Source organism: Chrysemys picta, chromosome 4 (genome assembly GCF_011386835.1).
Source record: "Chrysemys picta bellii isolate R12L10 chromosome 4, ASM1138683v2, whole genome shotgun sequence".
Classification (NCBI taxonomy): Eukaryota; Metazoa; Chordata; order Testudines; family Emydidae; genus Chrysemys; species Chrysemys picta.
The window spans coordinates 108,454,508-108,526,596 of record NC_088794.1 but is presented as its reverse complement, the minus strand read 5'-3'; the positions used below and the strand labels follow the sequence as shown (position 1 = coordinate 108,526,596).

At 43.7% G+C, this 72,089-nt stretch overlaps 1 protein-coding gene across 3 annotated transcripts; it reads left to right on the top strand.

The window, feature by feature from the left end:
• The first annotated feature begins 17,709 nt into the window (after positions 1–17,709).
• Positions 17,710–57,676, top strand: EGLN3 (egl-9 family hypoxia inducible factor 3). Of its 3 annotated transcripts, none has more exons than XM_005285324.5 (5): positions 17,710–18,416; positions 49,218–49,337; positions 52,598–52,734; positions 53,573–53,646; positions 54,073–57,676. In XM_005285324.5, the coding sequence occupies exons 1-5, from the start codon at positions 17,805–17,807 to the stop codon at positions 54,108–54,110; spliced, it is 981 nt and encodes a 326-aa protein (XP_005285381.2). In that variant the 5' UTR covers positions 17,710–17,804; the 3' UTR covers positions 54,111–57,676. The 3 variants fall into 3 exon arrangements, with proteins under 3 accessions (XP_005285381.2, XP_005285382.1, XP_065451539.1); XM_005285325.5 differs by lacking the exon at positions 17,710–18,416 and adding an exon at positions 19,672–20,567; XM_065595467.1 differs by lacking the exons at positions 17,710–18,416; positions 49,218–49,337 and adding an exon at positions 19,908–20,567.
• The last annotated feature ends 14,413 nt before the right edge of the window (positions 57,677–72,089 follow it).

Sequence of the window (72,089 nt, the reverse complement as noted above, 5' to 3'; positions counted from 1 at the left end):
TAGTTACATGCTTTAAAAAAATATCAGTGTGCGTACTGTTGAGATGAAAGTACTGCCATCCCCTATCTCTGTCTTTTGCTCTAGCAATAACTACATTAAAAATATGCCTTCTTCAATAGAAGAAAATGCCTTTGTTTGGAAACTGCTGATTTTTACCACTCCACTTATCCACTATTTTAGGCAAAATATTGGGGAGGAGGTGCAGTTTGGAAAGCCAACTGCAAAGTCTTAAAAATGGGATTTGGGGCAGATCCCAACCCAAATCAGGGGAATGGTGAGTGTTTTTAGAGATGGTGGAGAACTGAAACATTCTTACCAGAGTGGGGAGGTGAAATGGCAGATGGAGCTTGTATCAGTGCCAGTGGGTAGGATGAACGGAACATCCACACACAGTTCCAACATGCATGGTGAGGGCTAGAGAGGCTTCGCTGATGGTTAAAAGCTAGAAGATAGTAATTTGACCTCAAAGTTTGTGTAGGAACTGGCCAGTAATTATCATGGTTATTCATATACTTACTTGAGTTCCCCACTGTGTGGGATATGCAGGTTATGGTATCTGTGCCAGGGTTTCAGGTGGGTCTGTGTTAAGTTGGATCTGGACCACGCCTGGGCTTTCCAGTGCCTAGCTGTACTCACTCCTCATTAACATTGGGCAAAAAATTTTCAGACAAATAGTTTATTCACCCAAAAATGTGGTTTTGGGTTGACTGAAACTATTTGTGAATTCAACTCAAATTCAGTGAATAGTTTCAACCAAAAAAACCCCCAACAACTTGTGTCAAAAAAGTCAAAGCAGTTTGTTTTGAGATTTTGAAACAAAATATTTTGAGACTTTTCATTTTGAAATGTTTTGTTTTAAAACATAGCTAGATTTGTTGTTTTTTAAAAAAAAAAAAACCTAAGCATGAAATGAATAAAAAAACAGAGAGAAATTGTTTTGAATTGAAGAAAATGTTTTGTTTGACCTGAAATTAATCTTTTATTTTTATATTTTTTGTTGTTGCAGCCCCCATATTAAAAAAATCAGTTTTATTTACTCTACTTCTCACCTTGTGGGCCAAGAAAATCAACGACTTCCTTTCTGCACCATCCTGAAACCTGTTTGCACAAAGCAATATTCTCTTGAGGGGCTTAGTAGTTTTAATGTGTTGTAAGCCTTTAAAAACCAAGGGGACTTCTGGACACTTTGACCCCTGAACAATAGAGGTCAAACAGATTACCAGACAAGTCTCTACAGAAGGGAATGATGCAGAATGGAAATGCAGTCAGAGGCCTTCTTGTACTGTTAACCCCAGCATTAATATAACTTTACCAAGAGGGACTTGTGTTATTCCCAAATGAGGAATAATTATACCAAATAAACCGAGAGAGATTTCAGTGTGAGACAGAGGTAAATGTGGCCACAAACATGCCTCCACCAAAACAAGGTGAATTCTACCAGTGCAAACTCTTGTGCACCAACCAGTCATAAGGCTCACGTTAACTTCCTTAGCCATAGCACTGCAGTAGGAGCTCATGTTCAGCTGCTTAGCCACCATGACCTTTAAATCTATTTCCAAGTTCCTGCTCTCCGGGATGCTGTCCCCCAAAGCATAATATAGATAGTCCATCATTATGAGCTACATTCTTTGTCCCTAGATGTCTGACCTTGCTTTTGGCTGTATTAAAAGGTGTGGAGTTCAAATGAGCCCAGTTTACTAACTGATCCACATTGCTCTGTATAACTTACCTGTCCTTACTATTAATTACAAAATTATTATTAATACTACATTAAAATTATTTATTATTGAAATAGTAACTTACTTTTTGAGATGATAATATAGATTGATTTAGTTTATGAGGCTTTCTTTGGAAAGGGTATGGGAGTTTCAATAGGCACACAAATTGATTAGCAATTGAAAAAAGTGAACAAAAAGTGATCCATTCCATTATCAATATACGAGCCATTGATGTCCTTGACACCTGGAGAGCTTAAAAACTCATATAAAAAGAATATTTATATTGGGCCCGATCCAAAACACTTTGACATCAATGGAAGAACTCAAATGGGCTTTGAATCAGGCCCTTTGGTCCTACATATAGGAAGCACATACTGTACAATCAAGGAGTAAATATATCTTGGCCTCAGTGGTAAACTCCTCAGCCTCAAGAATAGAATCCAACACAGCACATACTTGATGTATCACAGTAATTGACTTCCCAGATCTCACCATAGTGTGGCAGAGACCTCTTGTTTAATTATTTGTTTTCAAAACAATACATGAGTTTTTCTTCCTTATGGGAGAGAGAAATGGGACAACTTGAAGCCAAGGTTTCAGCCATTAACCAGATTGACACTAATGTATTGCACTGTAACAAATATTTATGCTCCAATAATCACAATTTAATTTTTAAACTAACGTCTTTACCTTAACTAATTTCCAATACCCTTTTTTGGGAGGGGCGGCTTTAGTCTGAAACTTTCGGATTAAAGGATCAATCTGTCCCTTCCCCCACATCTTGATTATGTCCTGGCCTCCTGGGTAGATACCCATATAGAACTAGCCCATAGAACTGAATCTATTTCTTAGATCATGTCCTAATATGGCAGAAGTCTCTGTGATATCTCACTTCCAAGCCAGAAAGTGTGATTAGAGAATCCCTGTTAATTAAAGATGTGGTTATTTAATGATTCAGTTAAAATCTATGAGAGTTGAGGGTGCTGATGGCCATTATATGTGGAATCATGGAATTTGCCAGGGAGTCTATCCCATGCTGCAGAATAGTATCAGAATCTATCTGCCTGACAACAGGATACTTCAAGTAGTGTGAATCATGTGTTTCAGTGGGCTAGCCCCACTGTAAACAAGGCCTTAACTTTCATAAAAATGTTTCTTGTCCTTATGGCTGCAAAGTTAACCTTTCAAATGTTACCCTATGCAAACCAAGACTGCATTGATTTAACAGACTCAAAGAAATGTAGGGCTGGAAAAGACCTCAAGAGGTCATCTAGTTCAGTCCCCCACATTGAGGCAGGACCTAGTAGACCTAGATCATCCAGACAGATGTGTGTGTAATCTGTTCTTAAAAACTTCCAATATCAGGAATTCCACAAACTCCCTTGGAAGCCTATTCCGGTACTTAACTATCCTTATAATTAGAAAGTTTTCCCTTAAATCTCCCCTTGCTACAGATTAAGACCATTACTTCTTGTCAGACCTTTAGTGGACATGGAAAACAATTGATCACCATCCTTTTCATAACAGCCCTTAACACACCTGAAGACTGTTATCAGGTCCTCACTTAATCTTCTTTTCTCAAGACTAAACATGCCCAGTTTTTCTAACCTTTCCTCATAGGTTTTCAATACCTTTTATCATTTTTGCTGAGCTCCTCTGGACTCTCTCCAATTTGTCCATATCTTTCTTTATGTGTGTCACCCAGAAGTGGACACTTCATACAACACTTGTGTTAATATACTCTAGAATGATTTTGCAACTGCATCACATTGTTGGCTCTCATTCAATTTGTGATTCACTATAACCCACAGTTCCTTTTCTACAGTACTCCTTGTGACAGACCCAGACCAGTGGGGTACAGGAGTCTGGTAGAGGGCAAATATACTGGTCACTGGATGAGTAGTTCCCTGAGTGACCAGAGAGGGGCTGCACTAGAGTAATCAGGAACCTGCTAGAACCAGTTAAGGCAGGCAGGCTAATTAGGACACCTGGAGCCAATTAAGAAGCTGCTAGAATCAATTAAGGCAGGCTAATCAGGGCACCTGGGTTTTAAAAAGGAGCTCACTTCAGTTTGTGGTGTGAGTGTGAGGAGCTGGGAGCAAGAGGTGCAAGGAGCTGAGAGTGAGTGCTGCTGCTGGAGGACTGAGGAGCACAAGCATTATCAGACACCAGGAGGAAGGTCCTGTGGTGAGACTAAGGAAGATGTTTGAAGGAGGCCATGGGGAAGTAGCCCAGGCAGTTGTAGCTGTCATGCAGCTGTTATAGGAGGCACTATAGACAGCTGCAAAAAGAAGAACAGGAGTACTTGTGGCACCTTAGAGACTAACAAATTTATTAGAGCATAAGCTTTCGTGGACTACAGCCCACTTCTTCGGATGCATCCGAAGAAGTGGGCTGTAGTCCACGAAAGCTTATGCTCTAATAAATTTGTTAGTCTCTAAGGTGCCACAAGTACTCCTGTTCTTCTTTTTGCGGATACAGACTAACACGGCTGCTACTCTGAAACCTGTCATATAGACAGCTGCAGTCCCAAGGGCCCTGGGCTGGAACCTGGAGTAGAGGGCGGGCCTGGGTTCCCCCCAAACCTCCCAATTGACCTGGACTGTGGGTTCTTCCAGAGGGGAAGGTCTCTGGGCTGTTCCCCAACCCACATGGTGAATCTCTGAGGCAAGAAAATCTGCCAATAAGCGCAGGACCCACCAAGATAGAGGAGGAACTTTGTCACATCCTGTATTCCCCACTTTGTATTTGTGAATTTGACTTTTCCTTCTTAAGTGTAGTACTGTACTTGGCATTTTTCTTTACTGAATTTCATCTTGTTGATTTCAGAGCATTTCTCCAAGGTGTCACGGATATTTTGAATTCTAATCCTGACCTCCAAAGTGCTTGCAGCCACTCCCAGCTTGGTATCTGCAAATTTTACAAGCATGTTCTCCATTCCATTATCCAACTTATTAATTAAAATATTGAATAGTACCAGACCCAAGACAGACCTCTGTGGGACCCCACTAGATGTAGCCTCCCAGTCTGACGGCAAACCATTGATAATTGATCTTTGAGTATTGTTTTTTCAACCAGTTGTGTACCCATCTTACAGTAATTTCATCTAGACCGCATTTCCCACTTCCCTGACCTTATCTACACTAGGAAGTTCTGTAGCCATATTTCAGCACAAGTGTGTCTGCACGGTGCTACTCACTGTGTAAGCTCTAACACTGACTGGACAAAAACGATTTACATAGGCGATATGGAAGTAAAATGCCTGTACCAGCAGAGCTGGCTCCAGGCACCAGACGAGAAAGCACGTGTCTGGGGCGGCACATTGTAAGGGCACATTCCGGCCGCCCTGCCGTGGTTCTTTTTTTTTTGTTTTGGCAGCCCGGTCCGCAGCTCTGGAGCCCCCGGCCGGCTCCTCACGCTCCGCCAGTCCCAGCCCAGCCCTGCAAGGGCATGGACCCTGGCCCGGGGGGGCAGGAACTAGTGATCCCCGCCGCTCACTATGCTGCCGGGCTCCCGGGGACGTGCCACTCCCTGCAGCCTGCACCAATGAGAAAGTGGAAATGATGTGCGTGGTCCTGCGTTGAGCAGGGGGTTGGACTAGATGACCTCCTGAGGTCCCTTCTAACTCTGATATTCTATGATTCTATGATTATATATCCTAGCATAACAGTGTTAACCAAATATATATGTGCAAGACCTCAACAGGAAGACCAGTACAAAAATATCACTTGTGAAAAATAGTCTACTTTGTGGCTCTAAAAACATATGCTTCTTCAAAAGCAGGTTATAGTAATAGTGGGTAGGGGTATTAGTTCCCCACGATCTCAGCATCTTGTTGGGTTATAGTGGGTATAAAGTTGGTTGAAGGAATAGTGATATGACAACAAGGTTCTCTCTTTAAAAGGGACTTTTATATTAGAGCAAAGTTGAATAAAGACAGCATCTATGTAAACAGCTATTTCCTTTCATTGTGATATTTTGCATTTCCTTTGCTATTATTGCTAATTATGTAAGACAGTTGTTCTAAAAGGTCTTTTTCCCTCAAAGCCCACTTTTCCCTTTCCCCTTTATCCTGCAGTTAAGTCATAATCCCATGCTCGCAACATGCAGATTCTGCTTCAGACTTCCCATGGGCTAGATAAACCACAATAAATAAATAATTTCAACACTTATGAAAAAAGAACTTGACAGTGTATTTTAAATAAGATTTTTTTTAATTAAAATAATTCTAATAACCCTCATTTTACTGTACGTTGTAGGAACTGGATTTTCTTTTGGAAGATTCTCTGAGGAGATACTGGCTATAAACTGGGCAATGTGTTTGAAAAGACAGTTTTTAATTACAATTGGTGTTTTTGCTGAGCCTAGCGTGGCCTACATGCTGATGAAAGGGGATATCGTTTGAGAAGACAACAGTGTGGAAGCCCAATGTCACAGATTGTAAAGCTGTTTCCATCCTGTTTAAACATTAGGATAAGAACTCTTAAGAAATAGGGTAATGTTTGCCCAGCATGAGTTGAAAGCTGTGTAAGCGTGATAGCTACTGAATTCATACTGTTAACTTTTAACTTATGATAATCACCTAATAACGTATTGATTTTTGTTGCTAATAAATTGCTGGATGGCATACGAACAGCTCTGGAGACAGGAAAAGATTAAAAGAAGAAAAAATTGCCTATCAGAAGATCAAATTTATGACCAATGGGGTTGCCACCAGCAGGATTCTCAGAAGTGCAGAAGTGCCATGTTCTTAATTAAGCTTTATTTTCGAAAATGGAATTAAGATTTTAGACCTAGCAAAGAGTGTTCTCCACCATATAGGATTCAGAATTCTGCACTGAACAAAACGGCTGCAGCTTAATATTAAGGCTGACATTGTGGTTGTTTAGATACCTCTACATTTGAGGCTATATAAATTGAACAATTAATGTTTTTTAATTGTCTGTTATTTTTGGCTACTTATAATCTCAATACATGCACAATAGGTGCTCAATATACTCCAACCATTTTAAGAACTAGCAGCCATATTTTGCTTCCATTTGTGCTCAGAGAACTCCAGTTAAGATGTACCAGTATAACTGAGAGCAAAATTTGTTCTTTGATTTATCATATCAACTTTTATGCTTTGTACTTGAGCTGAACTTTACACTGCAAAAGAGAATGTTAGGGAACAGACTTTTTCATAACTCTGTGAGCCTGAACTGCCTATGCAGTTGCTGTGCTTATATATGATAACTGATTAATTGTGCATGCTATGATATAGGAAAGCAATTGTAGTACTGTGGCACCTTTAAGACTAAAAGAGGTAATGGAGCATAAGCTTTCATAAGCAAGTTGCGTCTGATGAAGTGGGCATTCACCCACGAAAGCTTATGCTCCAATACCTCTGTTAGTCTTAAAGGTGCCACAGGACCCTCTGTTGCTTTTTACAGATTCAGACTAACACGGCTACCCCTCTGATAATTGTAGTACTGTAATTGCATATACAACTAGGGTGACCAGCAGGGTGTTTAGCTCCCTCTTCCATTGTTAATTTGGCACTTTGTAGGACCTTGTTCTTATCATCAATTCACTGAAGCACTTTAAACCATATTGTAGTAAGAAATACAAATTCAAATGACTTAAGCCACTTAATCAAACAGTCAACATCTGCCTGGATTTCAGGAGGTAAATGAAGCTCCTCTTCAATTTTAATTAAACTTTCCAGCACGCCTGTGTGATTTTTGATTGGGGGCGAACAGCATCAACTCTTGCGCTCCACCTAGTTTTAGATACAGAGTGAAGAGATATATTTGCAGTGGTTTGCAAAATTTTCCATCTCGTAGGGCTAAGAGCAAATACTTTATAGAGTTTCTGAACATTTCCAAAATATGTTTTTACCTCTACATTGGTTTCCATAGCGTGGGTGCCATAGAGGTTCAGCGTGTGAGTGCTGCATGGAGAAAAATAGGCTTGGGCATTTTCTTCCAAAATTCTTGTCTTTACTCCCTGAAATTTTCCTGACATGTTAGAGGCATTGTCATATCCCTGCCCTCTGCACCAAGATAGTTCTAAGTCACATTCTTTTAAAAACCTCTTTATCTGTTCTGCTATATCTGAGCCAGTCTTCTTTTCAAAATCTACTAATTTAACAAATCTTTCATGCACATCCCAATTTCTGTTTTTTTGCATCACATATCTCAGAATAAAAACTAATTGCTCTGTGTGTGAAACATCAGGTGTACCATCAACAACAATGCTGAAATATCAGGCTTTTCTTACCTCTTCAAGAATAGAGTTTAAAACTTTCTCTCCACACAGTTTCAAGAACTCATTCTGACTATGCCATGACAGGTAGTGAGCCTGCATTCTTCGACCAGACTCTCTGCATTGAGTTACCAACCCCCAAGTGTTGCGGAACAATTTGAACTGCAACAGAAATTAAAATAGACGTTGAAGTACCTGTCACGACCATCGTGCACAGGAGGGAGAATATCTTGCAAAATGTATGCTCTAAATTTTACTTTATATCACTTTGTTATGCTTTGGCAACAACAAGAAGCATTGCCCACATAGGCGTGCGCAGCACATTTCATTAGGGTGTGCACCCCAGGGATTTTTTTTTAAAGGTAAACATTTATTGAATACTCAATCATAAAGGACATTATTTTTATTCATCAAACAAACTAAAGAAACTAAAACTTAACTAAACTTAATTTTTTTAAAATTAACAACTAAACTTTACTTAAAAAATGAGACACAAAATACCAAATTTTTGCTGTAGTGATAACCAGGCGTATACAAAGATACAGTCAATTTTCATGATCTTTATCTTTAACCAGATAATGAGCTAACCCAAATTGACCCAAACAGATTAAGGTTTCTTCATCTTCCTGTCCTAGAGAATGAAACAGCACTCACCAGGTGTTATGGACTTCAATTCTTCAATCACGTCATTGTAATTAACTGACGAAGCCAATTCTTGTTCAATGTACAAAATCATGAGTGAGTCGAGGCGCTGTTGGGACACTGTACTTCTTAGTTTGTTTTTACATGTGCTAGTTTCGAAAAGGCTTATTTTAAAATTAAAAGTGGGTATCATACGATTGAATTAAAACATAAAGCCATGGGCTTGTTATGCTATTTCAGTAGAGTACATGCAACAAAGATTACAAGCACTGTAGACACTGCGCTGGGCACGCCTGACGCGGCCGCTTATATAGGTCAAAGAATTTTCTAGAATAGTAGTCGGAGGGAAGGGGAGGACCAATGGTAATGCGGCGCGCAGTAGAGACGCATGCTGCAAGCGAACGCGGGCTTTCTATATAGAGCGTATCATGCGATTAAATTAAAACACAAAGCCACTTTTTTTTGAGACATTAGGGCAGGCATGGGCAAACTTTTTGGCCCGAGGGCCACATTGAGGTTCCAAAATTGTATGAAGGGCTTGGTAGGGAAGGCTATGCCTCCCCAAACAGCCTAGCCCTGCCCCCTATCCGACACCCACCCCCTTCCTGCCCCCCAACTACTCCCTTCAGAATCCCCGACCCATCCTGCTGCTTGTCCCCTGACCCCCCCCCCGAGATCCCTCCCAACCACCACCCCAGGATGCCACCCCACACCAACCCCCACTGCTCCCTGTCCCCTGACTGCCCCAACCCCTATCCACCCCCCCGCCGAGTCCTGACAGACCCCCGGAACGCCGACGATCCAACCCCCTGACCGCCCCCCCCAGAACCTCTGCCCCATCCAACCCCCCCCAATCCCTGTCCCCCGATTGTCCCTGGGACTCCCTGCCCCTTATCCAACCCCCCCAGCCCCTTACCATGCCGCTTATCCCCACCTCCCCCCTCTCCCAGAGCCTCAGCGAGCTGTGTCCAGGAGCGGCCCTGACAGCGCTGCAGCAGTGTGGCTCCAGTGGGACCTGAGCTCCTGGCTCTCGTCCCGCTGGAGCTTGCAGCCCCGCCCCTTTACCATGCAGCTTTGAGCGGGAGGAGCTCAGATCCCACCGGAGCCACACTGCTGCAGCGCTGTCCAAAGCTGCTCCTGGACGCGGCACACTGAGGCGCCGGGAGATGGGGGAAGGCGGAGGCGGGGGTGGGGCCGGGAGGGATAGCCTCAGACATTCTCGTGGGGGCCCCTGCAGAGCCTGGGGCAAATTGCCCCACTTGCCTCCCCCCCTCCCCCTGGGCGGCCCTGGTGACCAGACAGCAAGTATGAAAAATTGGGACGGGGTGGGGGATAATAGGAGCCTATATTAGAAAAAGACCCAAAATCGAGACTGTTCCTATAAAATCGGGACATCTGGTCACCCTGTATACAGCTAAGGCATCCTCAGTTATAAATAAATAACCCTAAACAGTAAATTTGTAAACAGTAAATAATGGACAAAAAGTAAACCCTCAACATTGTACGACCTTAAAAAAAAAAAAAAAGTTGTCCTCTTCCCCTTTTTACATTGTAGATAACACATTTGTAAATGCTAACCAGTACACTCCCCAATTGTTTGTTCCACATTACAAACCTATTTTCTGCTATACTTGTGGTTGCCAAGCTCAACACGCTAATAGAAGTTAAAACTGCAAGTGACTGCCTTCACTAGGATTTTAACACAGGTAAGTTAACATGGGTTTGTTTAACACTGATTAAAATATACCTTTCTTCCTAGTGAAGACACAGCCAAGGGGCTCAGTCAAGGTAAAGAAGAAAGGTTTGCAACCTGGGAGTGTCCACGCTAGCCTTTACAAAGGCATCAGCTATCTTGAGTTAATTAGCAATCAATTAACTCTAGGCAAAAAAACTATTGCAGGCAGGACCATGGTGACTGGAGAACTTATAAAATTATATGACAAGAATGAAGAGACTGAAAACTAAAGTATGTGTACACTAGCACTTTGTCAGCAAAACTTTTGTCATCAGGGGTGTGACCCTGCATGCCCCCCCATGCATTGCCCCTGCCCTGGGGTGTGAAAAAGCCACCCTGTTAAGAAGACTTCCATTGAGCTAGCTCAGTGGTTTTCAAAGTTCTTTTCCGGGGACCCAGTTGAAGAAAATTGTTGATACCCGTGACCCAATGGAGCTGGGGATGAGGGGTTTGGAGTGTGGAAGGGGCTCAGGAGAGGGGAAGAGGGTTGAGGTGCAGGGGTGAGGGATTTGGGGTGGGGCCGGGAATGAGGGGTTCAGGGTGTGGGAGGAGGTTCTGAGCTGGGGCAGGGGGTTGAAGTGCAGAAGGAGGTCAGGGCTCTGGGCTGGGGGTGCAGGCTCTGGAGTGGGACCAGGAATGAGGGATTTGGGGTGCAGGAGAGGCTCCAGGTTTGGGGTGGGGCTCTGAGCTGGGGCAGGGGGTTGGAGTGCAGGAGCAGGTCAGGGCTCTGGGCTGGAGGTGCAGGCTTTGGGGTGGGACTGGGGATGAGGGGTTTGGGGTACAGGAAGGCGTTCCAGGTTTGGGGGGAGGCTCAGATGGGGGCAGGGGATTGGGGTGTGGGGTTGAGGCGCGGACTTACCTCCGGCAGCTCCCGGTCAGCGGCGCAGCGGGGGTGCTAAGGCAGGCTTCCTGCCTGTCCTGGCATCATGGAACGCACTGTGCCCCGGAAGCGGCCAGAAGCAGGTCTGGCTCCTAGGCGAAAGTGTGCAAGCACCACCACTCCAAGTTTCCAGTCAATGGGAGTGCGCAGCCGGTGCTCGGAGTGGAGACAACGCGTGGAGCTCCGTGGCACCCCCCGCTTAGAAGCCAGACCCACTTTTGGCAGACTTTTAACATCCCAGTCGGCAGTGCTGACCAGAGCAAGGTGACCCAGCGCCTTACCTGCCACGACCCAGTAGTGGGTTACAACCCACAGTTTGAAAAACACTGATCTGGCTAATGCCTCCTGGGGAGGTGGATTACCTACACAGATGGGAGAATTTCTCCCATCGGCATAGGTAGTGTCTACACCAGGGGTTGGCAACGTTCGGCACGCGGCTCGCCAGGGTAAGCACCCTGGCGGGCCGGGCCAGTTTATTTACCTGCTGACGCGGCAGGTTCGGCCAATCGTGGCCCCCACTGGCCGCGGTTCGCCGTCCCGGGCCAATGGGGCGGCGAGAAGCGGCGCGGGCGAGCGATGTGCTGGCCGCAGCTTCTCACCACCCCATTGGCCCGGGACGGCGAACAGCGGCCAGTGGGGGCCGCGATCGGCCGAACCTGCCGCGTCAGCAGGTAAATAAACTGGCCCGGCCCGCCAGGGTGCTTACCCTGGCGAGCCGTGTGCCGAACGTTGCCGACCCCTGGTCTACACTGACGTGCTACAGTGACGCAGCTGCAGCAGCACAGCTGTGCCACTATAGCATTACGTGTAGACATACCCTAAGACCTAAATTCACATACTTGGAGTCTGTCAAGCAATTCTCCAGCAAAACTAGGTAAGGACAGAGTTAATATTTCTGACATTTCTAAGATTAAAAGACAAATAGACGCACACACAAAAAAGTTTTCTCTCATTTGATAAAAACTTTTCAGGCCTTTATGTACATCATAAATAAGCAAAAAAAAAAAAAAAAAGGGCATAAGCGCAGGTTTTTATAATATCCTTTGCAGATCACCTATAGAACAGCTTTTTTAAAATTGTACTGTTACTGGAGTTTCAGCTGGACAATCACAGTTGGGAGTCAAATGGAATTTCAATTTTAGTGGATAGCAGGAAAGCTCCCAGAGTCAAGTTAAAAGTGTACTAAAATAGTATGTATTCAGAACCTCACACTGGTGGCTTGAATAAAAATGCAGCTAATAAGCTGCTTCCTTTGACCAGCTAATAGAACTGGAAAAGTGCAAGTCAGTTGCCTAACTTTAAACGTGATCTGCAAAGGGGGGGAAATTATTGGACTTATGCTCTTTACTTTTCTTTTGCTTCTTTATGATTTAAAAAGAAGGCCTAAAAGGGTCTCTTTAAAGAAAAAAAAATCTTTTCCTGGTTGCTGTTTTGTTTAACATTAGAAATTCAGGTCTAATCTGTCTTGGAACATCGGTGATGACTGGAGAACTAGTGAAATGATGACATCATAAGAGCCAAAAGAGTGAAAGATGAGCCAATTGACAGTAGAAGAATAGTCAAATTGTTTTTTTGGTTTTGGGGTTTTGTGTGTGTATGTGTGCGTGTGTGAACACTTATATAACTTCAATGTCTAACTAGAATTTTGAGTATCAGGGGGTAGCCGTGTTAGTCTGTATCTACAAAAACAACAAGGAGTCTGGTGGCACCTTAAAGACTAACAGAATTTTGGAGAAAGAAAGCTGAAATGGGGTGTGCTCTCCAAACGCCCTGAGAGAGTAGAATTAGGCCAGGAAGGCCCAATCAGCCAATTAAGCTGCAAATAGGGGAGATTTAAGCTGTGTGGAGGGCACTAACTAGAAGGTAGCTCACCTGTGAGGGAACAAGCAGTGATTCCATAAAACCAGGAGGCTAGCCACAGTGAAAGGCAACATGGAGGAAGCTTACAAGGCAGTCTCTCTCTCTCTGAGGAAGCTCTGAGAAAGTGTTTACCTATCAGGCCTAACGGAGAAGGGTCTGAGTAGGAAGGCTAGAAAATGAAAAGTTTTGGGAAGCATGGGAGGAAGTATTCCAGGGAAGAGAGTGGTAAGGTAGCTGTAGCCATACACTTTAACTGCTTGCTGTAGGGCCCTGGACTGGAACCCAGAGTAGAGGGCCATCCATCCACTGTAGAGTGGTATTGCTAGGGGCAGTGAATAGGAAGACTGAGGGCTTGTCTACATTACTTGCCGGATCGGTGGGCAGTGATCGATCCAGCGGGGGATGATTTATCGTGTCTAGTATAGATGTGATAAATCGACCGCTGAGTGCTCTCCTGTCTCGGTACTCCACCAGAACGAGAAGCACAAGTGGCATTGATGGGAGAGCGTCAGCTGTCGACTTACTGCAGTGAAGACACCGCAGTAAGTAGATCTAAGTATGTCGACTTCAGCTATGCTATTCACGTAGCTGAAGTTGTGTATCTTATCTTAGATTGACCCTGCCCGGTAGTGTAGACAAGCCCTGAGGGAGGGACATAAGGCATCAGGCATGAGGACTGATGTTGCTGGTGCAGAGAGACTTGAAAAGACTCCCTTGGTTCGGGGAAATGACTGTGATCTGGCTGGAGGGCTGAGTCATGAAGCAGCTGTACTGTGACTTTGTGAGTGGGAGGAGAGCTGTGTGTTGAAAGACCAGAAAGGGGGTGCTGAACTGGGTGAAGTGAATTGCCAAAAGGAGACTCCACCCAGTCGTGAGAAGAGCACATCCTGACAGAAGTCTTTGGGAGAGATTCCACGCCCACACCTCATCAGTAAAGGTCACCTTTTAGATAACATGTGGGTTTGCTATTTGGCTCTGTAAACTTTTCAAAGTTTGCTGATATATGACTCTGAGGGCCCCATGAAATCCCTCCAGAATAGAAAAGGAAGAAGAGATCTGACTACTGTTATTTCTAAGCTAAAAAGCAGGTAAATATGCTACGAAGCTTTCAGGATTTCTTCACATCTTCTAAAAAAGGCAAAAAGGGTATATCCGATTTAAAAAAAAATCCTCTGCAGACTATGTTGAAGTGTAAACAAGATACAATAAAATACTACTTCCACTAAACTCTGTTCATACCCTGATAGCGTCCCCCACCTATCCCTGACAGTTGCGTATAAACTAGTTACAGTTTCTGACTCTTCATTGGTGACCTATGTATCACAACAGGCTGAATCTGTAGTACAGAGCTGTGTTCTGTGCAGACCTGTACTTGTATCATTGGGATTTAGTGTTTAATTCTAGAAACACTGGAACATGATTTTGGGCGGGGGTGATGTCTGTTTAAAAATAATCCCATTTCTTAATAAAAAAGTGACTTATTGTAAACTTATGTTTATTGCCTTTCAAATTTAAGTACTTGCACAGGGAAGCTGTTCTTTAAATTGGCACTACACGTTAAGAAAGAGGAGTTTAAAAACAAGGAAATACATATATTGAATGAAGGGCATTATTGATTTAAAAATTAACGGTACATTGTGAACAACTAGATTTCTCTACCTATTTTACTAATAACACTGTGTATTAAAATGTAAGAATTTTTTAATGCAATTTGTTTTTCACTATTTATGCTATACACTTCTCTCATCTTAGACAATGAAAATCAATTGTCTGCCTCTTTTTCCTTATAGTCATTTTCACTTTCTGGTTACTAATATCTTTGACAGGTGATATCCATGTAATAAACTGCAAAACTCTGTGATACATTGTCAAGCCATATAATACTGGCATTTATCAAGTGCCTTTGCCACCCTTGCATTCTGCTCATGCATTTATTTCAGCAGGACTACTTCTAACAATCCAAAGCTCTGAGATGCTTTGAACAGCCAACAACATGCCACAAAAATCCAGTCCTCTTCATGAGGTGCATGACAGGTAACATTCGGTCCTGGACATGCAGCAAGTTTAAGGTTCAATAATTTATGGACTATTGGAACAAGATATGGTTGCTTAATCCCATTAGAAAACTAGGAATCTCGCATGTCTACGGCCATGTTTTCACAAGAACCAGTATCAATTCTTAGAAATTTTCCCACTGTTGCTGACACTGGTTCAGCTCTATTGCCACTAGCAATATCAGGGGCCCTAGAGCAGATGGGCTGACAAAGCCTTTAACATTGGCTTTGTCTAGAATAGGATTTGAAAGGTGTTTACAGGAGGCAGTTCACTAACCCATCTTCACATGGCAGTGTGCCTTTAACACTGTTAAACTGGTGGAGTTACAGCCTATACTAGGCTGTAACATATTAGCTAACAAACACCTTCCAAAACCTAGTCTGGACAAGGCCACTGTGTGTCAATTAGACCTGGGTTTAGCAGTGTTAGGACATGTTAAAAACAGTGGTGGAAGCCAAAAAAACTGTCTATACCAGGCCTCCTAATGTTCCTAGTACTTGATGAAGTGGTATTAACAACGGTGAGAGATGTTTAGAAACTTTTCCTAGTGCAGTCAGTGCTTAAGATTTTTAGAGTCCTTCTTTTTAGTCCAATTGGATCAAGAGGTAACACACTTTAAAATCACATTATGATGTATTAAAAATTGCATGCTTTCTAAGGCAATTGGACTCATGGAATTAAAATAGCTTGGCTTTATAGGAGGAGGATATGAAAAATAAGCTAACAAAATCTTTTAAACTCTCTATTTTAAGATAGTGAATCCGTAAAACATGTGGCATTAAAAACTACACAATGGTATGTATAAAGGCTTTACTGGTACTAATGAGTTATGCAAGTCATCCCAAACAAGAGCCATTAATACCATCCTATCAACACACACTTTACTGTATATATTACAGAGAAACTACTGCAAAGGTAAATGTAAGCAATAAGCTTATAATATCCCCAGGGCTTCTAATGGAGAATTAAATAGAATCTTTCGAAAATGAAGATGTAGGATGGCAGAGGGGCAGTTCATATATCATTGAAAGACCAGTTTTCTTTTAAAATGTGGCATCTGTCAAACCTATGAAACACAACAATTATGAATAAGGCTTTTTGTACATCCAGATGTTGAGATGCCATTTATTAATAAGCCTAGCTTCACACACCTTTACTTTGCTACATTTGTAACATCATTATTGGCTATCCTGTGGTATTTTGCCATGGTAGGGGTTGTGTGAAGCAGCTCCAGCAGATGCTTGGTGAGGCAACGTGCTTCAGGAAGCAAAATCTCATTGGATGCTCCCCATTCTGCAGGGGATAAACCCGTGCTACATTGTTCCTTGGGTTGGTACAACTTGCTCCTCAATGGGCTGGTCTTGTTGCATGGGCTGGTGCAGATGGGTAATAGGGTCATGGTCCCAGTTTCTCTCCACTTTGGGGCAATTTGCATTCCTTGGGGTGCTAGGATTATTCCTTGCACAGGGCCTGAACAGCAGGTGAAAATATACAGCCTCCCTGCACACATGTGCTAGTATTTGGTCCTATAGCTTAGCTGTAATGGAAATGTGTTTGCAACCTAAACTATGGCATTTGTTGTTGCAAATGCTACCTGAAAAATAAATAAGATAGAATGCACTATGCTTTGGGGTCTGGATTTTTGTAGTGGAATTTTAGCAGGTGCACTTTTCTGTGTAGAATTCTTGGGTTTCGGATAAAAACTAGTTGGACCTAGCAGAATCCAGATGTTGGATACATATTTTTATTGTGCTGCTGCACCATTTTGCAGAATTTTTGATGTATAGGAGCCGCTGCATGTTTTCTCTATGTAGATTATAAACTGGCATGATCCAGGTTCTTCCACTCCTGTTGGACCAGCCTGGATCAGATTTTTTTTTCAGCGAAAAGGGAATTTAGGGATTCAGAGGCAAAAATTACGAGGATCTGACTAGATCTAGATGTTGAATATGGGGTTTTGCACCTGTCATGTTCCAGCATGTATGGGAGCAGGATATTCTTGGTGGAGCCTGAGGCAGCTACGGTTATTATTTATTTGGGCAGTTGGTGCCAAAAATTGGCAGGATCCCTCTGGAGCCAGGTGTGGATAGGGGGAGGGGGTTGCGGCAGTCCTGTGCCAGACTCTAGAATTTTTTGGTGCAGGAGAGGCTAGACTTTTCTAAGGTACTAAAATGTGGGGCTTTATGGCCAACATTTTGTTGGGACCCAGCAAGCTCCAGTAACTAGATCCAGGTTTGTGCAGCCCTCCTGCTTAAAGCTGCATTGAGGTCTCTGGATTGTTTCCCCTCCCCCGTGTGTTTTTGATGGTCTAATTTGGGAGCTTAGGGCCAAAAATGAACCGCACCCAGCTTGTCCCCTGGGCAATCACTGGTGTCGTTCAGCTGGGAGGACACGCACCTTGCAGGCGGGGGGCTCCTGCTGCGTTCTGCACGTTCAGTCTTCGTGCGCTTCGCTGGAACTGGCATGTTCCCAGTCCCTGTCCCCCAGGGATGGAGGCGGCGGCACGGCCGGGAGGAGGAGGAGGAGGCGGATGAGCCTGCGCGCTCCCGCCGGTACGTGTGCACGCTCCCGCCCGGCGGCTTGTCCTCTGTAGCATCCTGTTGGTGGAACATGGCATTTCCCATTCCCTCGCACGGCTCAAGGGCTAGCAGCAGCATGTGAGCAATGCATGGGGACGGGGAGGACCGCGCTGCAAATGGCAACGAGCTGGGGAGCCGAGCCGCCAATAGGCAATAGCAGTTGCGAATCGGTAGCCAGCATGAAAACTATTTTGATCAATGCAGATAACCCCGAGAGCAGCGAGAATGCCCAGGGCAGGACTGAGGCGCAGCAAGTTGATCCGTCGAGATGCACAGGAGGAGGCACTTGCCCAGTGAAAGCAGGGGAGTCCAGTGCCAGAGCGCGCACTCTGAATCTAACCTCCCGTAAGAGAGCTCCTCCTAAAGAACATAGAAGTGGCCAGAGACTAGTGGTACAGTACATAGTGCCCTGCATGAACTCCTACGGCTTGTGCATAGTAGACAATTTCCTGGGACACAAAATTGGAGACAAAGTCTTGCAAGAAGTCAAAGCTCTGCACCTGAGTGACAAATTCCAGGATGGAGAGCTGGCAAGTCAGAAATCAGACAGCACTAAGACTATTCGCGGGGACAAGATATTGTGGGTGGAGGGCAATGAACAAGGATGTGAAAATATAGGCTATCTTCTGTCCAGAATGGATAAACTCATCATGTACGCAGATGGGAAACTTGGGAATTACAAAATTAGAGGAAGACATAAGGTTAGTAACTGCAGTGACAATGACTTGTTTTAAGGTACCCCTCCGCCCCCCAGTTTCTAGTCTGCGTTAAATGCACACAACATCTCACAGTAAGATTTTTAGCAAATCCTAGGCACGCTGAGTGGTAATGGACTTTGTTAAACGAGTCTTTATTTGTCCCGCCTCATAAACGAATTACTTTTCATTAGAATACAATTTATAAACAAGTAGGGATTAAATACTTTCAGGTAACACATATGGTGGTATAGTTGATAACTGGAGGGGCTGTGAAAAGCTTACAATGAAGTGGTTAGGTAGCTACAACATTGCTGGGTTGTTTCTTAAAAGTGAAAATTAAAGCTCTACGTATCAGATTGAATTTATCACATGCTGTTACTTCCAGAAACTGTCAGAATCCCATGCACTTCATGCCACAAAACAAAATTAACCAAGGGTAAATTGGGGAAAGTAGAGAGGAGGTTCTTAAACAAACTTTTAACTTCCATTAAATTTTCCTACCCCCCAAAACTGTACTAGATTGTTCCGATATTGAAACTGGCATTTCTATTATTTCGGGGGACAATTTAAATGACGGACAGTTTAAAGCAAGAAAAGAATGAGATCTTTAGTTTTAAACATCTCATTGAACCATATAAGAACGTTTATCCCAAGGAGCTACTTTTAAAAACTGATTCGGGAATGAGGGAGTCTGTCTCCAGATAAATACGACTTCGGGCACGTTTGTTTTTTAAACTAACTTTAAAACACCTACTGGTAGTGTGTGTAAAGGTGTGTGGGTTGAGGGGCATCTCCCCCCTCCCGGAAAAATATTATAAATCCTTGCAAACTCTTCTCCCAGCCTGTATTATTGAGTTAAGATAATTGCCACGAGCAGGTCGATTAGCACTTAATCTTTCAGCACCATTTGTTTACTTTGCCTTGTAGTATGTGACTGTAGTAGCTGCGTACATGTTGAGGGAGAATTCCTCAATGGCGGAGACCACGCCCCACCGGGGGTGGGGGTGGGGCCTGCTAAACCACAAAACACACCTCCTTTAGACTCGTGGAAATCCCCCCCGCCCCCGTCATTCGATTCCAACTGTGGAGCCTTTGAAGGGCTGAATTCAGTGTAACTCATTGGGGGTTGGTCGTTCGGAGGGAGGCCACGCCCACTCGGCCAACTGATTGGCTAGGTAAGTCCTGAATCGGGTTGGAATGGGGAAGGGGAGAGCGTGTCCCTGGGACAGGGCTCCACCCACGTGCTGATCGCTGCTGAGTAAGAACACATTCTGCACGTAGCAGACGTATTAATCAGAAAGGGGCCATCTGCTGCTTTGGTAAATAAATCGAAAGGAGTTTGCACTTTGCAGGACTCATCAGCTCCAAAAAAGTGGGAGTGATTACAGCCGCTAAGGGGGAGTTCACACACGTGGATCACATACAACCAGATAAAAAAGGACTCCAGAATCAGCAGCCTTCTGGTTAAGCACTTTTGTGTCGGCAAAGGTGCGGCTGGTAGGCGGGAGGAGGGGGAGTCAGTTCGGGGTAGTAAGTGCACTCACTATGTATTTAATTATCTAGTCTAGTAACCCAAAGGCTGGGTGGAACTGGAAATCTCCACTGAGAGACGTTGCTGCAGCTAAACTTTCCCACGCTGTCTTCGTTACTAACCTCGCACTCGTTTGCTTCGTAAATTAAAAAGTTGTACGTGCTGGTTGACTCAATTTACTAGCGCGATTGTTCATCTCCAGCTCTATTAAGCACCGGTTTGGTGCATATTTGATTTAACTCTGGGGGGGAAAAGACCTAATCAAGATGCCTCTGGGACCTATAATGAGATTAGATCTAGAGAAAATAGCTCTCGACTATATTGTGCCCTGTTTGCATGACATCGGCTTCTGCTACTTGGACAATTTCCTGGGCGAGGTGGTAGGGGACTGTGTGTTGGAGCGAGTGAAACAGATGCACTATAACGGGGAGCTGCAGGATGGTCAACTAGCCGGCCGCAGCAACGGCATCTCCAAAAGACATTTGAGAGGAGACCAGATAAAGTGGATCGGAGGCACTGAGGAAGGATGTGAGGCCATCAACTTTCTCTTGTCGTTGATAGACAGGCTGGTGATGTATTGTGGAAGTAGACTGGGCAAGTACTATGTCAAGGAAAGGTCCAAGGTAAGAGAGTGGTTAAATCACTACTTGGATTTGTAATTGACACTGGCTTTGTGGTTGCTCCTAAATGTTTAGTTTAGTATTTACGTGTTCTAGTTTTACCACTGAGTTATAAACTCCCGGCAATTGCACTTTATCCTTCTAAACTCCCGAACTGTAGATACTACTGGTCCCAGATTTTTCTTCCTACCCACCAATTTAAGCAACAAGTAGTTAACGCTGTAGATTTGCCCTTTGGAGCACAGAGTGCATTAGCTGCCAGATCTGAAAGTACAGTAAGTTGTTTATAAACAGTTCCTGTCATGCTTGATACGGATCCATCCTGTACACCAGAGACGTAATACAGAGCTGACTAAGCTATAGAAGCATTTTCAAGTTTAGTTGTAAAGGGGAGGAATTAATATGTATGTTAAACAAGAAAGTTTGTAAGTAAACGGCATACATTGACTTATCTTGTCAGATTTCTCTCCTCTTACTTCTCCTACGAGAGTCTGCTTGGTCACTGTAGTATTAATGTTGATTGCTAGACAGGCGCCTGGCGGCTCGTTATGTATAAAATGTAATAAATTTAATCCCTAATTTATGCACGTATGTACCAGTAGAGGCCACAGCTGAGTAAATAAACAAATTTACATAGCAATCATTTATTCTAATTGTCAAGTGAGGGGAGACCAGAGCCTGGGTCCCAGCATGAATATTTTCTGCTATTTGACCCAAAGGAGAAGCTTTATTTGCTTACAACTCTGTCCACCAATGCCTTTCTTATAGTGCTAAACACAACTGGAAGGGATGGCAAAGTACACTTGAACACTGACTAATTGATCACAACAGACTAGAGTGCTCTAATATGGGCTTTTTAACCCATCCCTTTTTGTCTCTAACTTTCAGAGGCGTTTTGAGGTAGATAGGGAAAGCTATCTGGAGTCGGGGAGGGGGTGATTTACATTTACTTGTGCACGTAGGCTGTTCAAATATATGTTTGATTTATTTGGCTGTTTAATACTATCAGATGGATGAAGTGTTTCACTCCAACTAAAAAGAACAGGAGTACTTGTGGCACCTTAGAGACTAACAAATTTGGGGTCACAAGTACTCCTGTTCTTTTTGCGGATACAGACTAACACGGCTGCTACTCTGAAATCACTCCAACTAGTTTCAATTCAGTGGTCACGTATCCACTGTTTCCTAACTAAAGAGGGGTTATTATGATTGATTGAACCATTAGTATCGCCATTATAGGTGTGAAGCTTGAAAAGAAAGATCTAGTGCTTTAGTGTTAAGAACAGGGAGGTATAGTTCTGTCTGTGAAAAGGAAGCCGTAAACTGCCATTTCAAGTCCCAATTCCCAGTAGAGTTTCAACAGCATGTATGCAGTTTAGTTAATTCAGAGTGCGCTAACTTGGTTTCTCTTCAGTCTGTTTCACTATGGCAGTGATCCTGTATGGAATTACAATGCACATAGTAGTTATTAATTGTTGAAAACTTCCTTGCCTATTGCCTGCAAATTATCTAAGTTATACAACTTCTACTCGATTTTTTTTTTTAAATATTTCTTTTAGCATCTCTTTCTGTGGTAGGTATATTGGAGGATTGATGACATGAAGTTGTAAGATTCTTAAAACATCAAGGAAGAGCTCAAAGTTTAGGACAGGTAGATATTCAAAGTTATCCCAGTCAGGGTTTTCCCCAAGGTATTGGGGAAAGGAGTTGGATGGGGAAGGAAGGAGGATCGTAAGCAACTAATACCTAACAATGTGTGGGTATGCCGTGAAAAAAATTAAAAATTCCCAGTAATTTCTCTTGGCATTATCTTAAACTAAATTAAAGGGGATATATGTGGATATGAGTGTTAAGGTTTCTCAGCAGGGAATGCTCATTGGGAATAATTCATGAAGGCTACCTCCCTTTGTGGTTTTATTATTTTTGTTTTGGTTTTTGAAAACCTTGAAATCTGCAAAAAATAGTTGAAACACACATCTTTTTCGCTTAGTTTTAGAGCATTGTCCCATCAAGTTGAAGAGTTGGATTTAGAAGGGACTTGGGGCTCTAAACAAGAAGAGATCCAAGTTAACTGAAAGTGTGGAGGGAGGAGGGGCGCGAATGCTTGCTGTGAGAGGGGATGAGTGATCGATCTCCGTGTCGGTTACTAATGCTGAAAGTGGGGCACTACATTGTTTGGCCACTAGGGGGAAGAAAGGGGATTTTGTGCTGAAGCTAGGAGCCAAACACGAAGGAGGATCACCATAATTTTTGCCCAATTGCACACCGAGAGACCCACACTGGATGTAACTTATAGGGTTGGGGCAAGTTCTTCTGGGACTCACCTTCAGTAGTGGGAATTTTTTTTTTTTAATAACCAATCTGTGGTGTTCCCACAGCCCTCAATGTTTGTGAATCATAGTAGTTATTACTCTTTTTATACATTACTTATACATAAAGAGCAATAACTGACTTTCATATAGTATTCTCCAGAGAACTCAACCCACTTTACAAACAGATGCCAAAATATTTCTATACATAAATTTCTTCAGCCATGAACATTTTTGGGTGGAAGGTGGCAGACTTTAAACAGTGCATAGAAAAACTACATAACAGTTCAGGACTGAAAGGGAGGAATGTTGTATCTGATTTAAAATGCAGGGAGAATTTCAATAGGAAATTAACAAGAACACGCAGGCTAACATCCCTATTCTCAAAAAAAGGTGCTGTGGAATTTGAGGCTCACCGGTAGCCATTGTTCTACATCTCCACTGAAAGGTGGCAGCTTCAGTAAGACAGTCCCCGCTTGCACTATACAGCGTGGTTGACTCGGAGGGAAAGATTTTCCCCTTTTTGAATCACCATAATAACTATCACAGCTTCCTGCACTACATACCTGTTTCTTGGAAGTCTCCCATCTAAAACTAGGCCCATCTGGCTTTTCTTGTGAGATTTGGTGAACTCACCAATAATTTGGTGACAACCATTATAATTTTAAATCTAGATATATTTTGACTATATACTATATTGCATCCTTATTAAAAGGTGCTTTGAGTTTTTGGATGCTCAAAAACCTTCAGTATCCTAGGCATGATTTTTATTTTTATTTTTTATCAACAGTCCCTGCATTTTTCAGTTTGACATGTTATAATTACTCTTTTAGGAAAACTGGCATTTTGTGGGAGTGGGGTAAGTCATGGGGGTGAAGAGGGGAGGGTCACAGAAGGTGTTTAACCATCCAGAACAACTTGTGTGCTTTTTTGTTGTTGTTGTTGTTCTCCTCCCCCCCCCCCCCCATGTAAACCTTTAGCTATGGAATAAGTATTCTGATTGTGGAAATGAATACAAGCATCACAAGACTGATAATTATTTAGAAATCTACTCTTTTTAAACTTTATCAATGTAAAGTTTAATAGCATGTTCAATTAAACATGAGCCTTGAGTATTGATGGAAAGGAATTGCTTAGGCTATGAGTATGTGTACACTTAGAGTTTCAACGGCACAGATCATGTAGCGCTTCAGTGTAGATGCAGTGTAAGTCCATCCATCAGCATAGGTTGGCCATTTTCCCAAGAGGTGGGTGACCTAGCATTGTCTAAATCAGGGATTAGGTTGGCATAGCTATGTCTCTCGGGGTGCAGATTTTTCACACTAGCTATGCTGATACAAATTCCATCAGTGCAGGAATAAATGAAGTTAGCTATGCCAATGGAAGCCCTCTTGGTTTACACTTGGAACAACCTGTTCTTTTAGGGCTTGTCTACACTGGCACTTTGCAGCGCTGTAACTTTCTTGCTCGAGGTGTGAAAAAAGACACCCCTGAGCACAGCAAGTTTTAGCGCTGTAAAGTGCCAGGAGAGACAGTGCACCAGCACTCATGGAGGTGGTGTGTTGTTTTTTTTTTTTTTTCAGTCCCAGTACTGTGCTGCGACTACACAAACCACGTTAAAGCGCTGCGGCAGCTATGCCGGTGTAGCTATTCTGGTGTAATCTACATAGTGTAGACGTACTTGTAGGGCCTGGTCTACACTTAAAACTTAGGTTGAGATCTATGGATGAAAGATGTATTACTGCCGTTGCTTTTTTTGTTTCGGTTTTGTACAGGGAGCATTTTAAAACTGTAAAGCAATAGATCTGTTTGGCATATCCTTTCCCAATGAGCAGGTGTGCTGTTCGAACATTCCTTTGTGTACTCCCAAGCTCCATTCACCAACCAGTGCTAGTGTAAAGAGATGCAACCTGCATCCCCTGTGCTGCAAGGGCAGCTATGCTCTTTGGTTCATCTGTTGGTGAAGAGCATGTGGTGATTCCACCTTGCCCTCTGGTTTTGCCAGGGAATGGCAGCTTTATGGGGCCACAGCTATACTTCGAGTCCCACCAACAATGGCTCTCCAAGGAAGGCACTGAATCAGACCACCACCTGGCTGATCTGGCCATGACCCCTCCTCAGTCATTTTCTGGCACTCTGCCAGAAGATTGCATACACCCCAACAGAGCAGGGGCTCTGGGCACCTTGCACCCATGCAATTATGGTGGAAGTTTTCATATCTCACTGGGAAGCACTTAATCAGAGACTCCACCATTACTTGGTGTGGGTGTTGGAGGCTGTGACTGTCTATGGAGGCCTGAACTCGCAGAAGCAAGTGAGTTCCACTGACTAAAGAAAATTTTGCAACCAGTAATAATCACAAGAACTCAATTGTGTTTAAGAAACCCAATGACGTTTTATACAGAGAGCTCAGAACCCAACCACTTCCAGACAGGCCCCTGGATAAAAGAAAGGGCATGGAAACATCTTTTGAAAATCTGGGCAGTTCATTTAGGTGTCTTAATGAGGGCTGAACTCTTCTAAGAATCAGGTCATATTCTTTATAAAGGGTGACAGTCACTGGGAAGCGTATAGCAGAGAGGAGAGAACCGCTAGCATTTTTGTCCGTGTGTCTCAGTAGTCTCTCTTCCCACCCCTTCCAAACTTCTCCATCCTTGTCATCATCCAAGGGGGAATTCAAGGTAATGACTAAAAGCACTTCAGTCAGTCCAACTAGGCCCCCTCATCCTCTCCAGCACCAACCTACGTGAGCCCATGCTACTTTGTCCTAAAGATGGGAAAGTATTTATTTAATCTCCAAGATTGGGTGGTGTGGCCACAGCTAGCAGGTGCTGGCTGCAAATCTGGGAGGATCGCTTCCAGAGCTCCCTGCCTGGCAGAGGCCCGAGAGTCCTAAAGTGGCTTCTGAAACGTGGCCTCCAATGTAATGATTCCTTGCTGAGATGCCTGCTGAACTCCCCCACCCCTCTCCCCGCCCGTCATAGGGATTTAAGGAATGCATGAATCTTCAGAAGCCCAGGTTGAGGGTTTTCATCAATAGTCTTGTAATTCTGGGGGAGGAAATATAATTTTTTTGTGTGTCTTATATTAAAAAAACAAACCTCCCAGCAATTTTCTTGTTTAACATTAAAATGCAAAGTGAAACCCCTCAGATTCTGGTTCTGGGTACAAACCTAAGGAGCAGCGTAACAGTAGGTTGATGATCAAATTGCAGAGGAACATAGGATGTAGAAATATAATCGTTTATTATGTGTTACAAAGGATTTTTATGATACTTGCGCAGCAGCATGCCTTGCAATTAGCTTACAATGGAAAGTCTGATGAATACTGCCATCCTGAAGAACTATGCATAATTTTTCTTTTTTTTTTTTTCTAATCAAATGCACATGTTCTGGCATAATAGTCAGGTTCAAATCTGCTCTTCTGGATGAGGGCCAGAATGCCCAGTGTTCAACAGAGTCCAGAGCCATTGGAACTGTAAATACAACAGACAAGTCATTTTATGATATCAGACTGAGGAATTCAGCTTTGGCAGAGATCCTAGAGCAGTTGCCTTGGATCACTGTCAGAACTGATCTTTATATCTATGTTCGTCAAGCAAGATTAGTTAGCCAGGTTAATTATACACTGGAATGGGGATATTTTTCTTGACAATCAAGCATTAAAACAATATAAACTTTGGTATATTTACTCTTATTTTTGTTCTGACTCATTCTGGTCAGTGACTTTTTTTTAAAACACTTCTTCATTGAAATGAGTATGCAAACAGTATCTCAGATTCCTGCTCCACTTAGCAGGACTTTGATGTTACAGAGAGAGGGCTGATCCTACGAACAATTATGCATTTGAGTAACTTTACAACTCATAGTTCCTTTGAATGCCCTTTAAATCTGCATTTAGGCATCTAAATAGTGGATCTTTGGGCTTGTCTACACTGCCACTTACAGCGCTGAAACTTTCCTCACGCGGGGGTGTGAAAAAACACCCCCCTGAGCAACGCAAGTTTCAGCGCTGTAAAGTGGCAGTGTAGACAGTGCTGCTGCACTCTCAGCGCTGGTAGCTATTCCCCTCACGGAGGTGGTGTGTGTTTGTTTTTTGTTTTTTAAATATAGTGCTGGGAGAACTCTCGCCCAGCGCTAGAGCTGCAACTATACAGCTGACATTAACATCTACTGTGTAGACATACCCTCAGTGTCTAAAAGCCCAAGACTAAAAATTTGGCATACGCATCACCACTATCAGATTCTAAATGTAATGTACCTGCAGCCTGATCCAAAGTCCACTCAAGTCAGGAATCTTTCCACTGTTGTGTTCAGGTGGCTTTGGGTCAGACTGTTAATCCACAGGATTGCTATTGCCAATTCATCTTTTCCTGTGAAAAGGAAGTTTGTAAAACACTTCACCACTCTGTGACCTTTCCTGTGGCCTTTGTCAGAGACCATCCATATGCTTTACTATCATAGTACAGACAGGAAGATAGATGACGAGCTAATCCATTCAGGAATGGGAAATACTGGTGAACACTTAAATACTGTAAAGAACAGAGTTATCACTATATCCTGAGGGGAACTCAGTGGGAGTGCACATGCATTAGAGTTTGCAGAATCAGGGCCAGAGGAAATACAATGTAAGGTTTAGTTTATTTTATCCCATTGTAGCCTGGAATTCAACAATTTTTGAAAAGCGGTATTATTACTCACCTTTCTTTGATGGCAGATGGTGAGACTTCTGAAATCCAGTCATGGGCCACTGGGCCACTTTCTGATTTTTCCATTGCCATGTTTCAAGCTAGGATTAGTCGCATCAGTACAAGCCGCCCTGTATAGTGGTGCAGTGGAGGCCTGCACTGATGTTGCTATGCTGGGATGTAACTACACCATAAACAAGCCCGAAGTATCCATGCCTGAAACTCCATCAAAGAGTTGCTTTTTTGTGAAGGTGCATATAGCCTGCTAACTGGCAGCATAGCTCCTGTGGAACCAGAGCAGTAGAGCTGTCGGCCTGAACTGCTACAAAAGTGAGAGTAATCTTTCCTGTGGATTTACAGGGTCTGTGGGATTGCATGGCAGCATGTCCCACCCCTTCTGCATCCCCAGATGCAGCTACAATTTTCTGGAAACTGCAGGATTTGCCTTGTGGACTTTCCTGACCCCACACCATTCCACACCTGTGCATTTCTCCATGCAATGAGATAATTTTCCCTTAGCTGTTATTATTAAACATACTGCATACAGATATTAACTCTCATATATGAATCTACTTAGCAGTCAGCTGCAATGAACTGAAAATGAATGGATGTTTCCTACACTGAGATAGGAGAGCACATATACTGCAAGGTAAACCTGTTTGCTGGCATAAGGAATTCCTTGTGCCTAATTAAGTTAACAATTTACTCTGGTGACATTTACTAAAGGAGTTGATTCCACAAGGTAATAAAAACATTTCCCCTCCCCACCCCCTTTGAATTTCATATGCATGGTAGTTTGCTGGTGCAGAGATTTTATGCATGACATTATCACATCAACTGGTCATAAGGGTTCAAATTTTACATCATGCACAAGTGAAAATGATTGGGATTTCATCCTCAATTCTGGCAGTGGTTGGGGGCCCTGATCTTGCAATCAGTTCCTCCTGGGTGGACTCGTGTACCTGTTCAGAGCCCCATTGATGCTAAGGGTTGCTCTCAGGAATCCAGATGCAGGATTGAGCTCTTATCCTGGTATAATCAGACATGATTACCAGTCTCTGGCTTGGTCTACATTAAAAAATTATGTTGGTATAGCTGTGTCAGTCAGGGGTCTGAAAAAAACCATCCCCGTGACCGACGTAGCTATTCTGACAAAACCCCCAGAGTAGGTGCAGCTATGCTGATGAGAGTGCTTCTGTCATCATAGCTAATGTCATTTAGGAAGTTGGTTTTCCTACACTGACAGGAAAAACTCCTGTCAATGTAGGCTGCATCTACACTCTGGGGGGCTATGCTGGCATAGGTATGCAAACATGACTATGCAAGTATAGGTTCTGTAGTGTAGACATACCGTCTGCTGAGCAGCCAGAGCAGGGGTGTTGCAGGTCAGGGCTCTGACAGAGCAATGGAGTAGTTCTGATGGGCAAAAATGGTGACTTTTTTCAGTTGTGTTAACTGAGCTAGCTAACATGACTGAGAAGCTGTGTTAGGATGTGTTAGGGTATAACAACTTGAGCCTGTGTTAACTGGTGCTGCTGTAGCCTACATTTCCCCCCTTAGAACACAAGATGGCCAGTTGAACTTGGCTTCAAACATGCTAGTCTGCAACTTCACTTCTCAACCATGTTAAGCTAACTTGATTGAGTTAACGCAATTGGAAAAAAAACCCACTTTTTACCCAAGAGAGGGCCTTTGTGGGGAGTCTTCATAATGCCTGAGCACACAGACAAATTCTAGCCCTAGTCTTTCCTCACTTTGCTGTGAAATAAATTCCCCTTCAAAATGGGGAGGTTGGGGGTGGGTAGGAGGGAGGAAGGAAAACACCACACAATCCAAACATGGATACAGTGGTGATTATATTAAGTCAGTGTTTGCTAAGCAGGTAAGGACATAATTGGTAGGCAGTGATTTGTTACACACTTTAACAGGGGTCTTATGAACAACAGACAGTAGACATTTTTTTTTTTTTTTTTAAGTATGTGTCCATGCTTTTTACTTGATTGCGTTTCCCTTCCCCACACCATAATAGGCAGTGGCAAGTTGCCAGTTGAATGCTGCCTGGTCTGCTGTGACACTCACATTACAATAGGCAGTCTGTGAGAATAAGCAACTCAGTAAGGGAACTCTGCAAGTAACAGTTACCAGCTTTAGATTCCTGGAGAGAGGTGTATATACCAACAAGAGTGAGTGTCACAGACCTGGCTTGTATTTAGCATGACCATAATCCTTCTGTGATCAAATGTAAGACTAAAACAGCAATCTTAGCAAGTCATTAGCAGGACAAGACTCTCTCTAAACTTCAGTGAAAAAGTTTTAATGCATCAAAAGAGGAGTATTGAAACTGCTTTCAGTACCTGTGCGCTCTAGGTGGTGGATGGCTCATTGCAAACGCATGCCTTAGCAGGTTTCAGGGTGAATAATTGCTCTGTTACTACAGGATATGTTGTTGTGTGATACCTTGGAAATGGTTTTGGTTTACACATAACATTATTATGTGACTTTTAAATAAATGTGGAAGGGAGTAGGCCAGAAGTAGCTCATCTTTTCTGTTAGACAGAAAAACAATGAAGGAAGGGAAAAGATGAAGGCAGCTCATGCAAAGCAGACTACATCCTTCTGTCTAAATGAATCACGGCCATGGCATTTTGTCACCAAACCATCTCTGACTGTGTTCCCTCAAGCAATTTGGCAAAGCCCTAAGCCTCATTTCTCTTGCCTCCGTCCCCCCACTCTGTGTGTGTGTGTGTGGGGGGGGGGGGGGGGGGGGGCAGGGAGGGAGGGGCTTTTCTTTGTAATAGTCTATCTCACTATATTCCGATAAGATTATTAAACAAAGAAATGTAATGATGCCAGGCAAAACAATTATTAAAAGCTAATTAATGCAAGCGATTTTGTCACTATGATGTTTCAAAACCAAAATCTGAAACAGATTATACTGGACACCAAAATGTCTCCATAAAGCGGGTAAATGTTAAGCATTGTGAATGCTAGAGATGCCACCAAATCAGCGGCTAACTACGCTGTCCTCCTTAACTTTTACTTAGCACAAATTACAGAAATATTGGCCTAATATAGGCAAAGATCTTGCCACAGTTCTGAAAATAAAGATCTGCTCTGATACAAAATTCTGCATGCTTGAATTAGGAGTTTAATTAAATCTTACAGTGAATACACAGAAATAGTTTTGCATGCTTCTTAGTAGCACAATGATTAATACTCAAATTACATTTGTAACTTATATACACCTCTACCTTGATATAACGCTGTCCTCGGGAGCCAAAAAATCTTATCATGTTATACATGAAACTGCGTTATATTGAACTTGCTTTGATCCACCGGAGTGCACAGTCGTGTCTCTTTCCTTCCCCCCCCCCACCCCCCCAGCACTGCTTTATCGCGTTATATCGAGGTAGCGGTGTAGTATATACTGATTTGAAGGCCATGTTTTTCTGGATTTTGTTTTAAAAACTGTTTTTTCATTTCTTTGTCCTGGAGTCAGTGATGATTGTTGTATCAATTTAAAAATCTTGCTTATTACACAGATTGGTTTTGTTCGGATTTGAATGTTTCTGAAAAAAAAATCAATAAAGAAATATTTTTAAAAGGTTCAGCCCTAATTCAGCAAAGCACTTAAGCATATGCTCAGACTCTCTTTTTAAAATCAATGGGACTGAAGAATGATCTTAAGTACCTTGCTGAATAGGGATGGTTTGCTGGATTGGGGGCCTTAAATAAATTATGAGGAAAATCTTGCACTGTTTCCCCAATGTGTTTGTATCCACTATTTGTCCTGCTTAGGTTTTAAGCAGGTACCATCTGAGAAGGTGGGTGGGTGGATTTTTGTTTTGATGTACGTACAGTGGGCCCTAATTTCTTCTGGGTGCCACTGCAATCCAAATAATAATTTTCTCACTGTCTTTGCATCAGGATTTGTACTTGACAGTGCCTTGTAGCAAGCACATCTCACATTTAAAATTAGTAATAGCATTTATTCCAGTAGTGCCCACAGTATGCTAGGTGCTGTCCAAACACAGAAGAAGATAGTCCCTCATCTGAATAGCTTGCAGTCTAAGGCTCTGATCATCCAATGAGCTCCATGCGGGTGGACCCTTGCACCTACATACAGCCCCATTGACTTCATGTGGGAGCAGAGCACATTGCAGGACTGGAGCCAAGAAAACAAGCTGCTCATAGAGGTGAGGGGCTGGCAGGTGAGGGAGGGAACAATCAGAAAAAATATATATATATACACACACACACTTTGATTTACATTAATAAAACAAATCTCAATGGCTGCTCAACCTGAGTGGTGGTTTCTAATTTCTTGTAGGTATCCTGGTAGAAGTGGGTTTTAAGAATGGATTTGAAGGAAGAGGGGGCAGGGGCTGCAGTCGGAATGCTATAATGTGTCCTCGTGCTAAGGCATGTAATTCACTTTCTGCCAGCTGGTGGATATAAATAGAACAGGCTCCCGTAGGCTATATTGAACTCAGTTCTTTCCAGTATTCACCAATATTTCCCTTTCCTTAATGGATTAGCTTTTCATCTGTCTTCCTCTGTCTGTGCCATGCCTGTGAAGCATGTACATGGCTGCTGAATCAGGCCAACAGGAAAGGTCACTGAGTGGTTAAATATTTTACAGACTGCGTTTTCACAGGAGGAGGAAGAAGAGAATTAGCAATGCCAGTCCTGCTGGCCAGGTATATGAATATGAATGTCAAGGTTGCACATTTAACATTAAACATCTAAATTCATATTTCAGCTCCTGAGTTAAACAGGCAGTGTCAATTTAGGTCACACTTCTGATATTTAAAAATCTACTAATTTAACACAATAATTAGGAAGATAATAAAAGATTAGAGCAGTGGTTTTCAAACTTTTTGTATTGGTGATCCCTTTCACACAGCAAGCCTCTAAGTGTGACCCCCCCCCCCCCTTTTTAAATTAAGAACGGAGGGATTTAATTTAAAGGGGGCTCGGGGCTGTCCGCCTCATGGGGCCGTCAGCTTGCAACCCCCATGTAACCACCTTGCGATCCCCTGAGGGGTTACGACCCCCAGTTTGAGAACTCCTGGATTAGAGAAACATTTGTTCTGCTCTTTTTCTCAGTTTTTGTGTATTTGCTGACCCATAGTTATTTGTATGTTTCATTGCTTTCCCTGTATGAAAGTGATTATTATTTATATTACACTACTTGGGCTAGTGGGGCTCATGCTAGTCCTCTAAAAATAGCAGTGTAGATTGTGCTTTGAAGTTGTATCTTGAGACGGAGCTTGGGTTCTGAAGCCCGGGGAGGGAGGTGGGTTGTCTACTGCTATTTTTAGAATGATAGCATGGGCCCCACTAGCTTGAGTTTCTGGCCCTGGGCTGGGAGGCTTGCTCCTGCAGCCTCCAAAATGCTAGACATACCCATAGGCATCAAACCTGCAAACATGCTTGGGTACTTAATTTTAAGCACACGGGTAGTCCCATTGAAGCCCTGATCCTGCAGGTTACTCTGCCTGGTAGATTCCTGAACCTGTACAGAGCCCCACTGAAACTTGCTCTCTGAAAACCGCCCACAATCATAGTTACAGCAAGGTGTATTTGGAACCATTGTGTAAGTATCCAGAAGATACTTACACAATGGTTCCAAATACACCTTGCTGTAACTATGGTTGTGGATGCAATGGAGCAGAAACAGTTTGGCTAGCATGGGTGTCGTGCCACACTGGTACGTACCCTGTTGCTGTCCCACCTAGTAAATTACCAAGGCTTTTGTTTTCTAGTGTAGATATGCAGCCAGAATTCATGGAGTAGCAGTCCTTGCTGTCATATGGGAATCAGGCAACCAATGTTCAATTCTGGACTCTGAAACTGGCTTGCAATATGAATTTGGGCAGCTGCTTAACTTCTCTGGGCCCTGGTTTCCCCACCTGTAAAATGAAAATGATAATGGGTTAACAGCCTTTATGAATCATTGGTTTCAGAGTAGCAGCCGTGTTAGTCTGTATCTGCAAAAAGAAGAACAGGAGTACTTGTGGCACCTTAGAGACTAACAAATTTATTAGAGCATAAGCTTTCGTGGACTACAGCCCACTTCTTCGGATGCATAAGAAGAAGTGGGCTGTAGTCCACGAAAGCTTATGCTCTAATAAATTTGTTAATCTCTAAGGTGCCACAAGTACTCCTGTTCTTCTTTTTATGAATCATGTTGATCTCCAGATACAAAATACAAAAGTACAAAGTATAATTAATATAGTGCTGCATGCTGAGGGTTTATTTGTTTTGCACTGGCTTTTTTTTTAAGTCCTGGTTCTAGTATAAAAATGTGTAGACAAGTGTTCATTGCAGGGTGGTGGTGGTTTGTTCTGTGGTGTGTGCGTGTGTGTGGTTTTTTTTGCTAGTGTAACCCTAGTGTGGGTACAGTTATGCCAGTACAGTAGAACCTCAGAGTTATGAACTGACCAGTCAACCACACACCTTATTTGGAACCGGAAGTATACAATCAGGCAGCAGCAGAGACCCAAAAAAGAAGCAAATACAGTACAGTACTTAATGTAGTTAATTTATTTTAGTAGTTTACATTTAAGGGAAAGCAGCATTTTTCTTCTGCATTGTAAAGTTTCAAAGCTATATTAAGTCAATGTTCAATTGTAAGAACAACCATAATGTTTTGTTCAGAGTTATGAGCATTTCAGAGTTACAAAAAAATCTCCATTCCTGAGGTGTTTAACTCAGAATTCTACTGCATAACAGTGCCTTATACTGAAATAGCTTATTCCCTGTACCATATGGGGACAAGCTGTACTGGTACAAGTACATTTATACGGGTATAGCTGTGTTTACACTACAAGGGATTGTACTGCTTTAACTCTAGTAGTATCTACAGAAAAGGTCTTAGAGCTGAAAGACTAAAATTCGTCCATTATTTAGAGCACAACATACATTATTTCTGAGGGTAATTTATCACTGGTAACTTTAATGGGTTTTACCCATAAATGTCTATTTATGCACAAATCAGTGCAGGCATGAATGTACTATTAGCTAGTTGACTTTCAAAAATGTAGAATTAGCTTTATTCCAAATTTACAGCAGGGATAACTGGTCTCATCAATTAGCCTTAATTTAGTGGTACTGCTGTGATAAACATTTGTGTGCCATTCATCTCTGTGTTCATGCTGCTCAGTAGTGTTTGCATGGCTTCAGAAGCCAAGCTTGCTCTGAGAATTTTGGGATGACACACAGATGAGTTTTGGGGTTCCCTCCAAATTTAATTGTATGATTTTAAATTCCACTAACTGCTCTGGCCCCATATAGAGGGATTGTAACTGTGCTGCCAGAGACAGGGAAAATTCCTGAGGTGCAGAAGCAGCATAGGATCAATGCAAGTAGCCCTACGCTGCCTTCCCTCAGAAGCCCTGTCATAGGAGGCATGCTGGGGGCAAGAAAGAGGAGTGTCTGGGCAGAAAGGTCAGTAGCCATAGACTCAGTATTGTGAGGGATTCTGGTCTGCAATGTGGCGCTGGGGCAGCTGTTGTAAGTTGGAGTAGCACAGGGTCCCCTCAGCAGCACTGAATTGGGGTAATGCAAAGATGGATTATTTATGCATACAGTACACCACATTGAAAGTCCTGCAGGCAGTATTACCATTTCCCACAATGCTCATAAATCAAAAAGGGATATAGGCCTGATCTTGCAGTCCTAACACAGACAAAATTCCCATTTAAGTTTTGCTTCCATTAAATCTAGGATGACGCCCTATATTGATGATCTTGAACAGAGACTAAAATATATGCAATTACCTTAATTGTTTCTGGGGAAGGCATTACTTAGTATATCAAAGATCTAAGTGGTGACAGGGAATTTAAGGATCTATGACATTATCCCCCACGATATATAAAACCACTTGATAAAAACTTTAAGGAGATTTATTTTCTGCTTACCATGCCTTTATTCCCCATTGACAACTGAAATTAAGGGGAGACTCTTTACAGTTTTCCTTAATGAGCTTGCATTTATGAACTTGTTTTTCTACAAGGTTGAGCTCTTGGTCACGATCTCTCTTGTGGCTCATTACAGAGTACTCTGTATTGAATGTTTGATGCTTTCTAGTTAGACTAGTTCATCCCAGCTTCGTTTCTGGACAATAAAAAATGTAATAGTATGGGGGGTTTTGGATGATGGGCCGGGGAGAAGAGGGAGGAAGATAGAGGTTTAAAGTACAAGAGGAAATGTTCTAAAAATCTATTTAGACCATAGTCTTTTTGGTATCTAGCATTAAAAGAATATATATAGGAAATGAAAGTGGGGGAAGGAAGGAGGGCTTTCAGTAAGAATCAGAAATGAGAAGTGCATTGACTATGTGTACTGTAAGTGTGTGTGTTTCCTTTCTTCAGCAGTCTCTCTGTGAAGTGTACTCTGGAGTAAAGTTTGTGTTTGATTGCCGATACCCTCACGCTCTGCACGTAGCACTGCCATTAAGCCATCATCTAGCTGGCCAGGAGCCAGAATTCAGTAGTTAAGGGGCGGGCTTCCTAAACCGAAACAGCTTTTATTGATACAATGATGCACCAAGCCTGTTTACATCTGCTAATTGGAGACTAAATCTGAATATCCTGACTGAAAGTAATTAATTGGCTATAGCCTCATAAATTTCAGGTTTTATGGTGATAGCATGGCTGCTCTCAACATGCAGTAAGTGAATCCATTCTCAAACTGTACTGCCTGTGGGCACATAAAAAAAGAACACCAGCTGAATACAATTTCAGCATAAAGAGAAGTTTAAATTGGAACATAATTTTTAAAAAAGCCACTTTTCAGTATTGTAGAACACAATGAGCGGGGGAGTCCATGAGCAGTGGGAAATCAGATAAATGTTAATCATAGCAAATACAAACATATATGGGTTAAGGAGCATGACAACACCCTTCTTACATAAGTGAAGATTAATTCTTTTGATAACACTGTTCTACAGCCAAAATGCTTCTGAAATAAATGTAGTCAAACTTTACTAATTCTGGGTCACTGAGAACGAAAATGATGCTTAAAATTGTTGATTGGCTCTAGTTTTCAAGATATGCTATTGGGTCAGTATATACGACCCTTGACTTGGGAATGGCGGAGGATAAGTGAGTTATAAAGGGAAGGGATTTCAATTTAAACTAGAAATGACTAAAATACATCTTTGACTGGATCTATGAATAAATCTATGACTGGGTTTGGACAGTACTTGTTTTTTAGGTAAAACAATGAATGATGCAATCTGAAGCTGGTATTGCGTCATACATGATATGAATTGCATCATGTTATTCCTAGAAGTCATGGATGATGCAATCATAACGAAGCTTACATCACTCTGCTGAACAAATTGCCCTATATCAGCTTTAGAAATCATACAGTGTCGTGCTCTCTTATTTGTCAGTGTTTGATTTTGCAAAGGGACACATTTCTGTTTAGCCAAAGTGAGCAGAGATGTCTCGTACTTGTGTGAACAGTGCAGATAACTTCTGCTATGTTTGTGGTGACGTGACTTTTGCATCACAAAAGCGCAGTATAACCACTATGGTTAAGAGAGCCTGTCACCTTTATTTTGGCTGCAAAATTGGAGATCAGGACAAGAGATGGGCCCCACACATATGCTGCAACACTTGTGCAACAAATCTTCACCAGTGGTTGAACAGGAAAAGGAAATCTATGCCTTTTGCAGTGCCAATGATTTGGAGAGAGCCAACAGATCATACCAGCAATTGTTACTTCTGCATGGTGCCTCCAGTTGGGAAAGGTGTGTCAGAAGAAAAAGTGGACTGTGCATTATCCAAACATTCCATCAGCTATACGCCCAGTACCCCACTGAGAAGGACTGCCGGTTCCTGATGCACCAGAATCATTCTCACTTGAGTCAGACGAGGAAGAGGAAGAGGTTGAAACTTCTGGTCCTGAACCATCAATGTCACATTTTCTCCCATCCTCCTCCTCTGAACCATGCCTCATAACACAAGGTGAACTGAATGACCTTGTCAGAGATTTGGAACTACCCAAGAGTAAGGCAGAGCTGTTGGGCTCCAGACTACAGCAGTGGAATCTCCTGGCAGGTGATGTTAGGGTTTCCATGTTCCGTGACCATCAAAAGGATCTTGTTCCATTCTTCTTCATGGAAGGTGATCTTGTAGCCTGCAACAACATCGATGGTGTGATGGCAGCCCTCATCATTGTTCATGATCCAGATGAGTGGAGACTGTTCATTGATTCATCGAAGACGAGTCTTAAAGCTGTTTTACTGCATAATGGCAATGTTTTGCCATCAATTCCAGTTGGTCATGCAGTCCATATGAAGGAAACCTGACAACATGAAACAACTTTTGAGGTGCATAAACTATGACCAACATCAGTGGCAGCTTTGTGGCAATTTGAAGGTTGTTGCTCTCTTGCTTGGTCTGCAGACTGGATACACAAAGTACTGCTGTTTTCTCTGCGAATGGGATAGTCGTGCAAGAGATTCACACTACATCAAGAAAGATTGGCCACTCCGAATTGGTGCCTGGGAGGAAAAGTGTTCAGCATCCACCACTTGTTGAATCAAGGAAGATTTTGTTACTACCCTTACACATCAAGCTGGGTCTGATGAAGAACTTTGTCAAGGCCATTGACAAAACACAAGCAGCTTTCAAGTACCGCCGTGGAAAATTTCCAAGGTTAAGTGAAGCTAAGATAAAGGAAGGTGTCTTTGTTGGTCCTTCAGATTCGTGAACTTCTTCGAGATGATGCATTTGACTATGCACTGCGTGGCAAAGAAAAGACGGCATGGAAAGCCTTCCAGTTAGTGGCAATACATTTTCTCGGAAACAACAAGGCAGACAACTACAGGTTGTTGGTGGAAAACCACCTCAAGGCATACAAAAGCCTTGGTTGCAACATGTCACTAAAGATACATTTTTTGCACTCTCATCTAGATTTTTTTCCACTGAATTGCGGAGCAGTGAGCGGCGAGCGATTTCACCAGGACATTGCAACAATGGAGAAACGGGCAAATGGAGCCCATCAATGCTTGCAGACTATTGCTGAACAGTGACAAGAGATGCTCCATTTAATGAATACAAGAGACAAGCCAAGAAGCGCCGAGTAGACATTGAATAGGACTAAACTATGTACATAATCGTTTTTTGCCTTTTGTTTCATAATTAATTTTATTTATATAACCCTTTTTGCTGATTTTTAAAGTGTTACATAAACAGGACAGGTGAAATATTATCATGCAAAGCAACCATAAACACATGAAAAGACCTAGGTTTACAATTTATGACTAAAACTCTACTATCTACACAATATACATAGACATAAAATGTAAAAACTTAAATATCTTAAACAGTAGCCAATCAGTTGTTTTAATTGTCATATTTGAATTCAGCACATCAAAATACATAATAAATAGCACATTTTATCTCTGAAGCAGACGACTTCTCAAAAATTGTAGACCAGTGTAATTAGAAGAGACAAGGGTGTTACTGTAAGCAGAATTATGATCCTATTGTCATAATATTCCATACAACTTTGGTTTTATTTTTTAGCTTTCAGCATTTTGCTTTCTCCTGAAAATGCAGAGTTGACAAATGGTATCTATCCTTTGCAGTTGGAGAGGACCACCAATATCAAGAGATGCCTCTTGGCCTCTATTCCCCACCTCACTTTTCCACAAAGATGGTGGTTGTCATCCTAATAACCAGCCAGAGCCTGAAAGGCATCCAGATTATTCTTATCTGGACAATCTGCTTCCAAAAGCTCAATCATGTGAAGAACAGATTGTTCACATTATCTAGGTCCTGGGGAGCTATGATTTTGTTATCAGGTATTAAGAGCTCCCTAAGCCCCATCATAAGCTCATTCACCAAGGAGCTCTTTTTATTTAAGGCAACATCAATCTATGATGCAGCTACCTGAAAAAGGATTCCACGTGTCTTGAAAGTTCACCAAGGACTTCTTGAGAAACCATCAGCACACCAGTCATTACAATTATTCAGCATGATGGTAGCCTACAAGTAGATGGTGCCTTGGGCAACACTTCATCTCTGCCCTTTGTCAAATTTTCTTCATCAACCACCAGAACTACCAGCAATAGTTTTTTGGATCATCAGCTGATCCTTCTTTGGAGACCTTCTCTTCTTCTGTTCAAGGAAAGACCCTTAACTAACCCTGTAGCCATCAGAATAATGACAGATGTTAGTATATTGGGTTGGAGAGCACAGATGGGATACCATATAGTTCAGGGAAATGGGATTCTCTAAGAATTCCAACACAGTATCAGTTTCCTGGAACTGAGCACAGTAAAGAACCCAACATGCTGCCTGCTCCTGAAAATTTCTCATAAATGCATCTCTGTACATGTGGAAGCAACAAAAAAGCTACAGTGGTACAGCTGAACCATCAAGGCAGAACACAAAGCAGAGGCAAACAAAGCAAGGAATTTTTTGTTGTTGTTGTTCCTGGAACATCCAGATCTGTCCCATAAGTATCCAAGGGAAAAGCAACTACCAGGCCAACTGGCTAAGCTGATGTTTCCTGGGAACGGAGGAAAGGGAGCTAAATCAATGGATTTTTGCACAGTTAATTGAGAGAGACTTTCCTGCCTAACAGGAAAGTAGTAAAATATTGCTACTGACACTGGTAATCCGAAGCTTGGAGAGTAGATTCATGGCCATTCCTCTGGATGGTCTAGTACAGTGGTTCTCAAACTTTTTTACTGGTGACCCCTTTCACATAGCAAGCCTCTGAATGCGATCCCCCCTTATAAATTAAAAGCACATGTTTGTTTATTTAACTCCATTATAAATGCTGGAGGCAAAGCAGGGTTTAGGGTGGAGGCTGACAGCTCATGACTCCCCATGTAATAGCCTTGTGACCCCCTGAGGGGTCCCGACCCCCAGTTTGAGAACCCCTGGTCTAGAATATGCCTTCCCTTCTTCCTCAAGTCTCCCTTTGAGCCAGTAGGTACCCTCGTAGTTTGTCTCCTTCCCTCCCCGCCCCCCGCTCTCCCCCCCCCCCCCATAGGTGAGAGAACTTGCTTTCTCATTCATTCTATTCCTTGGTGTGGTGGTTGGGTATTTAGACTTTCATAAATTCAAACAAACTAATATATTTAATAGCCATGTAAACCTTCTACCGGGCCATTATAAATTACACAATGGAGAATATTTGGGCACAATTGGGCAAAAAGAAAGTACTTAAGAAATGTCCTATTCTGCCTGTGTATCTTACGAGACTTGATTGAGAATCTCTTTGCTTTGAGCATTAGATATCGGACTATTCATGCTCTTTTAATATAGTGCATGCTCTGTATCTTCTTTTTTTTTTTTTTTTTCTTTCTCCCCTTGATGCACAGAATATTTGCAGTCTACAAACTCTACTCAACTTGTCTTTCAGTGTGCACGCAGGCCTGGGCCTCTGATGTGAATCCTGGTGGTCCTTATTCTCCAGATGTGTGTGTGTGTGTGTGTGTGTGTGTTTAATCTTTTTAGTTAAGGATTGCAAACCACATATTAGACTTCCCTTTTAGGCAACTTAGAAGTCATTTAAAAATATATCCTAAAGCTTGTGTGTCAGTAAAAGTAATGCAATTAATTATTAGTATTTTGGCTTTCCATCTTATGACTTATAAATGAGGATGCAATTATCATAAACCATTATTGCTTTGTATTTACGTAGCACCTTTCATTTCACAGAACCTGAGCATTCTTTCTAAACTTAACTAGCTCAACTGTCTCAAATTTCATTGCACCGCGACCTCCTTCTGACAACAAAGATTACTACACAATGCCAAGCGGGTATACTGAAGCCTACGCTCCCGTGTGCCCCACCACTCCAGGTGAGGGGGGGGGGGGGCTGAAGCCCTCAGGCTGCGGCTTAGGCTGCGGCTTTGGCCCCGGGTAGTAGGGCTTGGGCTATGGCTTCAGCCCCAGGACCCAGCAAGTCTTAACACCAACCCCGGTGACCCCATTTTGGGGTCCCAACCCACAGTTTGAGAACCGCTCAGAGGGATCACTGTGCCCTCTCCTGGGATCAAGTATAGCATCTGTTTAATGACAAACAGCAACACTACACAATAGTCTGGTACAGGAAATAGAAAAAATACTGGAACCAGTTGATACCTAGAAGTAATTTATGCAGGCAGATGGTAATTATCCAAGGCAGAATTTTATTGGGTCACTGGAAATAACAGCCCTGGGGTTGGAGAAAGGTTTGGGACCTATAGTGGTCACAAATGTCAGTATCTTGCATTTACATCTTATCCTAAAATGTCACCTTTATAGTCTCTACTAGCATGACACTGAGGCACTGGCTCACTGCTAACATAGAGGAAAAATGCCACCTTCTGACCCACCATCACCACCCAGGAATTCCTTGAAGAACTCATCTGCAAGTAGTGACTAACCCAACTCTACTTAGCTTGTGAAATCTGACAATTCCACAGTATATTGTGAGGTGGCTGCGGGCCAGTAGTAAGGAAAATTAACCAGGGCTTTTCCCTAGTGGAAGCATTGAGGAGAGAGAGAATGAGGTGGGGGGATGGGGATTCTTTATGCACCTCTAGCTTTTTGTATACTTCCAGTCTTCATTTGTATTTCCTTGCAGTCTTCTATGACTTGCAGAATTCTTTCCCTGGTAAAGTCAAATATCATATATTACAAATTGAATTATCATTATTTCCTTTTGTAAACCTTTTTGTGCGACATATAATTCACTGAGGATCCCTGGCTCCTTGCTACGGATAATATTACTTCTCATTTACCTGGTGGTTAGGTTTCCCAAGTGGGCGTAAACAAACTTCTCAGATAATGACAGTGCAGAAACAGTAGGATTCTTGATTCCTTCATGGTATAAGTTCCCTAGGTTTGCTACATAGAAGACTAGAGACAGAGACAACCAATCACAATCCCCTCTGTGATCTAATTACAAACAGGTAGTAAATAACATTCCAGGATTTTAGGGCTTTAATTTGTGATTGTTAGCTAGACAGCCTTTAACCAGCTAAATAGTTTGTATGTACACTGATGTGTGAGGTTTTTAATCTGGAGTATTAGACCATAGTGTATTTTGGCATCAACAAATTGCAGACTAATGAAAGCAAATTCACCTGCTGATTCACTTTTATTAAAAGGAGGATATCAGCTGAGATTTACTCTTGAGTATTTGCAGTGGGAAGTTAAGCCTATTCAGTTGCAGCTGATTTCACTGCTATAAAATAACAGAACAGGGCACATTCATACTTCCTACTGCCTGATGGATTTATATTAAATCAGAATTGGCTGTTGGGGATAGACTTTCCCCCAAAGGAAAGTATTCTTAACACACCAACACAAATCCATAGGGAATGATTGTTGTTGCACTAGCTGCTTCCCTATATAGGGGATAGTGATTTCGTTGATCTGATCCAGTCTCCATTTTTTGCAGCAAGCCCAAGTGCTAAACTGGCAAATACCAATGTTCACCAATTACCTAAATTAGGTCTAGGTCACTCTGCTCATCTCCTGTTTCTTGTTTGCTTTCCAATGAATCCAAAAGCAGTACTAACAGCTGGAAGCCCTGCTGAGGCCAGCTTGATCTATACTGGAGCTGCTCCAGCCAGTGCTCTGATAAAACTTGATATCATTTCAACAGGCTCTAGGAGGACCGCAATGATTTCCCTTCATTGTTTAAGGCTTCATTCAAATATTACTAGTGCCAGGAAAAAGGATATTTCACTTCTGCTATTCTGCCCCTGAGTCTGCTGCTGCTGGAAAGCGCCTATTTAACCTTTTATATAAACACGTTCAGTGCTTTTGGATGCTATGGTAATTGTTCTACTCATTCATCCCCAGGGACTCTATAAGTTGCAGATGCAGACAATACAAAATAATAATAATTAATACCTCGAGGCTTCTGCCACGTAAAAGCACGTGTTTCTTATTAGAATGTAGTATGTGGGGAGGCCTGGGGAGAGTCTGGCCTCAGTGTTAAGGCATTAGATCCATATCCTCAAAGATATTTAGGCACCACTGACACTTTCAAAACCACCACTCAGCTGCTGCCTAACCCCTCCTTCTCCCGCTGTCTAACTTGCCACCGGATGGCACTTGCCAAGCCACCTATGTTTTGACATTGCCACACAGCTAATGAGCTTCTTGGAGCACTAGCTCAAGCAGAGGCCCTGAAGTGGGATTCTCAAACAGACATTCCCTTATTTAATCTCACCAGTGGGGCTTGATCCTATTGGCCTGCTCAAAGACTAACTAAAACCTGAAACCCATCAGCCCCTGCAGAGGGCTGGCTGCAGGCCACCAAGAGATGGGGGCAGCACAGCTCCCACACAAGATTGCCCCCTGCACAGGTAAATGTAGGACGAGCATGAGAGGTCTCGAGTGTGAGCATGTGAGAGACAGGGGGCTTGTTGAGATGGCAAGCTAGTATTCGGCAAGCTGGGGTGTAAATCTACAGCATGCGGGCCATGCACTAACTGTCCATGTGGGCCCTGCTGCGCGCTAAAAGTTCCCTCATGCACATTGACCTATGTTAGAGGGCTTTCCCTCAACCCTCCCACTTCCCTGGTTCTTGTCATGCGGACAGCAAGCAGCAAAAGACCAGAAGTCTGAAGCCCAGACAATGCGATGTTTATTGGGGTTAGTTTCCAAGCAAGCATATTTCGAAGCCCTTCTTGCTAGATAGGATGCTATCAAACTAAGTTTTCTTTAACCATCTTAAGATCTGTTTCTTAACAAGGCCTCAGACTATCCTATCTAGAGATGGCCCATACACAGGTGGACTGTGATTTTGCTTCTTAGCTAGTTACAGGGGTATAAAAACAAAGTGATAAAAATACACCTAAGTTCTTAAAGTATAGGCCTTTGCAGGCAGACCTGAATATCTATATTCTAACAACCTACTCAATGGAGGGTCCTGTGGCACCTTTGAGACTAACAGATGTATTGGAGCATAAGCTTTCGTGGGTGAATGCCCACTTCGTCAGATGCAGAGCTCTTCAACTGGAGAGCTTACACAAAAACAGGTAGGAAGAGGAGGTAAGCTCTCCAGTTGAAGAGCTCTGCATCTGACGAAGTGGGCATTCACCCACGAAAGCTTATGCTCCAATACATCTGTTAGTCTCAAAGGTGCCACAGGACCCTCTGTTGCTTTTTACAGATCCAGACTAACACAGCTACCCCTCTGATACTCAACCTACTCAATGCACACTAGTGCACCAGGAGGGTCCACATGGACAGTGAGGGATAGATTTACAAAGGAACTTGGGCGTGGTGATGGGTGATGTTCTAGGCACCCAAAGTTAGGTGTGGAGTAACTTTGGGTGCCTAGAACATCACTGGGGTTCAGTAAAGCCTGAATTCAGTGCCTAGGCTCCCTCTACAATGAATCGGGAAAGGTAGGTGCATCAGAATGGGAGGCATGAAAGCGAACACAGTAGGCAGCTCCCTGCCTAAACTAGCCAATAGGAGATGTGGGGGTATATCCTAAGCCCAGGGGCGCTCTAGCTTTTTTGCTGCCCCAAGCACAGCAGGCAGGCAGGCTGCCTTTGGCAGCACGCCTGCGGGAGGTCCCTGGTCCCGCGGATTCGGTGGCATGCCTGTGGGAGGTCCGCCGGTCCTGTGGCTTAGGCGTACCTGCCGCCGAATTGCTGCTAAATCCGCGGACCGATGGATCTCCCTCAGGCATGCTGCCGAAGGCTGGCTGGCTGCCTGCCTGCCGCCCTCGCAGGAACCAGCAGGGCGCCTGCCGCGGCTTGCTGCCCCAGGCATGCGCTTGGAGTGCTGGTGCCTGGAGCCACCGCTGCCTAAGCCCCACCCCTCTCAGGGAGTTTGGTGCCTCGGTCCAGGCTGCATGGAGGCTCTTCCTTCTGCTTGGGATTCTTAGCTCATATTCTTATTATTTATTAATAGTGGAACAGCTTCAATGGGGGCAAATCTCATGTCGGACTATCCCATAGCACTGTTGCTAGGGCACTCACCTGAAAGGTGGCAGATCATTGTGCAAATCCTTTATTTCCCATCAGGGGCTTCAACCAGGGTCTCTCACATCCCAGATGAGTGCCCTAACCACTGAACTGAAAGTTATGAGGGAAGGCCTCCTCTTCCCACCTTTTTTTTGTGCAAGCTCTCCAGTTGGAGAGCTCTGAAGATGCCTTCCTAATAACTCACCTGTGGGGCCCAAAGTGGAGAAATGCCTGTCTGCCCTCCCACCCCCCACCAAATTCTGCATTGCTCTGTGGCTTAGATGTCTGCACATGTAGAGTGAGGCAGCGAAGCACACGTGCTGAGGCAGAAAATAGGTGCTGGGGGAACTTTTACTGTAGAAATGTAGACACCAAGAGTGTTAAGGCACATACAGGGTTCAATGGCAACTGAGCAAGGGTTTTGTCAACCCCGTGGGGCCTGATTCTGGGATTTAGGTGCCTAAAGTGGCAGTGAGGCACCTTTTTGTGACTGGCCCCAAGTGCATGGTGTCGTAGTGTGTCGTAGATTTACACCCTAGCTCGCGGCATTCGACAAGCCCAGGGAGAGGGTTCCAGCTGCCAGAGCATGGGCTACCTAAGCAGCTGACCTGGCTTAGGTGTGTAACTTCAGAGGAGGGTTTGTGACTGAGGACCCCGAACAGAGCAAGGCACTTATTTCTAGCCCTTCAGCCAGGTCAGCCCGTTAAGGGCCTTAAGCCCCTCTTCTTTCCCAGCCTGTCTCCTAAGCATTTCACTCCTGGTTAGCTTAGGCAGCTCCTCGTTCAGCCTGCTGGCTTCTGGGGATCCCTGTCTTAGGCACCTAACTCTCCCCATGCACTGTATAGGGCAGGGGTCTCAAAATCCTGGTCCGCGGGCTATCTACAGCCCGAGAACCACCCCACTGCAGCCTGCGGAGGAGAGACGCATGCAGCCACACTGCCAGCTCTGTCTGCTGCAGGCGGTGCCCCCCGCAGCTCCCGTTGGCTGGGGGAGAGGGACAGAGATACCATCACTAGTTGCTGGGCAGAGGCAGCATCATTAGTTGCCAGCAGAGCCAGCCATGGAGGCAGCATCACTTTTTTCCACAATGAATATAAACAAGTCAAAATACCGAACACAACTATCTGATGCACACCTTGCAGCAATCCTGAAGGTTTCAACTGCTCAGTCACTGGGACCAAACATCAACAAACGGACAGAACTGAAGCGTTGCCAGGTGTCTGGCAAACACACAAAACTCTCTGGCAGGTGAAGAATTGTATAAAGTTTTATGACAATTTTATTTCTAAGAAATTTGAAATAAAAAAATACAATATAAAAGTTTTTTCTTTTCTGAACACCATCTTCAGTGACTGTATTGGCCCACTGGGAGGATTTGAGGACTGGCACTGGCCCTAAGGTAAATTGAGTTTGAGACCCCTGTTACAGGGAGTCTGGGTACCTAGCTGTGGGCTGAGAATGCCACTAGGTGACAGGGCACCTAGGGGTTTTGCATTGAAACACTGAGCCGATCAGCCCCTAAGTACCTTTAAGACTCTGGGCCTTCGTCTGTCTACACACAGCTCAGGAAGATGTACACACGTGCTAGCTCTGATTGAGTTAGCACACTAAACATAGCAGTGTGGTTGCGGCAGCCTGGGCAGCAGCTCTGGCTATCCACCCAAGTACAACTCTGTCTGAAATCCTGGTACGTTCACGCCATGATGGGGACACTGTTCTTTTGGGTCACTAGTTTGAGCAGAGCTAGCGCATATAGGTCTACCAGTGCTGGGGATTACACCCCTCAGCTGCTGTGTAGATGTACCCTTAGTGACAATCTTTGACTTATTACACCACAAGAGCTCACTTTTTTTCAAACCGCAATCACTTTGAATTTTTATTTGAGCAATTCACTGCTATTCAAATGATGTCTGCCCATTGGATAAAGCCTTCCTTGGCTGTCCAGCACCACCATAATGTTGTGTGAACACCTTGTTTTCAAGCCAGGGCATCTCAATCAGCCAAAGAGTATTGTTCCTGTGATACAAAGGATTAGTATTGTCCTTCCTCTACTGTCAGAGCTCACAGTCAACATTGCAAATACAACTTGTCCCTTAGCCTATTTCCAGTACTGCAGTGTAGAATGGACCTCAGTGGTGTACCTCAGTCTCATAATGAAATGTCATTGAGGTTCAGCCTACATTGCAAGTTGGGTGCCAATTTGTAACCAGGTTCCCTGAAATGACTATTGTGTGAATAGGGCCATAGAGACCTATCCTGCAAGGTGCCAGCACATCCTAAGAGTGCTCATTGATATTGATGGGAATTAAGAGCATGCATCACCTCCTTGAGATTCTTACCTTACCTTGTAGGATTGGGCCTCAAAATAGCTATGTCCAAAGGGGCTTGAACAGCAGAGCAGATTATAAATTGCATACCATAATGACTTGTTAGTGCCATTCTGGCAACCTTTACAGGAAAGGACAGGCAACGTGAAGGAAAGTAAATTATTGTAGCATTAAAAATAGAGAACAATATGTGTGCAACTGTGTGTCCAGTCATTTCTGCAATTGGCATACCCTTGAGAGAACAGAGACTAAACTTAATTAACAGAGGTTCAGAGGGATCCATTGTGCTGGCTGGCTGATTGCCACCATTGCTATTACCTATTCCATGCCTCCAGTGTTAACAATAGAGGAAAAGCTTTGGGGAAAAAGGCTAGTATGGCCATATCTTACTAGAGTTTAGTGCACTTAGGTTGTCACTACTAATTCAGACAAATAATTTAGACAAGTGCGGCATGGTAATTTATTGATAATCCCTTGAGCATCCAGTCCCGTCTGCTAATATTCTACTGGGATGAACTCATGTTAAATGTGTACGTGCTCCAAAGACCAATTTTTTTTTAAAGTGCTAAATACATACTCCCCCTAGTCATCTTTAGTTCTGTCTTGTGGTTCAAAATGATTCATGTTTTGTGTTTCTGTTGATTCTTCTCATCATTAAATGTGAAATTAACCAAACCATGACTTAAATGGCCACATCAGCAAATTTGAGGATGATCAAAGGAAGAATAGTGATTCTGAAAAATTTTGGTTATTTCTGTGGCTCAGCCCGTGACAGCAAACACGTATAGCCTGGTTCAAGCACAGCCTAAAGATTTGCATATCTCTGCACACTTCACTCTTGGGGAACCTGAATTTGCAATTGCATGTGGTGTTTTTGGACATGATATATGTGTGCAGGAAACTTGGAGTGGAGGATGGGGACGCAGCAAAAGTTCAGCATGGTAAGATTGATGTCTGCTTTCACTATGACCAAGAACTTCAGATTAACAGTGACGATGCAGCCTTAGAAACCCTAGCAAACCTTTGAGATACTCTCTCTTGAACAACAAACTGCTGTTGAAAGTTATGTAGCTTTTAAATAATAGCAACTTGTTTCCTTTATGTTTTAGCATATTACTCAAAATAAACTATTCTCCCCCCACCCCAGTGTATTTGCTCTTATACTGTACACCAAAGGCATTACATGTATGGAATTGCCCATAGGCAGGATCACATGGGGAAAGAAATTGGTGACCGGTCCTCTTGTTAGTATCCACCAGAATCTTTGGATTGATGCTCTGAATAATTTAGTATTTAGAGTCAAATCAACTATTCAGGAAAGTTTTTAAAAACAAAGCGAGGGGGAATTTAGTTGATGGATATTTTTCTTTCATTTAGGCAATGGTAGCTTGCTACCCTGGGAACGGAACTGGGTATGTGCGTCACGTAGACAATCCAAATGGCGATGGGCGCTGTATCACCTGTATTTATTACCTGAATAAGGACTGGGACTCAAAGGTATGTGAGCCAAGGATTCCAAAAGCAACCCCATATTTCTAGGCAAGGGAAGGCTGGCCCAGAAACAATTTATTGTTGCTATCAGTTGTATACTTGCATTTCATATTTTCATGAACTCTTGAACAGCTGATTTAAAAACTGCACTTTTCAGTTACATTTTGGGTTTTCTTGCTGTTTTTAGTAACCCCTTTGGAAGCTCGAAACTGAAATTGTTTCCTTATCAGGTTGTTTTTTTCCCCTTCTATTCCCCCTTTCAGTTTGTTATAGAACAGCTCATGTGCTGGGCTGCTGGCATTTTAGTTTTGTTTAGAGAAAAGAGTAATGAAGCATTTAGAAAGAAACCACATCCACTCAGGATTAAGTGGAATCTGGGAGCAGTTTTAACAAAAAGATGGCAGGTCAGTTTTGGGGTCTGTCCCTTTAAGTTGACCTGCAAAGGATCTATAAAAATTGGGTTTGTGCCCTTTTTTGCTTCTTATGATTCATGAAGAGGGTGTGAAAGACATTTATTAATTAATGCTTGTTTTTCACCTTAGGGATATTAGGAATGTGAAGTCGGATCTTTCCTGGCTTTGCTAGAAAATTTCTTGCCAGAAATGTTTGATCTCTCTCACCTTAATTTAAAGACCTGGGTATTGTGACTGCTTCCTGGTTAAACAAAGGCTGCTTTATGCCTCTCTGGAAACATAAAAGTGCTAGAAAGTGGATGTAAAAGCCCTATGGGAATATCCTTGTTCAGGGATTTTCCCTCCTCCCCATGCCCCCTGGCTAAAATAGAATTGATGTAAATGCTCTTCATGAGCCCTTCTCAACATAGGGGGCACACTGAATGCATGTTGAGGACCAAGCCCCAGTGCTGCTCTGTCTAGTGGGGAGGGATAGCTCAGTGGTTTGAGCATTAGCCTGCTAAACCCAGGGTTGTGAGTTCAATCCTTGAGGTGGCCAATTAGGGATCTGGGGCAAAATCAGTACTTGGTCCTGCTAGTGAAGGCAGGGGGCTGGACTCAATGACCTTTCAAGGTCCGTTCTAGGAGATAGGATATCTCCATTAATTTAATTTATGTTGGGAGTCAGTCAGTTCATGGTCCTAGAATACTGAGAACACAAAGGTAGTTTAAAGCTATCTTTTGTCCCCAGCCCCAAGCACAGGAATGGATTAATTGAAGATTGGGTCCCTTGAGTCCAGAAAGACTATCTGCCTGCCTTCCTGTCAGTCAGGCATACAGAACGTTTGGAGGCTAGAATTCTCATGGTAGCCCATCTTCCTTTTACTCTAGATCCCTGATCTGTTTTATTTTCCTGAATGCCTTTGGCACTATTAGAATCTGTCAAAGGTGAACTTTCCATGATGGTTTAGTATTTTAGGGGTGATCTGTTCAGGCTTATGAGCCTGCAGCTTCAGACTCCGTTCTGTGTGGCCTCTAGAAGTTACCTCAGTGGATTGGGGCCATTTGTCATGTTTTCTGGCTCCAACTGTCTCATTAGAATCCTGACCTTTTAATACATTAAAGTTGCAAGTTTTTGCTCAACTGGTCTGACCCTGCTCCCATTGAATCCTATGGAAAAACTTTCATTGACTTCAGCTGAAAGCAAGATCAGACCCAGCAAAGGAAGCACTTCCTGAGTGTGAGACGTAGCTTCGTTGCTTTATGACTATACCTCCAAGATCAGAGCCAAAATTGAGGCTCCTCTGCAGCACTGTCCCACCCTCTCTGTACTCCTGTCCTGTGGAAACCCCTCTGGAGAAGATGCTCCTGTGGTTTGCAGTGGGGCTAGCTGCAGGAAGGCAGGGAGCTTGGCTGTGTTTTGTGACACTGTCCCCCCGCTTAACCTCATGGACATCTGAATATGCATTTCCCTCTACAGCCACTGTTAAGCCAATGGCAGCAGGGCTGGGTGAGGGCTAATGGGGCAGCACTGAGACGGGCTGTCAAGGCAGATCATTTCCCCACAGATTTCCTAGATTCATGGGATTGGGAGGCCTTGCCCCCTGTATAATCCCCAGGTCTTTAAATCCCTTCCATTCAAGGGGTCACATCACCCTTCATAAGGGGAGTCGGATAGAGTTTTCCTACCTCTCTAGCCACATCCCATGAGTTTCTTTGCCAAATGGGGTGAGCGGTCTCTCATTTCTGTTTCCGTGCACATTGTATCATTACAAGGCAATTAATTCAGCCCTGAGCAGGGGATTTATCAGACCTTAAATAATAAACAAGATAAGGGCTTGTAAAATCAAAGACTGTTTCTTCAGATTTGTTGTTGGAATGCTTTCAAACCTGTTCCCAGGTTATTTCCTGGTCAGATAATACTAAGGTCACCTTCTTAACATGCATTGGTCATATAAAGCAGCTATCCTTTTAAGTGCCAACACATGCTTCCTCCACTAAATCCCAACAAATGATTTAATATTAGAGAGATGCTGCCACTGAAAAATCTTGTATTATAGAAAAACACAATCCTGAACCTACAGCATGTTCTGAATAATACCCCCACATATTGAAATGGAAAAAAGATAACCATCTACTTGACCTGTTGCACTTCCCTTAGTCCTCTAGGAGACTGGTAGCACAGACTTGTACCCTGTGCACTTCCACTGATGCATGTAAATTAGTGCAAACTTTGTCCCATAAGATCGTCAGAAACCAGAGTTAGAGATGTGACAGAAGCCACACTACAAGGACCAGAAGGAGTGAGAAGAGTGGAGGATGTATATACAATTTTATATATAAAATGCAACTTTAGATTGCAGGATACACCTGCATATTGACGTCCAATGCAGCGTTCCACTGTCAGACCCAAAAGAGAACGCCTATGTGGCTGCAATACCGGGGTTTTGAAATGCCATTTGACAGTCATGCAGTGAAGTCTGATCTCAAACCAGTAAGAATGAACAAACAATCTTCTTATGAGTCTTAACTAATTTTAGAAATGAGACTGTGAGCTCAAGTGGCTTCTATATGTTTGTGACAGAGCCTCTGTGAAGGGGGGAAGTCCTGTCTCAAAAAAGCAGTTGCTGTTTCATCGTGGCTGACTTTCTTTAAATAGATGTTTATGCTCAATCAATCTGAATTGTTTGCTAAAATCAAAGTGACTAATGTGAGGCAACAGTTTTCCAGCACTGCAATGTGCTGCTATTGCATTGCCCTCAACTTTTACTCCACATTCTTTGTGCGATAAAGAGGAAAAAATTGTCATTTTAAAATGGGTGGGTGCATGGGTGTATGTACATGGGGGAAAATAACACTTCACTCTACTTTCAGCTGCATGGTGGAATTCTTCGAATATTCCCGGAAGGAAAGTCCTATGTAGCAGATGTTGAGCCCATCTTTGACAGGTTACTTTTTTTCTGGTCAGACCGAAGGAACCCACATGAAGTGCAACCTTCCTATGCAACCAGGTAAATAAGATGTTCAGTACTGACATGTGGCCAAAGATTAAAGAGCTTGGCTCTTTTCCAACACATATATACTGTAGTATATAAAAATCTATCTTTTGGGGGGGGGGTATCTGTATAGATGCACACAGGCATATGTACAGTATAAATACCTAATGTGAATGAAGTTAATCTGGGACTATTGAAGTCAATGTACATTTCCTCACAAAAATGAGCAGCAGGATCAAGCCATATACGTGCATAACATATAGGGTGAAATTCCCCACTCCCTCTACCCCATTTGCTGCGGCCTGTGTATGCTGCTGTGACGGCATACTGGGGCTGTAAGCCCTTCAGCTGGTGAGGAGAGAATTCCTCCGTGGCAGGCTCTGCATAAAACAGCCATAGTGAATATAAGTGTGTGGGTCCTTGGAGTAGGCCTGTAGCATTACAGGGATTGTGGGTGCTGCTGCCAACCATAGGCAAGCCAAGCCAGGCCAGGCTAGGCTACCATAAGTTAGAGCAACCCCCGAGCTGGCTAAGTCACCCCAGGGATTGTTTCAGTACCTGGAGCACCTAGAATGGGAAGATCTTAAAGTGATTTCTGCCAGATCTGTGCTATGCTTCCCAGAGATATAGCACAAATTCTCCCCTGGATTTTACAGACACACAGTTTGTGTCTACAGAGATTCCCTGGTTTGTTTTATCACCCAAAAGTCAAATTAGTTCTTTATTCGTCTGCTTCCAATTTTGCAATAGACAAACTAGTGTTTTGAGCTCTCTGTATGAGAATAAACCCAGTGTTCTTAGGTGTTTGTGTCTTCTTGGGAATCTAAGAAATAAATTTTCCTTTTGTTCACAGATATGCCATGACTGTGTGGTATTTTGATGCTGAAGAAAGAGCAGAAGCCAAAAAAAAGTTTAGGAATTTAACTGGTATGATTTTTTTTCATAAATCTTTACTGAAAATAATTCAAGGCATTTCTGTTTCACTATGGTTACCCAGCACGCTCCATGCTGTGATGTCACAGCCATTACAGAACACAGCTGGCCTAACTCTTCCATCAACCTAACTCTGTAGTGTAGACAGGCCTAGATCTCTGACTGCCAAAATGAGAAGTCAAGGATAGATCATTCCAGCTGTCCTGTTCCATACACTCTCCCTGAACCTCAGATACTGGACACTGTAGGAGACAGGATACTATGCTAGATGGACCATTGGTCTGACCCAGTATGGCAGTTCTTATACAGATAAATTACTTTCCCCAGCTGAGTCTTCTGATTACTGCTATCACATTAGATGTTCAAAACACTTACTTACTTAAGTTATAACTTAACTGCATTTTCAATTGTTCGTTGTAGATGCAGGGAAGACAGAAGCAGCTCTCCACGAAGACTGAATAGTGATCTGCTGGCATAGTGCTTTTATCACAACCGTTTCTGAACTCTTTGCAAATGATGAGATCCAAAGATGACTTGTCCATTTCCAATGAAACATTAGACTTTCTTCTTACCCACAGGACTGTGCTGATTTGTCTAACACCTGCATATTACGTTTATGGTACTCACATGCCTCCTATCATGCCTGCATCTGGCAGAAGGAACCCTTGTTTTCTATTTGCCTTTAACTGAAGAAAGTAACCAAGATTTTAGTAAAAGAAGAATGTCACCAAAGCCTAATGCAAGTGGCTAAGCCAGCTGGCTTTTAGTAATAGTGGTAATAAAGATAACAAGTATTGGAACCAGTGGGGAAAAAACCTGAGTCTTATTTGCACTTTATGTAAATTTCTTAGCTCAATGGGAAGGAGATTTACAAATTAAAATCTGTTGCAGATGCCAATGGGCAATGCAAGATATTTGAAATGTGAAATTAAACTAGGTATTTGTAGAGGGTCATCTTCTGTTATGCTTAATGTGGGACCATTGATGGGCTGCTAATCACTTTTGTTGCACAGAGCATTGGCTTAACTCTCCTATATTATTACTTTCTAAAAGGATAATCTTCCATGTTGCCATCAAACTGCCTGGATTTTGTTCACATTTCAACAGTCAAGCAGTAGCAATTCAGTTGCTTAGCCCTTTTACAGCCCCTGACAGAGGGTGGGGAGGCAGTTACGTGTCTGTTCACAATTTTGTGAAAATTTTTTTTTATTTGAGATGGATCAATGTTCACTTCCCATTTTCAGTTTGTTTTTTAAAGCAGCTGGTTTCTCTGAAAGATTTGTGAGCTGGGAAGGTTGATAGCACACAAAATGCTTTAGCACTTAGAGCCAAGCATTTTTAATTCAGTCTCCGTATACCAACTTGTGTATGATAGAAGTGTGAATTTGGAAGGTAAAGATCTGTTTGGCAGCCTGACAAATGTATGATGAATAACTATCTCTAATTTAGAGTTTTGATTTCTCTCTCTGATGCCCATCCTGAGCTCGGACATTTGGTTAATTTTGTATGTATGTGCACTTTGAATGAAGAAGTGATGCTGTCCCAATTGTTCCAAATTATTTTCCCTCCTGCATTTGAGCCACAAGATATACAAAAAGAGGATTAGGCTCAGATGAGCAGGAACACATTTTCTTCACCTTGTCTGTTTTTGTTTTAAACTTAAAAGCTAGATGAGTAACTTCCACGGTGTCCCCAAGCAGCTTAAACTTCCAAACCCAGTACTTAGCAGCTCAGTATAGATCTCACTGATGTTGAGACAATTGTCATGGTCACACTGAGCACGGAAATAAATCGTTCTTGTTTTAACAATTGTACACCTAGTGTATAAACTTTCCCTCTTCATTAATATAGTTATACCAGGCTTGTCAATGTATGTCAGTACCTACTAACGTCTTCCAAGTGTATGCTTTCCTCTCTGGCTCATACTCCCGTATGTCAGGAGACAATAATGGTTTTTGGGGGGGCCAATTATGGTTTTTCTTCCCCATTTTAACCAACCCATACTTGACTCAGCTTGTCGCGTGCCTGGCCAGAAGGGGAGCAATTGGCAGGACAGCCTTCATGGGGAAGCACTTGGCTTCCACAGAACTTGACCCAGAGAATGAGTGATGATGTGAGTGCTAGGCACTGCCAAATTAGGACCTTTTGACATTATTCAAGCCTCCTAGCTAGGGACAAAAGTGCAACAGCAACACAAGATGTAAAAGCAGCAGCTTTTCTGGCATGAGAAATGGCAAAAGGAATTGAGTATTTTGAGCCATTTGTGTTCTTTAAGAAAAAAGGGGGACATCCTTATGTCTATTTTTTGAAGTCTGAATTTAAGTGAACCAGTATTGGCCAACCCCTCTTCCTCTCAGATTTCTACTGGGGATCCAGGTGTGATCATGTGGTTTTAACTCCACTTGGCCTGACTTGTGTGTGTCTTCAGGGCACACATCCTGCTGTGAATGAGAGATCTGCATTTGAGGAGGGGAGATGACACATTGATCCCTGTAAATCTTACTAGGTTCCCTCAAATAAGGCATGTAATTTGATACATTTCCTTTGTAAAGTAAAATCCTTCCACTACAGATGCATCTAAGTAGCACAGAATGGGCTTGAAGGAAACTTAATCAACTTGAAATTCTAATTCCAAAAGAGTCAAACTCTTGTCTTATCTGAAAGCAATAGGTGATTCCTTGAAAGATGAATTTATGTAAATAGTTAAATGTTGAACTCTGAAAGACTGGCTGCAGGGGAATATGCTTTAATAGTTTGAGTGTCTCTATGTAAAGTTGACATTTTCTACATTCTAAAAAATTATTTAAAGGAGTTTTTGAATTATTTGAGCGGCCAAGCCTACTAAAAACTCATTGCTTCTGATTGATTAAGTTTAGGGTTTCTGAAATCTATGTAGCCCATTAGATAGTGATGTTAGTGCAAATCATATCAGCTACCTACAATGAAGTAGTGTGTACCTTTTTTTTAAAAGGGTCTGGATATTAAAGGTACTTTTGTTATCTCTGTTGCATTAGGCACCAGCAGTGTGCTTGTGGTGTGTGGAGAAATCGGTGCATTCATTATAAAGAAAATGTTTGCTAAATGTTTCAGTTTCAGCCTATATTCTCTTGGTCTAGGTAAGAGTGTTGATTGATTTTTTTTTTTTTTTTTTTTTTTAACCTGGAAGAGACAGACCTTTCATCTCTCAATATGTAAAAATTAAACATCAAGAAACTGAGTATACAGGATTATAAAGTATTCCCCCTTTCCCTCACCACAGATCAGAGATCAGTGGAAGGATCTCTGTGGACGTTTCACACATTAATTTTAACAAGTCATTAATGAAGCCTTATTCTTGAAACCTCTCCCACTTTTTCTTGAGGGGGATGGTTGCAAACTGCTACACAAGAACAAAGTTTTTTCTTTTAGCAGTTGTACCAATAATAAAATACATGAATTGCTTCTCTAGATAGGGACTTAAGGAGTTTCTTTCCAGCTTTGGGTTTCATGGCAAAGTGTTTAAAACATGTATAGCTAAGCAGCGTGTGCCATCTGGCTGTGAAAACAGACTTATTTCTCCAGTGTATTTAATTTTCAGCCTTCCCAAAGGCACCAACAGCTTGTTTACACATATAGGTAAATGTGTGCCTTCATCATTCACATCTGCAGAACTGCCGTACACCAAATGCAAGCAATGCAAAAGGTTTTTTTTCCATAGATTTCAAGGCCAGAAGGGACCGTTTTGATCATCTAGTCTGACCTCCTGTAGAACACAGACCATGGAACTTCCCCAAAATATTTCCGAGAGAAGACCCTTTTAGGAAGGGAGGGAAAAATAAAAAAATCCAATCTGGATTTTAAAATTGCCAGTGATGGAGAATCCATGGCTTCTAAAAAAAAATTAGTTGCCTTTCCCAATGTGACTTTATTTCATATTAGGCGGTGTTGGAAGATATGCAAGCTCCACTAAGCTGTCGTTCCCAACAGGGCCTGCTGGTTGTGAAAGAAAGCTGGGAGAGGACAAAAACTTCTTTAAAAACAAAAACAGAAGGCCTTGATAATATAAAAAGAACAGGAGTACTTGTGGCACCTTAGAGACTAACAAATTTATTAGAGCATAAGCTTTCGTGGACTACAGCCCACTTGCATCCGAAGAAGTGGGCTGTAGTCCACGAAAGCTTATGCTCTAATAAATTTGTTAGTCTCTAAGGTGCCACAAGTACTCCTGTTCTTTTTGCGGATACAGACTAACACGGCTGCTACTCTGAAACTTGATAATATAGAGAGGCTATTTGTATTCTTAAGCCTGTACCCGACTTGTTGGCCTCTTGAGCAAAGTGGCCCCTCATTAATCTTTTCCCCCCTCTAGGTTACCCTTGCTCCTGTGAGTAGATGACTTCTGCAGAAGTAGAGTTTGAAAAGATCATGATCTTTTCAATTTTTTAACACCTCGTTTCTGTAAAGTATTTTATTCCATTTATGTTGAATTTAAAATGTTTGAATGTTTTTTGCAAATAGCTGGCTCGAACACCACTCACATCTAAAGGAAAATGGATTTATTTGCAGGCAAATTAATTTTTTACTTAAACTGTGATGTACTACCAGCTAGTCTTTTTGAGAGTGAGTTATGGGTAAACCTTCTCTTGTCAGGTTGTATGCTGGTCAACAATGCTGGCACTTTGGAGTCGATTCATGCGGTGATATTTTACAATCCAGCGCATTTTGTGTTCATGTTAATTAAAAAAAAATGTGGAATGAAACAAATAAAATGGTGCAGGAGTCAATAAACACTGGGCCATGTTAAATTCTGTGCTGAGCAAGTCTCTTCAGTCTTGTTTTTTATTGAGGAGGTATGAGATGTTGCATAGCTATAGAGTTGATAAACGAGATGGCATTAAACATGTAATCAATAATCAGCACTTTTTCATAGATGGTGGCCGTAGTCCTTTGGGGTACGGCACATTTCTGGAAAGTTGTCAGTGAAGAAATCTGTTTTGTTTCCAGCAGCTTGGCCTGTTTCCTTGGTCACTTCCTGCTATTTTGAGGTTAGTCACCTACCTAACTACACTCTTCTTGAAGTGCCTATTTGTTTTCACACTCCTGTTGAGCCAGATAACATTGTCAGCTGATGTGTTTTATTTTTTAACAAAGTTCACATCCTTTCTCTGCTTCTTTTTCCAACTGAGTTGCAGTTTTCTCTTCCACAAGTACGGGAGACTGCTCCACGCTTGCACTAACATTTTGTAAATTGAACAACCAGGACGTGTTCACTATGCAGTGCTGTGAACTCCACTTGACTTTTTTTTTTTTTTCTTTGCCAGTATTTTTATTGTGGGAATTTCTTTCCTACGCAAAACCAGCCTGTGCTGGAGGACTTGGTGTCCTTTTTTAAGGGGGAACTCTACAGAATTTTCTCCTCCCACTTGAAGTGTTCTATATAGCCCAGATTAATGGTCTGATTGTGACATTGAGGATTCCTCACTGTACAGACGGGAGAGGATCCATTGAAGTTAGTGGGGCTATTCCTGTGAACACATGCTCTTTACTGTGAACAAGGGGTGTCGCAACGGGGCTCAAGTGAAATTGTGCATTGTCCAGCTAAATGCCTAAAATGTAGTTGTTTGCTGTGTTGTAGTTATGCTGGTTCCACCATATTAGAAAGACAAGATAGGTGAGGTAATATCTTTTATTGGACCAATTTCTTTTGGTGAAAGAGACAAGCTTTTGAGCTTACACAGAGTTCTCCTTCAGTTTTTCTTTCGCCAAAGTTTCCCAAAGGAACATTCATAGAAAATTTATCTTGCAGCTATTTAGTGGTCTCTTTCCCCCTCCTGCCCCGAAGGAATAGGGCTAAATATATTGCACTGAGAATTCCCATGACCACTAAAACTGTTACTAATATCAGAGGTTGAAGTCCAAATTAAAAAGCAGAGGGGTTAGTAAAAATGAGCCCCTTTTCCCACAGTTTCATATGGGAACATTCTCGCTTAGATAACCCTCTTCACCAATCATGGTTAGAAGCACATATTCTTATCTATCCACTGGAAAGATGGAATGAGATTAAAAAAAAACAGCAATAGAGACTAAAACTAGCAGCCGAACTAAAGCTCTTGTTAGTAATTCTCACATGCTGATAACCCTAGTTAATGCCAACATGTTATTCTGTTCCTTAGTTAGACACCCACAGAGGTAAATCTTCCTGGATCAAGAAAGAGATTATAGATTTTGGTCCCTGATCCTAGCCTAGGCATCTTTACACACTGGAGCCTGATTTCTCAAGAGGGGAGTCAGAAGAGAGAACCACTTTGGTAATGTGTAGCATCTGAATGGATCTGAGAGTATATTATAAGTGTAGATTACGATTAAGCATGGAGAGAATTAACCTGTGAAGTAGATTACTCCAAGCTCTGAGAAAATCACATCACCTTTCTGTGCCTTAATTTTCCCAGCTGTAAAATAAGGACAATGGCATTTTATTTCTTCTCCTCTTCCTCCTCCCTGAGCTCTATGGCAGAAAATTGCTCTACAAGAGCTCGGTATTATCTTTTCACTTCAAGGGCATGTTTTTCACTGCAAAGCCTAATAGCTCTTTCTCAAATGTCCTGTGCCTTTATGGGATCTTTTGCCTTCCTGGGTAAATTAAGGCCTAGTTCTGAGCTAAAACTCTAGCTGTCTTGTGAAGACAAATACATGCTGGCCGTGAGCTTGCCTTTCCAAGAAGAGGAAGAGAGTTCATAGTGTTAAATATGTATACTTTTGCCAGGGTGGAAGCTGTTAAAATAGGAGAACTGGAGGACTCTTGTGTCTGTCTCTCTCTCTCTAAGCTGAGGAAGTTGAGCTATTAAAATTAGTGAAAGATGACATTACTGTCACCATTCTCGCTCTTTTCCTCTAATACCTCTACAAGAAATCTACATCTCTACTGTGCTGTAATAGAGACTCTGTTGCTTTAGCTTGTGAACAGTTGCCAGGCCCCAAGAAGATTAAAGGTGTCCAAGGATATGAGAGCCTCACTGGCTTTGTGTGTTTCCCTGTGTACCAGAGCGAGGGTGATTTCTAATGGGAATTAATTTTAGGAAGCTGAAATCTTCTGTTTCCAGCAAGCAATGCTGATAATATAAAAGAGCTCCCTTTTTAAAGTGAGTGCAAAAATCCTCCAGGGCTAAATTCTTAAGGGGTTCTTAGCTGCCACATTAGATGCCTAAGTCCAAAATTTAGATCCTCACAACCTCCACGTGCTGCTGCCTAAACCTGATAGGTGCCTAAATTCCTTACGTGCCCAAGTTTGTGCTGGTAAAGTCCGTACCTCAGTCCTGACACCTGTGAGCAGCTCTGTGCTTGTCCCATATGCAATGACCAGCTAAGCATTGCCACCCCTATCCTGCATGTGGGGCCTGAGCTGGTACACATGATCAGAGGGTGGCTAAGAACAGGGCTATCACACTGGGCCTCTCACACAACACAGCTGGAAAAAGAGGCACACCCCCTTCTCCCCCTACCTTCCCTTTACACCAGTGATTAGAGCACTCAAGCAGGTGGGGAAGAGCAGGGTTCACCTCTCCTCTCTGCCTGATGTGGAGCAGGGAATTGAACCCAGGTCTCTCCTCCCAGCCGCACTTCTTAACCATCAGGCTACTGTGTATTCTGACGTGTGGCACACTCAATATCTCCTATTGAAGCTGCTGTATTTGTATAAAATCATCACCACACTGCCAAATTTAATATTTATTCCACCAGCCACTTGAGCTGTTAAAAAGTTGCAAAGATTCCTAGTTGTTCCCTTCCCCCATGCTCTCTTGATTCTGGAATGAAGAGGAGAGGGCACAATAAAAGAAAGGAAGGGCTGGGAACTTCTAGTCTTGCTATCTCATAACAAGGGACAGTCAAAATTAAGAAGTAGCTGATTAAACTGCAGCTCTCAGGGTGGTATCCACAAAGGTACTCATGCATCTAGGGACCCATTTTTCAGGCATCACTGCTCTACACAAAACTTCCCCCATGGCTATTGCTTAACACTATAGGTGCCTAAACTCACTCAGCACCTAAGTTTGTCCTCTGGATGTGCGCCCTACAGCCTCATTATAGGCTCACGTATCCTGCCTGCACATGAACACTGCTGCCCCAGGCTAGGTGGCCAGCCACTTATCTAACTCACTCCCCCCCGAGCAAGTCACAAACCAGGAAAGGTAGGTATGCAACTGCCCAATCCAGTAGGTGGCCTCTGAGCACATACAGGATAAGACTTCTCCAGGTGAGCTCACCTAAAAGAGCCAGGGGAAGGAGGCCCTCCCTTATAAACCAAGGATGTGGAGGACCATCCCTTCCCCAATTCAAGTCCCTCCCTCCTCTTCTTGAGAGGGAGGAGGAGAGGGGCTTTGAACATGGATTTGTCACCTCTCAGGTGAGTGCCTGCACCCCCCCTAGACTGTGGAATAGTGTGATTTTAGGTTTCCCTCAATCTTTCCTCTTGAAGTTCCACTTTTATTAAACAATTGACTAATTCAATATCAAGTGGGCTAAAGCCAGCATTGGACTGACTCTCTAGCTCAGCGATTAGAGCAGTTATCTGAGAACTAGTAGAGCCCTGGTCTAATCTCTTCTCCACTATAGGAAGAAGGGGGCTTTGAACAGGGGGTTTCCCATAGCCTACATGAATGTTAGGCTAATGATCAAAGAGAAGAACCCTCCCTCAACTGTTTTGTTTCTGGCCTACCCATCATTTAAGCAGCTGAACGCCTGGATCTTGGTTCACTAGCAGAGACAGGCATCTTCCAGCAGCCTGAACTTAGAAGCTCATCAAGAGAGGAGTGGGGTTTAACGAACACTCCTCTTGTCAATGTTCCCATTGGTTAGCTTAGGCTAGGCGCCATCTATTGTGCTGGCATTGTGGCTCCCAGGCTAAGGCGCCTATGTTTCCTGATGCACCTAACTTGGGTTTGTGGATCATAGTGTTTTTTTCTCAGTACCACAACACTCCGCATTGCAAGTCCTGTCCTGGCTCCCACTTCACTGCCACAGGACATCGCTGAGGCAAAAAAATCATAGCAAGATTCCAAAAAGGGATTGGGCTCTGAAGCACATGGAGCTGACCTTTGTATCAGTGACAGGATATAGAACACAATGGCCCTCATGGCCAATTCATTAAAGACCCTTTTAGAATGGAGATACTTGTGGAACCTTAAAAGACAAGTGTTACTATAACTATATGGTGCACTCTGTTATAATTGGTCACTGCATGTACGTTATATTACATGAGAAGTAAAAGGTACTGGTAGGTATGTGTTTTAAAAAAAACAAACAAACACCCAACCATTTAATAGGTGGACTTGAATTTATCTGTGCTTGGAGAGTTTTCAAAGCACCCTGCAAACACTTCTGTTTCAAAGCATGTGTTTCTTTATCTATGAGAAGCTAAACACTGGATAATTATTTAATTGGTTCCCCCTTAGGGTGACCAGATGTCCCGATTTTATAGGGACAGTCCCGATTTTTGGGTCTTTTTCTTATATAGGTTTCTATTACCCCCACACACACACACACCACCTGTCCCGATTTTTCACACTTGCTGTCTGGTCACCCTATTCCCCCTGCCCCCATGGCATCGCTGTAACCCAGGCTTGCAACAGGATAATTATAGCTTCCATTTAAAAAGAAAATGTCAATACAAAATGGTTATTTTGATTTCTCTTTTCCCCCTTTGATTTTCCTGCAGATGATGGTCAGTAAGGTGAGAGAATCTCTCCTCAACTCTGTGAAAAATGTCTTGTTTAATACGAATTAAATTTAAAAGGCACCCAGCCTAAGCTGTAGATGTGCCATAGTGAGCAGTTGGTTTAGTACCAGGAACTCAGGCCACATTCTAGTTCTGCTAGACAGAACAGTGTCAGTGCAGAACACCTTGGAGAAAGAGCTGGCTCTGATAAATTCATACCTCAGCCTCAGGCAGGGAAAGTTTCTTATTCTTAGAGCTGACAGTATAACCTGCTTTCACTCCCACTCAGGCCAGCAGGACAGCTGGCTAATCAGTTTGCTAGGAAGTATTGGGTTTTAGGGATGTTGAGCCTTCATCATAAATGGAAATAATACCGGGAAAAAGCAGGAGTGCTGATTACTCTAGTCCCTTTGAAAGCACTCCAAGGAAGAAATGTACAGGGTTTTATCAGAATTTATTCTTTGATAGCTGGTAGGGGTTGGCAGGTGGGATAGCTGGTAGGGGCTGGCAGGTGGAAAGCCATAGTCTTCATCTATCTTGATTAGAGAGGTGCATGTAACACACACACTATTAAAAAGTCAACATTTGCCAACTGTTATCACAGTTTGCATAGGAAGCTTCTCCAATGCCATGCAGCGGAAAAAGCTGTGGCAATTTCAGAGCACATTATCACTTGAACTTTTAGTTGTTTTAACTAATTTGATTGTAAACTGTAGCAAAGCCAGGACACCAGTGTTTGGTACTAGTCATGTTTAGCTGAAACCTAAGGTTAAACACAACTAGCAACAAACACGTGTGTCCTGGAAAAAGGCATATGTAACATCTACACTAGAATGTTCAATCGTATTAATTAACAAGTGTTAACTCATGATTAAAAATTCCTGTGTGGATACATCCTGTGTAGCAGCTATTGGCAAATGCTGACTTTTAATGATGACCACTCCATGGCCCCAGTTCTGCAAACACAGTCACTGTGACTAAGCCCAGGGCCATCACTGAAACCATTCCCATGAGTAAAGTTACTCTCATGCGTAAACATTAGCAGAACCGGAGCCCTAAGTGCTTCTGTGTGTACTGTGAATATGTACATGACTTCTGGTAAGTCTAACTCATTTGAAAATATAACACCCAACATATTCTAACACATTTTCAAGTGCTAGTGTATGCAAGGCAAGCTGTATGTTACATGTGCTAACTGACTCAGGTCACTGAGCCATAAGCTGTCCCATAGGATTCCCCTCAACTAGCTAATATGCTAAAATACAACTCACCTTATCTACACTAGGTCTTTGAAATGTATCTGTTAATTGGAAACCCACAGATCACCACACTTACCTTCACACCAAGAAATCTGCTAGCTGCAGCCAGTCACTCACACACCACAGAATATACTCCAAGGAGAAAGTCCATGCTATGCAGCTTAACTGCCTTCACCAAACAAGGACACCCCACATGGAATGGGGCACCCAACTACCCCAAGAGAATCTGCTTCAATATTGGGAGGAGGCGGGGGGGCGCGGCAGAGGCAAACAAAACAACAAACAAACAACCAAAACCCCCTGGCCGCAAAGCCCATGTTGTCACCTACCGCACAGGTTCAGTGAGGGGGATCATTGAACAATTACAACCCTACTCAATGGAGACCACATTCTAATAGAAATATTTCCCAGCCACCTTCTTCTGGCCTTCAAACAACTCACGAAGTTCATCATCAGAAGCAAGCTCCCCACAGACCAGAACACACCAACTCAAAGCCGTGCCCAACCCTGCCAGAACAACAAATGCAAAACCTGTAGGCATATCTCCGCTGCGATGAGGATCAATACCCACTCCTGCAACCACACCTTTCACGAGCTATGGGGCCTACACATGCCTATCACAGGATCCTGTGCACTAAATGCCCCAATAACTATTATGTGGGTGAAATGAGACACTCACTATGCTTTGAGTGAACTCACACAGAAAAATGATAAAAGCCAAAAACACCACATCATCCATGCGTGAGCATTGTTCACAAAGTGATCCCTCCATATCTGACCTCTTAGTCCTCATCCTGCACAACACCTACAAGAGATAAGCCAGAAAGCATTAAATTAATAACTTTGCTAGACACTAAAAATCATGCACTCAGTAAAGACACTGGGGCTTATTACAACAATCTGAAACCCATTAACACCCCTTGGTTCCCCTCATGCTGGGCTTTTTTGGGGGGGGCTTATGATTGCAGAGATGTTAACTGCAACGAAGAGTCCTGTTTTGGAGCATAAGCCTTCGTGGGTAAATACTCAATTCAGAGTGAGTATCTTATGCTCCAAAACATCTATTAGTCTATAAGGGGCCACAGGACTCTGTCGCTTTTTACAGATCCAGACTAATATGGCTACCTCTCTGATACTTGAGGTGTTAACTGGCCACTTCAGCTTGAATGGGTGCTTACAATATCTGTTAACTACACCCAACTTCTGATCTATAACATCACACTGTAGGATGTCAACATTATGGTGGCTAGGAGCAGTAATTTCTAGTTAGTGCGATATATGTGGTCAAAAGTTTTTAAAAACAGAACCAAAGTAAAAGAGGGAGTCATTGCCAGTGCCTTCTTCTAACAGATGAGTGCAAAGTAGAACCACTCAATTGATAATATCCATCCATTCTCCTCTTCCACCCTGTTGCATAATATAAGAACATTCACAAATATGGGCCTTTACCATTTAGAATAAAAGCAATTATTTCTTTATGCAATTTATAAACCACCTGTGGAATTATCTGTCCCAGGAGGGCCTTGAGTCAAAGACATTTGGCAGCATTTTAAAAAGTAACTACATCCATTTACAGGCCTAACACTATTTCTAGCTGTGCTAAAAAAGGCCTACAAACAATCAAAATCCATGTTACAGGAAGTAAAACAATCACCCCTGGGGAATCATGCACACTGTCTGCCCCTCACTAACTACACTATGGATAGGGTTGCCAGGCATCTAGTTTTCAACCGGAATGCCTGATCGAAAAAGGACCCTGGCAGCTCCAGTCAGCACCGCTGACCGGGCTGTTAAAACTCTGGTCAGCGGCGCAGCACGGCTATGGCACGCTGCCTGCCTGCCCTGGCTCTGCGCAGCTCTCCGGAAGTGGCCAGCACGTCCGGCCCCTAGGCGCAGGGACAATCAGGGAAGTTCTGTGTGCTGCCTCCACCTCGAGCGTCGGCTCCGCAGCTCCCATTGGCTGGGAACTGTGGCCAATGGGAGCTGCAGGAGTGGCACCTTGAGGGTGTGTGGTCACGCGCTTAACCCTCTGGCCCCATCGCCTAGGAGCTGGAGGGAAATGCCAGCCGCTTCTGGGAGCTGCGCGGAGCCAGGGCAGGCAGGGAGCCTGCCTTAGCCCTGCTGTGCCACCGATCTCCTGCCCCAGTTCGGAACCCACACCCGTAACCTAACCCTGCACCCTCTCCCACACTGCTACCCCAGCCCTGAGCCCCTCCCACACCCAAACTCCCTCCTGGAGCCCGCACCCTGCACCCCTTCCTGCACTGAACCCTCTGCCCTGCCCCTCCCGCACACCTGGCCCCAGCTCGGTGCCCCCCTCCTCCACCCCAACTCCCTCATTCCCAGCCCCACCCCAGAGCCTGTACCCCCAGATGGAGCCCTCATCCCTCCTGCACCCCAGCCCGGACCCCCCTCCCACATCCTGAACCCCCCTCATTTATGGCCCCACCCAAGAGCCTGCACCCCCAGCTGGAGCCCTCACTACCTTCTACACCCCAACCCCCTGCCCTAGCTCAGTGAAAGAGAGTGACGGTGGGGGAGAGCGAGCGATGGCGGGAGAGGGGATGGAGTGGGGGGGGCGGGGTGTCAGAGAAAGGGCGGGGGCAGGGTGTTTGGTTTTGTATGATTAGAAAGTTGGCAACCCTAACTGTGGACCTAGAGTAGGTGATTTTAAGTTTTTCTTTCACCATCTTTTGAAGCATCAGCTACAGGATCTTGATGGCTGTATAACACCCTAATAGATGATGGATTAATCATTAATGGAATGATCTGGCAAAGAAATCCCCTTGGCCCTGGTTTTCAAAGATATTCCTCTGCCCCCAGTGTTGCAAGGCCTAAGTGACTTAGGAGCCTAAATCTCATTTTCAAAATTATTTAGGCCAAGATCTTCAAAGGTATTTGGGTGTCTAACTCCCACTGATTTCAAAATACACATCAGTTTTTAAATTTCTTAGGTTTTGCAATGCTGAATGTAGCAATGCCTAGATATCTTTAAAAATGTGGGCCTTTACTCTTCTGAGACCCTACTATCAATCGGAATGTAAAAATTACATTTTTTATTATGTCAACTACTTTAAATAGAAGTTTAATCCGCCAAACGCTTAAATCTTTAGGCAGTGCCGTGCTGCGTAGAACCAACTACCAACGTTGCTTAGACGCAATGGCAGATATCAAATGCATAGGGGACGTCATTGAGGGGACTGAGCAGCTAGGGCTTAGAACATGAGCGTTAGGAAAAGGAGATACCTGGGCCCAGCTCCTCTGAGATATATAGACACCTCACTCCCATTCAGACCAGCAGGAGTGAAGTGCCTTTAAGGATCTGGGCCCTGGTATCAGTACCTGGGACATAGGCAGTCAGGTTCAGTGATCAGAGCAGAGTCCATCCCAAAGAACTCAGAGCCAGAAGCCAGCACGCAGAGCCAAGGGTCAGAGTAGAAATTGGTGTCAAGGGTCCAAATTAGGGTTGCCAACTGTCTAATCACACAAACCCAAACAACCCCGCCCTGAGGCCATGCCTCTTCTCCAAGGCCTCGCCCCACTCACTCCATTTCCCCTCCTTCCCCCACACTCACTCACTTTCACCTGGTTGCAGTAGGGGATTGGGGTGCGGGCTCTGGGCTGGGGCGGAGGGATTTAGAGTGTGTGGGAAGGAGCGCCAGGCTGTGCCTGGGGCAGGGGGTGTGGGGTGTGAGATCTGGGAGGGATTTGGGGTGCAGGCTCTGGGGTGGGGTGTGAGATCTGGGACAGGAGAGGGTGCGGGGTGCAAGCTCTGGGAGGGCTTTTGTGTGGTGGAGGGGGCTCAAGGCTGGGGGAGAGGTTAGAATGCAGGAAGGGGTGCAGGATGCAGGCTCCAGGAAGGGGCTCAGGGCAGGGGTGTGGGCTCTGGCTGGACAGCGCTTACCTCGGGCAGCTCCCGGTCAGTGCCTCCTTGCCTGCCCTGGATCCGCACCTCTCCCAGAAGCAGTTGGCAAGTCCCCGTAGCCCCTGGTGGGGGTAGGAGTCTCCACGCACTGCCTGCATCCTCAGCACCAACTCTGCAGCTCCCATTGGCCGGGAAATGTGGCCAATGGGAGCTGTGGGGATGGAGCCTGCCTTACCCTGCTGTGCTGCTGACCAGGAGCCACCAGAGGTAAGCGGGCCCAGGGGTCTCCACGTGCTGCCCCCTTCACGCGCTGCTCCCAGAAGTGGTCAGCACATCCCTGCGGCCTGGGGGGAGGGAAGGGGGCTCTGCGCGCTGCCAATGCCTGCAGGCACTTGCCCTCACCACTCCCATTGGTCTCAGTTCCCGGCCAATGGGAGGTCCAGAGTGGGTGCTCAGGGCACGGGCAGCACACGGGGAGGAGGGGGTGCACAGGAACATGCTGGCCACATCCGGGAGCAGTGCAGGGCCAGGGCAGGCAGGGAGCCTGCCTTTGCCCTGCTGCACCACTGACCAGACTTTTAGTGACCTAAAATCTCCCAGGCTGGCTTCAGTAGCCTCCCGGAGATAGAGCTCAAATCCAGTAGCCTCCCGGCAAAACCGGCAGGGTTGGCAACCCTCGTCCAAATAGGGATATCTGGAGACTGGAGTGAGGCAAGGTTGGAACCATGGCCAGAAGTAAGCAGGCACTATCACAGTCATGAGTAAATGCTTTGCACAACCACTTACCTGCTGGTGGGCTTAAGAACCTGTCTACTGACCTTTCCAATCAATCAGGCAGTGTAGCCAATCAGGTAGCTTAGTACAGGCCAGCTGCTGCATTCATTAGGTTGCCTGGAGACTGACTCCAATGCAGGCCTTTCTTCCAGACTGGCTCTGCTACTGTCCCTGATTCCAAACACCTGGTGTCACTCTCAAGCTGCAGCCCCCATCCCCTGACCAACCACAGCAGGAGCAGCAGCAGTGCCCTAAAAGTGGGGCAGGCCAGAGGTGCCTGAACCATGGACCCCGCCCGACCCTGCCATGTCATCCCCCCCGCCCCCCGCGAGTCCCCATGCCCACACTAACCCTTCCCTCAAGAGCCCACCCACCCACCGTCCCTTCCCCCTAAGAACCTGCCTGCACACCACCCCTTTCCCCAGAACCCCCCCCCCGCTCACTCCTCTCCAACCTTTCCCCCCCTCCCCCATTGCTCACCCTTACAGCCATAGGTGCTGGAACTAGGGGTGCTGCTGCACCCTCTGGTTGAAGTGGTTTCCATTATCCAGCGCCCTTGAACCACAGTGCAGTATTGCAGCGTACACTAAAGGTCCAACCATGCAAGATCCCAGAACATTAAAAATAAAGTAAGTTGACAAGAACAGAATTTAAAAAAATGTTTTAAGTTTTCCGCAAGCCATACAAAGGTGCATGGTGCCATACATTCTGTGGGGCCCTGGGCCAGAGCAAGTGGGTGCCCTATCCCACCTCTTCCATCTGCAGTACCCCCCGTCCTTCCCAGTGCTTCTGCTGGGGAAATGAAGTTGGGGTGTGGGGGCTTGCTTTGTCCAGTCCCCTGTTCAGCACTCTTGCCGGGGAGCGGGGTCGAGGCTTGCCCCACTCCCCAGCAGGCGTGCCGGGCAGGCAGAGCAGGGAAAGTCCCCGCACCCCTACCCTGCTCCCTGGCAGGAGCGCCAGGTGGGTGGGAGTGGTTCAGGGTGCCGAGGTGCCTATTTTTCCGGGGACCCCCAATTTTCCAGGTCCCCTGGGCACAGGCCCTGTTGGCTGAGTGGCTAATCTGCCACTGGGTGCCAATTGTAGTGGTGGGAGGTTTTTTGTTTTGTTTTTTTAATGATATGGACATGTGTTCAGAAAGAACTGGCCTTTGATAGCAGTGAGTCATTGCACTGAAGTGAGAAGATAAGCATTTTTAGTGAGGCTTGAGCTGATGCTAGTCCCCTGAAGGTTTGTCTATACTGCAGCAGGGCAGTAGTGCACTGTTAAACATTGCAGTGATCCAGTGCCCACACTGCCATTTTTAGCATACTAGCTTGAGCTGAGCTAGAATGAGCCTGTTTACCCAGGCTGGGACTCACACCTTGCAATTGCTGTGTAGCCATACCCCAAGTTACCTAGGTCACTAGGGCTGCCTTTAGAAATAGTCAGCAGAATTCACCACTCTTAAACCAAATGTGCCTGTGTCCCATCAAAACTTCCTTTACATAACACTGGCACCTATATTTTACTTTTCTTGTTCTGCTAGAATGATGTTAGTATCATAATCAAAATATTTTCCCTTTAATGTTAAACATTTCCTTTGCTTAGGGGCTGAGAATTTACACAGAGACCTCGCATGAGGATTATTGAGGTCTCTACATCCTTATATCCTCTTCTAAGGAGGAGCCTTGCAAACCCTGGTAAGAAAGTTTTTACCGCAGTTCGGGCTATTTTGCAAGAGAGGCATTTTTCCATATTTCCCTAGCAGATGGCACTTCCTCTCATAGGTGAGTTAGCATTTTGAAAGCTATGTACTCCTCTGTTTGTTGTCCTCTCTATGGTAAGCCCCCTAGTCAATACACTCTCACTTCCATTGCTCACTGCGGTGGATATAATTGGATAAAGAAATCTAGGAGACTTTTGTTAAAAGCTCTGAAGAAGAACTAAGCAATTCTTTCACGCAGCATGAGAATTGTTGCTCTCAAGAAATTGCTGGGATAGTTTCTGTGTTGTGTGTCCTGTGAGGTACAGCACCCAAGGCACAGCACAATGGAAATAAGGTAAAGGTGGCCTTATACCACTTTTGAACTGCTCATGCTACCTGTGCCAGCAGTGGCGGATTAGCTACTGGGTGAATGGGGCCCGTGTCCAGGGGCCCGGCCAATTGAGGGGCCCTGGAAAAATGGGTGCCCCTGTGCCCTGACCCTGCTCCCCTTTTTATTAAAAGTTTCTTTTCTACACTCAGACTCTGTGTATTGCCTCTTAGATGCACCCAATGGTTGGTGTGTAATTGTCCCAGGTTACTGGGTGGGGCCTCGAGCTCATTCTGCATTGTATAGTTGAAAAGGAACCCCTAGATATTAAACCCTGCTCTTGTTGCTGCCGACTCCAGCTGACAGAAGGGTTAAACTAACGTCTGCCCTACACTGTTCCTATTCCTAACTTCAGCCGTATACTGTCACCTTAGATATAGGGAGCCCTTTACAATGCTGGAGACAGGGCTGGATTTAGGGGCAGGTGACCCAGATGACCAGTTGGGGGGGATGTCAGGCTTGGGGTGCTGTTTTGTGGTTAGCAACAAAAAGGAAAATAGAATGTTTAAAGTAAAATGTTTCAAGTATTCCATACGTGGATTCATTTTTCACTAAATCAAATAAATAAATTAAATTAAAGGAGATATCCTATCTCCTAGAACTGGAAGGGACCTTGAAAGGTCATCAAGTCCAGTCCCCTGCCTTCACTAGCAGGACCAAATACTGATTTTGCCCTAGATCCATAAGTGGCCCCCTCAAGGATTGAACTCACAACCCTGGGTTTAGGAGGCTAATTCTCAAACCACTGAGCTAACCTCCTGGAATGTTCTGGATCT

What these genes read in the sequence shown, in the direction of transcription:
- EGLN3 (XM_005285324.5), top strand. Translation starts at nt 17,805, where the DNA reads ATGGGGACGGGGAGGACCGCGCTGCAAATGGCAACGAGCTGGGGAGCC. An exon ending in ATAAGGACTGGGACTCAAAG is followed by an intron (nt 49,338 to 52,597) that starts GTATGTGAGCCA and finishes CTCTACTTTCAG; the next exon opens with CTGCATGGTGGAATTCTTCG. An exon ending in CAACCTTCCTATGCAACCAG is followed by an intron (nt 52,735 to 53,572) that starts GTAAATAAGATG and finishes TTTTGTTCACAG; the next exon opens with ATATGCCATGACTGTGTGGT.